General features: G+C 41.4%; 3 long non-coding RNA genes across 3 annotated transcripts; 2 read left to right on the forward strand and 1 right to left on the reverse strand.

The window, feature by feature from the left end:
- Positions 1-12,312: 12,312 nt before the first annotated feature.
- On the reverse strand, positions 12,313-17,998 carry LOC125358718. Its single transcript, XR_007212366.1, has 3 exons — positions 17,987-17,998; positions 14,680-14,827; positions 12,313-14,530 (listed from the first exon to the last, which is right to left on the reverse strand). It is a non-coding gene; the product is annotated as an uncharacterized LOC125358718 (long non-coding RNA).
- LOC125358720 lies at positions 17,643-39,640 on the forward strand. The gene is made up of 3 exons (XR_007212368.1): positions 17,643-17,960; positions 23,020-23,030; positions 39,628-39,640. It is a non-coding gene; the product is annotated as an uncharacterized LOC125358720 (long non-coding RNA).
- Positions 39,641-40,466: 826 nt separating this feature from the next.
- Positions 40,467-56,714, forward strand: LOC125358724. Its single transcript, XR_007212371.1, has 3 exons — positions 40,467-40,477; positions 51,683-51,685; positions 56,400-56,714. It is a non-coding gene; the product is annotated as an uncharacterized LOC125358724 (long non-coding RNA).
- Positions 56,715-72,089: the final 15,375 nt, after the last annotated feature.

Genomic DNA, 72,089 nt, shown 5'->3' on the forward strand with positions numbered 1-72,089 from the left:
CTCTTTGTGTACCACCGGATCTCGCCTGGATTTCTACCTCTGAAGCTAGGCCGTTCATTGTTGTGGAGATGTTCAGAGCCCTGTGGTAGCACTGAGGTTCTCTGCTTACTGATGCCAGTAAGTTTCCTCCTACTTTCACAATAGATGGCTGCAGATGCTGCCAGATTTCCCAAAATTCCCATGGAGGTCAAAAATCTTCCTTCAATGCAAACTTCTGATCCAGTCCAAATTGCTGTCATCCGCATTACCTCTTGCCAAGCCTTTCTGCTGGTTGCTCCCCAGGAAGAGGGAGATCTTCCCTGACTGACACCCCTTAAAGGCTCTGCGCCTGGAACAGCCCTGAGGCACCCACAGCACTGCGATCTCATCCGTATCCCCAGCCTTAGCCCTTCACCTGGATCCTTAGCACAGAGCCCTTCCCCTCAGGTTGTCTCTGTGGCCTCCTCGAAGCTCGCTGCTTGGCCAACTCTTCAGTCCAGCCTGGTCCTGATTCTTCCTGGGTTTCCAGTGGCTTTCCATCCACACCCTCATCGCAATTTACAGCTGTATATTTTAATCTTACTTCTGTCATTTGTCTTATATTGTACTGTGAGCTCCTGGAAGGTAGAAGCAGGTCTGCTTTATTCTTTATTCTAGACCAGTGCGCTCAGAGTATCTGCACGTAATAGGGAATCAAGGCTATTAATATTGAATGATGAGTGAAGGAAAGACATGGTTTTGGTTGGGAATTGCTTTCCCCATTCTTTGCACTAGGGGGTGCCAAATGAAATAAATTATGTATATGTATATGATGTATGTGTGTATATGTATATGATGTATGTGTGTATATATATTATATGTATGTATATGCATTATATGTATATTATATATACACATACATTTTTTCTTTTATAGTACTTGGAGGTTTACATGTTTCTTTCCTATGATACTGTTTAAACAGGGTAGCTTCTCTAATCTTTCTTCTCATGCTATAGTAGTTATCAAATTCTATGAACGATGCAAATTAAACGAGCTATTCCTAGAGTGTGCTCAGCACAGCCACGCCAGGCAATTAGAAATGCACAGTAGGTGCTAATTATTATTTGAACCTATTAACTTGTTTCAAAATTCTGCCTTTATTTGCCTCCCCATAGAAATGATTAGCCTGAGTAGGCTAAAGCTGAGAAGCATTCCTAATTCAGATTTCCCTTGGTGATTCCATTTACATTTCCCATGAATTTCACTCATTGCATGGAAATTGTTGCTGTCAACCCTTAGCAAAATAGGACCAAGCACAAAATGTAAAAATGGCTGGGCTGTGAAGAAAAAGCATACTTACTGAAAAATGTTACACTAACTTCACTTTAAGTCAATCCTTGGTGTTCTGACTCCTAAATAAAAATGTCATGAGGTCAGATCCTTATCAGAAAATGCATTCACGTCTATTAAAGTTTTCCAAAGTCTTATTGCTTTTGTGAAGACTGTATATGATACATTTCACCAGGCTGGAAGAGCTGCAGGTTAAACGGTATCCCTTTGCCAAAGACAGAAGCCAATTCTCACTTGGTTGTGGCAAATGCTAACATGTTGCTTTGATTCTCCTCTGCTTATTTTGACCCGCATGCTAATCACTTCATCCCCAATGCTGAAATTCTGCTCTGGAAGGACATGAAACCTAGCAGCAGTGAGAGACAGCATCTCACAGATACCCTTCTCCCATGCACGGAGGGGCTGCTATTTTCCACACCGCCAACAAGATACAGTTACAAAGTGAAGTGATTCACAACTTGCTGCTTTCTCTTTCCATTTGCTAGATTTTTCAAATTGCCAAATTCTTCATGTGATTATAGCAGCTATATTTTGGCACCCTTTAGATCAACTCAATTCTCGCATCCCAGAAGGCACTTACTACCTTTTCAAGCCTTTGCTCAGGGAACCATTACAAATGGCAGGAAAATAGCCCAAATGAAAGTGTGCTGTGGGTAAAAAAAAAAAGAAAAGAAAATAGTGACTCAAATAATAATATTTCCTGCAGCTAGTCCTATCAAAGACAATAACCCAAGTACTAAGCTGTGCTTTTACTCATCTTTCTCATCAGACAGGTTAGTTTAGCTGGGTATGAGGTGGTATTGGTAAAGCTAGTATCCAACCGCTATCCTATCAGGACAAGTTAGTGTTGAGAAAGAAAATAACCTTCTTGCGAGTGTAATCTTTTATCCAAAGGATGACCTGACCTAGTGACAATGGAGAAATAATCTCAAAATTCTCTAGTTCTCTGTCATAGTAGAAACAGAACTCAGAAAGAGTTGTCCTGGCATGACAGGATATCACTGTTTTTCTAGGTAATTCTATCATTCTCTTCTTTTTCTCTCACAAACTGGCCTTCAGCCCTAGGCAGTGGGAGGGAGAGAGAGATAAAACATCAACATCAATGAGCTTATCATTTTCATGCTTGGTTGTCTTCTGCTCTATCATCATCACCATCATGATAGGTAGCACTATCACACATAATATTGCTGGGGTTTTTTGTTTGTTTGTTTGTTTGTTTTACAGTACCTAGCTCTGAACTCAGGGCATTGTGCTTGTTACCCAAGCATTCTCTCCCCTAATGTCATATCCCAACCCTCTTTTGCATTAGTTCCTTCTCACATAGGATCTTGCCTTTTGCCTGAGGTGGGCTTCCGGCTGTAATTTTCCTATGTCTCTTACATAGTTGGACAACATGCATGTACTGGTTTGCCGCTTGACCAGGGGGTCTCAGCAACTTTCTGCCAGGGCTAGCCCTCAACTGCAATCCCTCCCAGAATAGCTATGATTACAGGAATGAGTCACCACACCCCATCTTAAAAGTCCTCTTACGAGTTAGGCACTGTACTAAGTACTTGGCCTACACTATTGGGTTAAAGCTGCTCAGCCATTTCCCAAGGCAGGCTTAGTTATCCCTATCTTACAATTAACAACTATGGATATGTCAGGTACATTGGCTCCTACCTGTAATCCCAGCTATTTTGAAGACTGAGATTAGGGATTATGGTTTGAGCTTAGCCCAACCATGAAGTTCATGAGGTCTTTCATCTTGACTAATAAAATCTGGGCAGATATGCCATGTATCTGCCATTCCATCTATGTAGAAAGGATAATTAGTATAATAAAGGTCCAGGCTGGCTCAGACCAAAAAACAAAACAAAACAAAAAATCAAGACCTTATCTGAAAAATAATGAAAGCAAAACTATTTTGGGACAATGGTTTAGGTGGTAGAGCACTAGCCTGACAGGCATAATGACTTTCAAATCCCAATGCCATCAAAACCAAACCAAACCCCAGAACTATGAACCTAATGGACTCCCTATTTGTAAAGAGCTCCCAGTTAGTACATTTCAGAGCCAGTTCTCTCTGACTCCCAAGTTCATGATCTCAACACCCACCTCCATATGCTAATATGAGTGCAATATTGCATATAAGGCTGCCAGCGCACCTGTGTTCCATGTTAATGTCTGCCAAAGGTTGAGTTGTTGTTAAAGATTTGGTTGTGGGAACATTTAGAACACTTTTGAGGCAAACATTTAGTGAACCAGTTTCTGCTGACCTAGTTTCTCCCAGTTTGCATATGACTGATACTTAGACTTGAAAAAAATTACAGCACGGACCACACTTCCGTTCATGTCTCCTAAAGGGAGCACCATGCTGAGTAGTTGCCCTTGAACAGATCAAAGGAAAGCTGCCTCTTACATACTTTATCCCCAGAGATGCGATGTGCCCTCGAACGAGGAAAAGCATGTTCTTTAAGAATTCTCTACATGCCTTCACTCTCCATGTTTGCATTTAACATGTAACACCGGTGGGGAGGCTCAGGGCTCCATTTTCAGACAATATGAAGACTTGTCCATACTAACGGTAGCTGACATATTGAGCACTTACTATTTGCTGCCAGGTATGGACTTAAATAGTCTATAGGCATATATATTTAATTTTTGAGCCCTTACTCATTTTTAAAAATTTATCTTATATGTGGAGATATGTGAGGGTGTGTGTGTGTGTGTGTGTGTGTGTGTGTGTGTGTGTGTGTGTGATACTAGAGTTTTGAACCGAGGGCCCTTGAACTTGCTAGGCAGGCACTCTATCTCTTGAACCACACTCTTAGGTGTTTCGTTTGTTTGTTTTTAGCTAATTTTCATGTACTGTCAGTTTCATGTTGATTTTGTTTTCTGCTTGTGGTGTGCCTATCTGGATGGCAAATCACATTCATTTAGTTGTTTGAGATGGGTCTGCTCTAACATTTTGCTTGGGCTGGTCTTTGAACCATCTTCTGGATCTCTCCCTTCCAAGTATATGGGTTTTACAGGAATAAGCCATGTAAGGACTCTAGGGGCAAGAATGGTGTTTTATCCTTATAATCCCAAAAGTTTTTTGTATTTAATAAAAAATTATATGATTATATAATATTGTTTTATACCTATAGTGGGAGATGTACAAGTTTATGAGTTCCACAGGCAATACCTGCCTTGATTATTGGTGTATCCGTAACATGAAAATAGTGGTAGGGATGTAGTAGGGACTCATTAGTAAGAGCTGAATAACACTGAATTCAGACTAAACCTTACTTGAAACCTTTCCCTGTACATTCCACTATGTCAGACACATAGCATGGACCCAAATGCCTTCTAGAAATTTCACAGTGGCTGCTGGCAGAGAATGAAGATCTGACCTTATTGATTACTTGTTGCTAAGCTCCCTAGTAATGGATTTGCTCTGATCAATCTACCCAGTTCTATTCTGCAACTTGAAATGAGGCCATCCATAGAATGGGGCCAGGCCCAGAAGTAACATCTTAGAGCTTGAATAAGGGGAAATGACCCCTACAAGGATCACAACCAGGACTTCCACCTCTGTGGCTATTATTATACTAATAGTTTTTGAAAGTTCTTTCAATAACAAGAGGATAAGTTTAGGAGCTAGTGAACGCCATCTGGTCAGAACTACATTAAAATGCTGGATTCATCCCAAGCTTGCTTCCTAGCAAACCCATCAAATTGAGTTGTATTTCCTAAAGTGACATTCAAGCTGCCAGGTGGCATGTAGGATCTCTTTCTGAGGAAAGGTGTTTTCTTTTGCTAAGATACTAGTCTAGAAAATTCATGGGCTAGCTTTAAACACACACACACACACACACACACACACACACACACATACACACACACACTTTTATATAAGTCTTGAATAAATATCAATATAGAATGACTTCTAATAGCAAAGGAGAAATGAAAAGGAGGTGGAAAATTGAGTTCATTACATGTAAGTCATTTTGTATCCTGGTATAACAGAAAGAGTCAGGACATGCTTTAGAAGGCCTAGATGTGACTATCACTTCCTGCTCTTCCCCTCGTTGACCATGAACAAGTGATAACCTCTCAGGTTCAGTTTGCCTCAATCTCACATTAATCTCTTGACCAAGCACAGCAGCATCTCAAGGGCCATTTGACCAGTCTCATGTTTATTAAGGGTTTCAACTCTAAGCGTTTGGCCTAATCACCAAAGGAGTTTTCATTTAACATTCCTTACAACCACACCCTTAAGCCCAGGCCTCTAGAGGTAATGCAACTGCCTAGCAAGCAGAAAGCTCTGGGTTCAAACCTCAGCACTGTCCCCTCCCCCACAAAGCAAGTACAGTGATCATTTTCTTTGCTGCATGAATTTTTCCACAAATAAAAATTACTTCAAATTTGAAAGCCACATTATTGTTAGTACTACATTTCATCCATAATGGACTTGTATAATCTAGTCCATGGAAATAACCTAGAACAGGGTAACAATTTTGGAATATAGATAGGGCATTGGGTTTTTCTTGCCTTCTTCTCATCTACAATACCGATAGTAGAGCCAGTTAAGTCTACACTACCTGGGAGAACAGCTCCTTCCCCCTTTCCTCTTCATCTGCCTGAAACCAGTAAACACCTGACTGTGAGTCAGCAAAGGACCCCAGACTCTGAGGTCACTTCCTCATCCTCTGAGATGACTTCCTGAACCACCCTGGCCACACCTCCTTTGGACAGTGAGAGGCTCCCCAGTCTCTGAGATCACTTCTGCATCTGCTGTGGTCATACTTCCTGCCTTTCCCTATATCATCCCGCTCATCCACAGTCCCCATCGTCTTTTGATCTCCTCTCTTCTCTCTTTCTACACTTCCATCTAGTGGGGGTCAGCAGTTTGCTCTCACCCCCAAGAAACTCTTTTCTGCCTGGAACATGTGGCAGTCTCCTTTTGCCAAACCTTACAGACCCTTGGTATCCAAGGAGACCAACACTGAGGAAAACACAGGAACCATGGAGCTTAGTACTATGTGTGTCCTTGGTTTACCCTCCCCTCAAATGAGGCATATTCGCTTTTGCCTTGTTGGGGGGGGGGGAGGTTATTTGCATTTGGTGAGACACTATTTCACAAAACTAAAGGAAGGGAAAAGTAAAAGGTCACCTAATGATTTAAACACAACACATGATAACATGAGACTGACGAAGAACCTCTTGGCATACATAGAGCCTCTGAGGCATGTGTGAGCAGGAATTTAAAAATTTTGTTTTTGAAACCAAAATTGGGTTGTTTTTACTTCTGATTCTTTTTTACTCTGCTTGGTCAAAACCATGTATCATAAATCCAGCCATAAAATGGGCTTAATCTACTGTGGTTTTATTCAGTTGCTGGCCGTCTTTGAAGATGCAGAAAAAGGAAAGGGGAAGAAGTTCAGGTATTGGTGGGTCTTTTGGAATAGGAGTAGATAAAAAAGCAGACAGAAACAAATGTTAGGAAAAGAAGTGGCTGCAGGACAGAGGACAGGACAGTACAGGGTAATGAGTGTACCTTAGAGCTGCTAAGGCAGGTCTCCACAAATATCATTGACTCTTAATATATTAGTATTCCACGGTGATAGAGCCTTTTAAGAGGTGTTCTGGGTCATGAAGGATGTTCCCTCGTGAATGGATAATGTAGTTCCCAGGAGAGTGGGTTCGTTATCCTGAGAGTGGATTGTTACATAGCAAGGTTACTTCTATGTGCAACTCTTCCTGTGCAACTGCTTGCTCTTCCGCTCTCTACCTTGAGTTGAAGAAGAACACAACCTTTAGCACAAGTTGGTGAGATACGACAACATGCTCTTGCATTTCCAGGATTACTTTTCTTCACAAATTTCCTAGTCTCAGGTACTCTATGATAGCAACAGGTTGTAGACCAAGAGACCAGCAGAAGGCTTCTTACAGAAGGGCTGTATGAACAGAGCCTTTAACAAAGTGAAGGAGTAAACTGACAAAACCTAAGGGAACAGCTATTTCTAGGCAGTGAAGATTCAGTGGCAAAATTCCTGAGGTAGAAATATTCTTGATACATCTGGGAAACATCTAGGCCACCCTTGAGGTAGATAACAAGTGATTGAAGAAAAGAATGTTGAGAGAACATGGCTAGAGACACAGTGAGGGCCCAGGTTAGAACCCTGGATCATTTATGATTCTCCCAAGGCCTAGACTGAGCTTAATCTAAATAGACTGATCTTCCATCTAGAACTGGCTCCAGATCATTAAACAGCAACACTTCCCCCCCCCTGAAATTTCTCTTGTGCATGCAGAGCCACAAGCTGATATCGCAAACATAGCCCAGTCCTTTTGTGGCTTGTTCTGCTCAAACTCCAAATTCAAGAGGTTAATTATACTTTATATTAAAAGACATTCAATCATCTCTCTCCTAACTTTGAGAATTTATGCAAGTATAAAAAGAGGTGGTGAGCTAAGAATATTGTGATAGTTAATTGTACTATTAACTTGACTGGGCTCAAGGATGCCCAGGTAGCTGATTAAATACTGTTTCTGGCTATGTGCGAGGGTGTTTTCAGCAAGTGATGAGCAGTGACTAAATAAAGATCATCCATATCAATACAAATGACTGTCATTCCATCCATTGAGGGCTTGAGTAGAAAGAACGAAGAGGTGGATTAGGGGCCAATGGGCTTCCTGCTTGACCCTGGAATTTGTACTCCAACTGGAACTTAGTTCAATAACTACACCTTCATACCTGCTTTTTCAGGCTTTTGGCCTTCCGCAGGACTTTTAGCATTGCCTCCTGGGTGTTCAAGCCTTTGGACTGAATTACAGCACTGACATTCACTTATAATTCAGAGAATGTATAGTCTGCAATCTGTAGTCATTTTTAAAAACTTTTTTGTCCTTTCTTGTGCTCTCTCTCTCTCTCTCTCTCTCTCTCTCTCGCTCTCTCTCTATACTGGAGATTGAATCCAGGAAGGATAGGCAAGCACTTTGCAACTCATCCTATCCATAGTCATTTTAAGATTGTTTTTAAGCTAAATCTTAGCACTGTATGTTAAGAGTTACAACATGTTCAATTACCTTACATTCTCTATTTGAACATTTTTAAGCCAGGCATATTAGAGGTGTGAAATTATAATGCTCTCTATCAAGTATTTGTTAATACTGCAAAGGAGATCCCTTGTTAGTAGTGTTCTGGTTTTCAGGTAGACTGTGTCTTTGTGTTCCTTGCTCTTTTATTTTTGAAGGTAATATTTTTTTTCTTCAGATGTCTATGTAGCTTTGATTCCTACTTATGGACATTGAGTTGTTGTTTTCCCACAGTTTCAAACACGCTTCATTTTCTAGCCACACACATCAAATTCCAATCACAAACAGGGCACAGCTAGCCTACAATTACTCTAACTTGTTATGTGGTTTGGGAGCTACTTGGAGATGCTCCCCCATGTGTGAATGCGGGATATTTCCACTTGGCCCACCTCCCCAGATTGTTGTTGGATGAACTGAAAGCGAGAGTTTTAGGAATAAAGGGGCCTATACAAATGTGAGGCATAGTTATCCCTGATCTGTATTCGGTGGAAGAAATCTCCAGTTCTGTGAAGCTCTTTGTGCCTGGCAGAGGTGCCGGGACCAGGAGCTCTAGATGCTGTAGTGAGCCAGCCTTCTCCCTCTTTAACTGTAGGAACACTCTTGAAAACAAATCTTGATCCTGCCACTTCTATTCTGAAATTTCTTTATAGCCTCTCAAGTGTTCTGAGGACAAAGCTCAGGCCTTCCTTAGCATAGACAAAAAAACAAAAACAAAATAAAACAAAACCCCCAAAACTATGTCTTACTGCTACACTGTGCTCAGACGGACATGTACAAGTGCAGTGGGCCTTACACAGCTCAGACTCTGCTGGGACGGTCTGGCCCCCGTGGGTCAGTACTCTGCAATGTGTACCTCCTCTGAGCTTCTTGTTTCTTACTCCAGTTTATATATCCTTCCTCCTAATCCTGCAAACTCTAAAACTAGCAGTCTTGTAGACAGAATATGGCTGTCTCTTGGTATTAGTGGGTAGGGGGAGACATGGACACTCAAGTCTTTTGTAAAATGGCATAGTATGGCCATGTTACCTAAGCACATCCTTGACACACTTTACATCATGTCTCCATCGCCTACACCCAACCCAATGCGATGTAAGTACTGTGTAAATAGTTGGCTTCCTGTATGGTTTTATTTGTGACATCTTAGTATACCATATTGTTTAAGGAATACTGAGTAGAAAGTAAACATCTGTCCCTGTTTGGTATTGATGTAACCAATGAGAAACCGACATAGTTTGCATCAACAATACATAGTATCTTTTGCAAATATATCTTTTTCAATCAGCATCAGATGAGTTCAAAAATGAGGAACTCATGGATACAAAGGGCTGACTCATTGGTGTGGAATACATAACTGTGTAGCGATTCTTTTTTAAGCAATTTATTAGGAGAAAAAAAAAAACAAACGACAAACCAAAACATTGTTCTGGGCTGGGTGTGGTGGTTCGTGCCTGCAATCCCAGCTAAGCCGGAAGCAAAGGCAAGAGGACTGAGGTCAGAGGCCAGCCCTGTGTAAAAAGCACAAGACACTACCTCAAAAAGTCAATAAATAAAAGCAAAATAGGTTGAAGGTGAAGCCCAAATGGTAAGTGCTTGCTTTGCAAACCCAAGTGTCACCAATGAATAAGTAAAATTAAAACACTGCTCCTCCTCTTGAACCTTGGAGTATATGCTATAGCACAATTCCTCAGGCCCAGCAAGGTTTCCAACTTTAGTGCTCTTTGGTTATCCCTGGTGTTCCTGATGCTGGCACGTGGCAGTGGGGTAGCAGAAAGGACTGGTTAGTAGTGTTTGAAATCTAGTGACTTCTTTGAGGTGGTGGGTTTCTACCGGGTAACTTCCTAAACTGTGTTGTAGACATAATGGATGCTTATGGATACTTACAGGCATGATGGATCACTTGGGTTCTTAAAAAGTCATTTGAAGCTGAGCAGGGTTGGCTCACACCTGTAATCCTAGCTATTCCCAGAAAATGCTAGAAGTGGTGCTGTGGCCCAAAATGGTAGAGCACTCACCTTGAGCAAAAGAAGCTCAGGGACAACATCCAGGCCCAAAATTCAGCCTCCAGGACTGCCTCCCCCCCCCCCCAAAAAAAAAGTCATTTGATATTTAAAATAGATTACAGTATATATGATCATTCTATTTGGTGAATCAGTATGTCTTTTATCACATCTGTAAAGCCCAGGGTTGGATGGTCATTCATTATTAACTTGCACATATTAGAGCTCCTAAACCTTTGCTTCCTTTAGTTGGTGTCTGTGTTGTTCTGCTTCTACAGATGGTTGGAAGGGAGCAGTGAGAAGACGTGGGTAAAAGTCTCTGCAAAGGTCATTTTGCAGAGATGATACAAATAGGCAGAATTTCGATTGCTATTTCATCATGCATAGTGCACCCTGTTGACTGTTAAATTGTTTCTTAGTCATAATGATGGATCAATGAATTGACTCATTTTTAATCTAGTATCATGGTGTTTGTTGCAATTATTCCCCAAAGGTCCAATGATAAAGGCCTGGTCATTCAACCTATAGTACTATGAGTAATGATATAACTTCTAAGACATAGGTTCTAGGGGGAGGGAGTTAGGTCATTGGGGTGTGTGCTCTTAAAGGGAAATTGGGTCTCCAGACCCTTCCTCTCTTTTTGCTTACTGGCTGTCATGAGGCAAGCAGCTTTCTTGGTTTCACCACAGGTCCCAAACAACAGGCCCAAGATCTGACACTCTTATTACCATAAGCCAAGATAACACTTTCCTCTTTCGAAGCTGTTTATCTTAAGTACCTTGTCACTGTAATGGGAGGCTAACATAACTACTGACTTCTCAGCATTTCCCAGATTCTTTTGAGTTTTCCCATGACAACAAGGAAATCATGAATGAGGTCTGCTCTCCTCACATCTGTCTCCTGCCAATCAGGGCTTGTCAAATCTGTGGGCTTTAGCACAGATAACTCTGGAAATCCCCATTGCTCACAGGTCTGGATCCCAATCCCTAGATGTCACATAATGAAGTGTGACCGGGATCATGTTACTTAATCTTCACAGGGCTTTCGTCTTCTCTTCTGTAAAGTTGGAACCATAGGATATCTATCGCCCCCTCCTTGTATCAGACAGGATGGTACACAGAAAGCTGATGCATATTATCATTAAAAATTACTTGAGTAGAGGGGCTGGGGATATGGCCTGGTGGCAAGAGTGCTTGCCTTGTACACATGAGGCCCTGGGTTCGATTCCCCAGCACCACATATATAGAAAATGGCCAGAAGTGGCGCTGTGGCTCAAGTGGCAGAGTGCTAGCCTTGAGCAAAAAGAAGCCAGGGACAGTGCTCAGGCCCTGAGTTCAAGGCCCAGGACTGGCCAAAAAAAAAAAAATTACTTGAATAGAGAGACTATATATAGTATGTTGAAGAAGTAAACATTATTTGCTATCCTATCATCATTAGTATTTATTATTAACATGGTTTTGGATTATTGCAGCTGTGACTAACTGCCAATCCATCTCATTGTTTCCTATATTAAAAAAAAAAGATTTCCTATGCACAGAAATCAAAGAATGCTTTGTCTAGCTAACTTTTTTTCCTGGCCAAATTGACCATTTCTTACAGAAATCTTCATAGACATCATTAGCTTAAGTAAAAGTCACATTTCTCTTATTGTTTGAGACAGGGTCTCCCTATGCTTCCCAGGCTAGCATTGCGCTCCTGCCTCTGCCTCACAAGTGCTGAGGTTACAGGCATGCACCACCACACTCGCAAAGCATGCTTTGTTAACTTTACACAACTCATAGGGACTCAATCAGGGTTATAGTTACAATATGTTCATGTGGGTGCACTGGTCTGCATATGGGGATTTGAGCCCTAAATTCCTGTGAAAACAAGAGTCTCTGGTGCCATCCATAATCTGGTGAGGTGCCTCCGCCCCCATCATACTCACCAGACTGCTGTCCCGTGCTGTGTGTCTTTGCCAAGTACGTGCATTGTGATTGACAGTTTGTGTTGCCAGTCATGAAGAAAGGCTCGTCTTCAATGTAATGTTTTCAATAACATTTTAAAATAACTATTGTGAATGGGAGCAACTATCCTCTTTGGTTAACTACTATATACCAGACATCAATCTGTACGTATGTCAATCATCTCCCAGTCCTTAGCAGGCTTATGAGGTAGGTTTGCTCTGTTTCACAGTTGGGGAAATGTTGATGAGGAAAGAGAAGCGCACGGTTCTAGGAAGCAGCAAAGCATCTGCACTCAGGTCTTCTCCCTGGGAGTCGACACTTGCCCAAGGTCTAGGCTTGCCTTCCCATTCCTGGTATCCCCACGTTCTTCATATGAGTGGAAGATCCACAAGTGGCATTCTCATCCTATTCCGAACACTCATATTCCTGCAGCACATACATGTTATGATGTGCTGAGAATTTGGGGGTTTGCCCTCCCCCCCCTCAGTTTTCTCCTTGATAGTCTCAAAAGTTCTAAGAGAAGAAGAAAGACCTTTAGAGTAAAGCAATAAAGAAAGGAAAGCTGTGAGATACTCTGGAAGGCTGGGTGACCAATAGCCAATCTGCTTCTAAGGAGAATTCTGGCTGCAGAATCCAGTGCTTCCTATTTTCCATGACTCCAGAGCATGTAATAATTACAGAGCCTTGAATTCTCTGTGTGACCATGCGAAGAGAACTTGCATTGACTTTGTGCTGAGATCAGAGTGCCCATGGCCACTGACTAGCTTAATCGTGTTGCTCTAATAAACCCTAGAATGAAAATATTTTCTCCTGCAGGAAGAACGATAGCATCTTCAGCTGGGGCCAAGGTCTGTAAACCATGGGACCCTTTTAAGCTCCTCCAAGTGCTACATGGAGCCTTTGATGACTTTCTGATAGGAAATATCCCCAGCACTGACACTCTATTGCAGGACCAGAAGACAGTGGTGAAATGGGGGGTTCCCAAGAGGGATTTTCCCAAAGATGCCTGTGAGGTGTGTTTTCAGATTCTAAAGCAGCCATTTCCACCCTGCTCGGGTGTAGAGCCGGTTTTTTGTTTTTGGTTTTTGGTGATGTTGTTTTTCTGCCAAAGGTCATTTGATATTTATAATACCATTTGCACCTAGATTTATTTAATTGCACTTTGGGGAACAACAACAAAAAAGCTAGACTTATTGAATTTCGATTCCTACTTGGAATCGCCTTGGCAGAGCCCAACCAACTGATTTCACGGGCCTTATATGGCCCACGGGCCAGACTTTTGCTGCCCTGTGAGGGTAATTATAGCTTTGGCTGGCCATGATCCAGAATTCTGCTCCCAGCTCCTTATGCTGCGTCACCCAAGGTCTAAGGGAGCCTTTTCCTAAAACAATGGCCTCGCCCAAGTCTCCTGGCTATTCCATGCCAATCAGCTCTCACCTGAACACCCCGGAACATCTCAAGGGAGGCTATGAGCCAGAGTAGCTAAGGAGAACACCTTTAAATAAGATCAGGAAGCACTTGAGCAAGTTAAACGTGCTCCCTGGAGTGCAAGTTGCTCTTAATTTTTTCTCCAGGCTGGGGCTGTGTGTATTGACAGGCTATCTACAGGACAGCAGGGTTTGTGGTGGCCAGACCTTGAAATAAGCAACTTCCTCTTTGCCGCCTCCTCTATTTCAAGGCCATAAATGAAGTCATGCTCGCCTTCTACCCTGGGGCATAAGGATGTGATGTTTGTATAATTGTCTGCTGCACTTCCTTAACTATATTCCAACTTTGGGTGGGAGACACCTGCGATCAGGCACGCAGCAGGCTCCAAACTGGGTCGCCAACCAGGCACTCAGGAGCCACGGCGTCCTCCAGACTGGACATGTGGCGCTGGGCTGAGTCTTCTGATGTGAGACGTGACTGGGACTGTGGGAAGAGGACATGGAGTAAATCCATACACACATTGTGGCTCTGCCGTTCATGGCATTCTCTGCCTCCTACAATCCTACTGGATAATTCTCAAATAGTCCCCTGGATCTTAAGGAGGTGGCCAATCACTTGATTGCTGTATATGTATTTGACCAATCACCAGAATCAGCATGGAGAGGGTGAAGGATGAGGGTATAAGACATGGTAATACATGAAGAGCAGTTTTAGAATTATCTCAAATTAACTCCCATGACCACTTCCTATAAGAGCTCTATCATTCCCTTTTTCCAGATTTTTTTTCTTTTCTTTTTCTTTTTTTCAAATTGTTATTATCAAACTGATGTACAGAGAGGTTACAGTTTCATACGTTAGGCATTGGATACATTACTTGTACTGTTTGTTACCTCGTCCCTCATACTCCAGATTTTTTTTTAAAGGAAGATTCAAACAGATGAAGAAACTTGTATAAGGTTATACAGCCTCTTGTTATGTTCTTGTTGGAAGCAGGTTCCATGACAAGAAAATGGTTTACTGGGGCTCCTCAGAAGATACCCAGTAAGGAACATGATGGGAAAGATAGGCAGGAAGGGGAGAATGCTTGCCTCGTGGTAAGAGTGCTTGTCTTGTATTCATGAAGCCCTGGGTTTGATTCCTCAGCACCACATATATAGGAAAAAGCCAGAAGTGGCGCTGTGGTTCAAGTGGTAGAGTATTAGCAGCCTTGAACAAAAAGAAGCCAGGAACAGTGCTCAGGCCAGGCCCTGAGTTCAAGCCCCAGGACTGGAGAAAAAAAAATACACCTTGGGGTCTCTCTCTCAGAAACACCATTTGCCAGTCTCTTGTTAAAGGAAGGAGTAGGGGAAGTGGAATAATGAGAACAGAGTTGGTGGGAGGAAACATTCAGCTGCCTGCATTCAATGAATCAGGCCCATAGTCCTTAAAACAACCCATGTCCAAACTGAATTGCTTAACATGACCACCAGTATACATTAAAGGCATTTGAGATGCAGAATTATTTTTTGGTCAGGAGGAATATACTAGGTGGCCCCTGTCAATTGGTTCTTCTGAGTAGTTGAAACAATGGAAGTTTACTTTCTTGCCCTTCAGAGGATGGAAGCTCAAGGTCAAGGTTTGGTTTCTCCTGAGTCCACTTTCTGTGGATTGCAGATTGCCTTTTATCTGTGGATGTGTACTCCTGATATTTCTGCCTCTTTTTATAAGAGCAATTCCATAGGCTTAGGGCCCCATACTGATTGATGACCTCATTGAACCTTAACTATTTTTTTGTAATAGTCACACTAAAGGTGAAGGATTCAACATGTGAATTTGGGAGGACCCCAGTTCAGCCCATGACATTCTAAATGCCACCATATGACCACGCTTCCCTATTCATTCTCTCCTTTGTGCATGGCCCTTGGGAAGGTCAGCCTCCAATGTAGCCCTCCTAGCAGGTGGCTGTGATAAGAAAATCAGTGCTTCCCACATCACCTCACACTTGGCAGAGTACATCTGCATCAACAGCCCACTGGTTTCTGAAGTCATGCATTTCTTTTCTTCACCCGCACTTTTAAGTGCATGAGAATTTAAGATGGATTGAAGGATTCAGAGCACTAGTGAGCAACGCATAGGTTCACCATTCTGTTTTTAACAAGAGTTAAGGTCTTTTGCAGTCTTTGACTCAGATGCCTTGGATGAAATAAAATGCTATGAGTTCTATCACTTTCTAGTTTTCTTCCCTTCTTCTCTCCTGAGGTTCCATGCTTCCTTCACAGTAGTGATTCTGTGCTATTAATATACAGACCTGCGGGTATAGAACATGTAGACTTGTCCCATGTGTTTTAAAAACCTTAAGCTGTATTGAACTGAGCACATATCATTCAGCAGTGTACCCTTTTCCCCCTTTAGATTATAGCTTCCAGAATTATCCATGTGCACATGTACAGATCTAACTTACATCTTTCTCAGTAGAATTTCTCTACCAATGGCAGTAAGCTTACTAAGAATAGTAAGTAGAATTTCTCTACCAATGGCAGTAAGCTTCTACTTGTTTGCAAGTTTTCACAATACAAGCCTGTGGATGACACCTTGTGTACAGTCTTTCTAAAGAACTATGAGAAGGAGCCCGACTGCTAGAAGATTCGTGGCACAGATGGTTGGGTTGTATCTTTTGTTCTTGGCTATATACATCTCAAAAATATCTCCTGATATTGCCAAAGCCATCATCAGAGCATTGATCCATCCTATAATAATACCAAAAAAAGCAGCAGAGTTCTTGCTTCTCCTTGTCAAAATTAAGTATCTGTTAAGAAACTATTGTTTGTGTGATATTATACCATTTTTGAAAAAATAAACCCCCCCAAATCACTATCTTGGGGAGGGGGAGGAGGAACCCAGAGCTCCCAGCCAACCCTGTTGTCAGACAAGGCTGTGGGATTTCTTACTTTACCCCTCTGGTGGCTGGGTGATTCTGGGTGTCTCTGTACTTTTATTTCTTCATCTGTAAAAATGGAGATAAAAGTAGCATTTATTCATAAAGATGTGTTAGGGATGAAAGGAGAAAATACCTGTGGAATGGGTAGCATACTACCAGCTGTAGAGAGACTGGGCAATGTTTCCTTCTGCTATTGGTGCTATTACATAGGAATTATAGGCCATATTGAAATTGACCATATTAGGAAATGAATTTGACCTTACAAAGTCTACTCATGAAAAAAACAAGTTAAAATAGTTGAAGTGAGACCCTTCTAAAAACGTATACAAAACCATGAACAGCATATCATCTATGTCTTCTAGGAAAAAGTGCAAAGTACAATGTGTTTCTTATTGTAAAGCTGTTTAATTATTTATTAATTCTATTTTTATCCTTTTTTTTTTTTAAAACCCAGTGATGTTAGGGTGGAAACCCAGCACCTTAGGCATACAAAGCATGTACTCTGTCATTTAGCTTCATCTCTAGACCCTGGGCATATTTCAAAATATGAGCCTCAGGTAGTAACAAAACAAAATATGACATTATATGACCTGAGGCTTACATGACCAATACTGGAAAGCTTATCTTATATCTCACCCTGTAGATATGACTGATTGGGTTTGTGGCTTCTGGTGTCACATTTCGTGTCTAAAGTTAAACTCTTGGAGAACAAAGGCTAGGATATGAACCTCAAATTTCCATGATGTCCTTATGAGATATAAGGGATGAGTTAAGTGGTGCGTGATAGAGAAGAGGGAAAGAAAACAAATCATGAATAGATTTCTACAGGGAAAAGCAAAGAAACTGGTATTTTAAAGTCAAGAAAACAGAAAGCTACAGGGAAGTATAATTAGCATTAAGGCTCTGAGCAGGGTCTACATAGGAAAATAGATCATTTCATCTGGTTGTAAATGACAAGAGGAAGATTTGGGATTTGGAGGGGGTAAAGAATGTTCTAGAAGCAAGACCTGTTAAACATTCTCCAGGTTCCTTCATGGTTGATGTGAGTGACATAATCAAGGTGAAGGGTGCGACTCTCCCCCATGATGCTCATCCCATTCATATTATAAAAACGTAGTTATTTTGAAGCATTTCATTATGCAATTAGCCTTACAGGTGGGATGCCATATAGTCACTGAAGGTCTCATTGGACATGGCGTTTACTGAGTTGTCTACTTGTGGCTCAGGCACTACAGCAGACTCTGGAAGAGAGAAGAAAGCCTGCTGGACCTATGCTGCCCTCATGAAGCTGAAAGACGAGTGGTGATGGATTCCGAAGCTGAAACCTGATGGTGAATGGATCTAGTTATGTGAGTCTAGAGAGTGGAGCCCTGTGGGTAATTTGAGGAGAGGACTAGACAGGAGCAGAAGTACTGTGGGTTCTTCTGTGAGAAGAATGAATGAACTGGGGGAGGGCTGAATTAGAGAACCCACTTACTTACCCTAATGCTTCTCTACTGTGTTTTCATAGTTCTCCCATCAACCATGGCAGCATCTTTATCCTCTGAAACACTGTTGATGCTGATCCAATTTGAGTTGCACTTTTTGGAACAAGCCTCTGCTCTGATGTCTCTCTAACTAACTACAGCATGGCTAAAAAAATTCAAATAATAATACAGAAGAAGGGAGGAAGGTCAGGAAAGTAGGTGCTCTGCAGGAAAGAACAGGGCATCCTGCTGCTTCTGTTTCAATTGCTTAGATCAAGCATCCACTGCATTGATCATGCGTAACTACTTCCCGTGTAGCACTGTGGTCCAATGGAAGGCATTGAGAATGACAGGCAAAGCAGGCTTGGGCAAATAGTTTCTCTGGACCTTGGTATGTCCACCTGTAGAGCAGGGAGACTGACAACATTTCCTCACAGAGTTGTTGTGAGCATGACATGAGTTCAGGTAGGTAAGGTACTGAGCATACACGCCTGACATACAGTTAGCCTTCAACAGATGGTGAGCTATGGTCATCAATATTGTTAAGTCACACAGCACCATATGGATGGATAATAGTAAGAGTTCTCAGTCACTGTCCTTCTTACCTGGTCTTCATTATCTATCCATGTTCACAAATAAAGGAGCTGAGTTTCAAAGAAGACAGCTAACCTACCCAAGACCAGTGGTGGTAAAGGGATCCAAACCCAAGCCTGACATCCAATTCTAGCTAGTCTTCCCTTGATGAGGGAGATTGGATCCTGGGCCCTTCCATTTTACCCAGAGCACCTTGTTTTCTTTAGAGCTGTGTTGGTTGACTCGTTTTAGAACTCTGTGGTCAGCCTGAAAGTATGATCAGCTCTTTAAAAAATAAACCTCCCAGGAGTTATATTAATAAACATAGCTTAGATAAAGTTGGAGAACTGACCGCCATAATCCCAGAAGAGCCAAAGAAAAATTACCTTGTGTTCTAACAATCCACGAATGTGTGTGGTAGTGACTTGGCCTCAGAGGCATAGGACTTAGCGATGAGACTCAGTCCTCTGGGCCTGCTCACACACCACAAAGAAGTGGGGGCATTCCAGTTCCAACCCAACATCTGTAGGACAACATGGCACCAAGGGGAAGGACATTGGCTGACACTCAGTTCGCTTAGAGGTGGAAGCATGGTCCACCTTCCAGAGTGCACAAAAATAGACAAAATATTACATTCTCCATGAGAAGGCCATGTGCATATTTATATCCCAGTCTACTTACAGACTTTTAGGGAATATTAATTAAAATAAAGGAGGCACAAAGCCTGTTGGGAGTATGTTGTATGTGGTTAACCATTAGTGATTAGGCTAACATATAGCATCTATTCAATGCTTGCTTTCTGGAAAGAGAACATTACTTCCCAGAAGGTCTCAGAAAATGTGCCCCAAATGCAAATGGACAGTGGAGAAAATGAGAAAGAAATTCAGAAAGGGTGAGAGATACTGTTCAGAGGGTCGGCGGGGTCTGAGTGTGAGATGTGGCTTTGAGCATTTCCTATATGGTGTGGTCTTTGGTCCTGTCCCAAAGTTTAACCAAGCCTGAAAATGAGGAGAAAAATGCTAATCCTGAGACGCAAAAGAAGATGGCTTCATGCATGGGGAGTTGGGTGGTCCTATCTCTCTTCCCAAACATAGATTAACAATGACTTAATTCTAGAAATATTGTCAGCAAGTAAAATAAATAGACTAATGACTGAGGGCAAATTGTATGTTAATGTGTCTGAGCATTGTTTCCAGTCTGACCCTTAAATATACATTTAATCAGTCTAGATGGGCGAGTCACCCTGCCCTTAATTAATCTTTTCAGACATTTATAGAGAAAAAGCAAAGTCTTTACCCAGACCTTATAAATGTGTTTAACTTTAGTATGGATTTTTATTTATGTGCATCTCACAAGTGGCCATTACTTCTAAATGATGGCTTGTTTTGAATGTTCTCAGGCCTTCAAAATGTTTTATTCTCTCCCTTGGAGGAGGGAATCAGGAGGGGGTTGAGAGAAAGCACATGAGGGCCATTTTCCATGGCATGAGCTGGCCAACCTTTGGTGCACATTTGTTTGGACTTACAGCTTTATGGGTAATGGGGAAGGAGACAAAAGTAGGCATAGGTGGGCCCCTAGGGAGGTCTTCCCTAGGACCTATGTCACATTTGGGAACTTGTCTCCATGGTCATGCACAGCTTTACATTCACATCTCCTTTGCCATAGAAATGATCAGTCTCACAAAAGCTACTTCTGGGGAGTAGAAAGGGCAGCTCTACCAACACACACCAAGACAGTGTGCCTTTGTCGACATTGTGTCAGACATTGCTGGGGATGAACCATTTGCTGTGGGGACTAACATAAATTGGAGTCAGCTCTCCTAGGCCATTTGTGGGGCTTCTATGTGGCAAATAATGGCATTATCGCTTAAGTCTTCAAGCTCCTCTTGTCTATGAGAATGTTTGCTCTATGTTGTGATCCGCCCTTTCTAGCTTTTAGCATTCACTGACACTGAGTACTTACATTGTAGGGGACATTGTGCTAGATTGGGAATATGTACTATAGACTAGCTTTAGGACAAGTAGAGTTTCCTGAGATTGAGTAGTATTGTGAAATCTAAATGGAACAAGGTGATAAAGATCACAGGTTAAGAGGCACAAATAATCCACTGGCAATTCATCCGGGGATGTAAGCTGGGGCAAGATGGTGATGGGTCTCCTGAGACACAGTAAAGATTCGTAATAACTAAAATATGCAATCAACTGAGGTATCTGTGAATGGATAAAGGAAAAGTGGTATATATGTATGATAGAATATTATGTAGTCATTGAAAAAGAAGACAATCCTTGTTATCTGTGGCCCAAGATATAGAACTGGAGGATATTGTGGCTAAGTGAAATAAGCCAGGTATAGAAGGAAAAATATCATATGCTCTCCCTTTTATGTGGAAGCTGAAAAAAATCTCTTCTTATGGAATGGAGCTATTTAGTGGTTCCTAGACATCAGGAAGGTGGAGAAAGAGGAGAGGAAGGTGGATAGAGAGAGAGGTAATACAACAGGTATCAAAATACAGTGTTAGGCTGGGAATATGTCTTAGTGATAGAGTGCTTTAGATTCCTCAGTACAACATAAACAGAAAAAGCCAGAAATGGCACTGTAGCTAAAGGGGTAGAGTTCTAGCCTTGAGCAGAAAAAGCTCAGGGACAGTGCCCAGGCCCTGAGTTCAAGCTCCAGGACTGGCAAAAAAAAAAAAAAAATACAGTAAGTTGGGGAATTAGGGCTATTGTTCTGCACACAATAGAGTGGCTATGGTCTACAATCTACAACAACTTATCATGTATTTTATAAAGAGCTAGGAGATAAGAGCTCTTAGGCTACAAACACAAAGCAATGATAAATATTTAAAGAAACAGAAATGTTAAATACCTTGATTTCATCATTATGCTTCATATACAAGTGCTGAAGATTAGCCTCTACTCCAAAAATATGTACAATTTTGATGTGTCAATTTAAATAAATAAAATATTAAAAAAATAAACCCAAGGTTGTCCAATGTGACAGTTATATTTTAAACAGGATGCACAGTTAGAAAGCTGCTCAGTTATAATGGATGGCAGAGAGTGCATAAGTTTCCAGTCAGGAATGCCATCTTGGCAATTACAGCAACATAGAACTAGAGGACATTCCATACACCATGTGCTCTCACACCTATGTGGAAGCAGGTATAGGAAATGAATTGTTCTAGAAAGATTTCCCAGGGCCAACCCAAGAGTGCTTCTCCCCACTTTTTCTTCCTCCTTTGCTTCTTCTTCCTCCTCCTTTTCCTACTTCTTGATCTACTTCCTGTTCTTCTTTTTGGTGCTGATACTTGGGCTTTAGTGCATCAACTCTTGAACTAGGGCCTCATGCTTATAGCTGACACTCTGCCACTTGAGTCACATTTCTAGTTCCAGATTTGCTTTGATTTTTTTTTTTTTTTTACTGGTTAATTGGATATAAGACTCTTGTGAGTTTGCCCACACCAGCTCCAAACTGTGATCCTTAGATCTCAACCTTCTAAGTAGCTGGGGTCACAAGCATGAAAGGCACGAGCCTGGCTGTATTCTGTTGCTGACTGGACTGGTTTATGTTTGTTTTTTCTTATTTCTCTGTTCCCAGGTGACTATCTTCCATGCCTTTCACTCAGCAGCTGAATTGTGTACAGTTTTCTCCCCTTTTGTATTTTACTTATCTTTCTATTGCTTATGTGATTCCCTACCTCAAGGAAAAATGGCCATTCCTGTCATTAAAAACACCAGGCAGCATTTGCGTAAAATATCCATATCGTACAAGGAAGATAAGTGGATTCCATTGTAAGGCTGGTGTAGCTTTGCGACTCATACTCGAGAACCATCCATTACTGCTACCTCATTACTATCAAGGCTTACTCAATGCTGATGGTATGTATGTCATTAGGATTAGGTGTGACTTAAACTATTACATTGAAAACAATGGCTTATACAAGACAGAGGATTATTTCTTTCTCATGTCAAAATCTGGAGGTAGACAGTGTGGAGTTGTTATGAAGATTCTTTTGATAAAGACCTCAAGGGCCCAGGCTTGATCTGTTTTCTCTGTGTGTGGCCTCCATGCTCAAGGTCACCAGAGGTCAAAATGGATGCCTCACTGTCAGCCACTGTGTTCAAATTCCAGCCACGAGGAAAGAAGAGAGCGAAAATATGGTACGATGGAGGCATGGCAGAAGCCTTTTTACAAAGGTTTATGGATCTGCACTTCCTTCTTTCCATTTATAGGTTATTGGCTAGAATTTAGAGCATACCCCCAAGTGTAGCCCCAACTCTGAGAAGCTCGGTTTATGCTTTTGTTAGTTAGGTACCTAGTTAAAAATCGAGTTTCTCTGAATAGAGAAGATGAAAAACAAGAATTAGGGAACCACTAGCAGTTCCTAATAAAACATGTTCCCAGGAATGTGATTTGACATACAATCTAAATATATAACTATACCACTCCACTCCATTTTATCTAGGCTGCATATTCTGCCCTGGCATCTCATTACACTATCTTGTCATTCTTTCCACTTCTCATTCCAAAGCCAAAGAGGTGTCTGATTTGGTAAGAATACATTTCTGCATTCATAGTTGAAATAAGGAAGATAAACCTCACCCACTTGAAATAGGATAAAAGAAAATCCCCTGGATAGAGGGAAATATGCAAACGGTCCTATTAACATACATATCTCTTCCTCAACTGGATTTTTATACAACAAAAGAGGTAAGCCAGGCCTCACTGTGGCATCTTCTGAGTCAGCAACCAGCCCCAGGATGACTCCTAAAGAGATGGAAGACAGTATAAAAACATAGAATTCCAGAAGTGCCTATTTCTTCATTTTCTAACTTAGGTCTGCAATGTGTATTCTTAATTTTACTGTGGTAACTAGAAAGACAGACTGGAGTCAGGCAGACCAGACTTGAAAAATATTATGTCTACTCATAAACTAGTTACTTTGGGGTCCTTAGCTATTCAGCTGGGATATAATAAACTCCTCCTTATTTCTGGATTTATTACACATGGGTTGACCAACCATAGTAAAAAAAAAAGAAAAAACCACTCAGTCAAGCCAGGCATCAGTGGCTGATGCCTATAATCCTAGCTACTCAGGAGGCTGAGTTCTGAGGCTCACAGTTCAAAGACAGCCCAGGCAGGAAAGAGCAAGGAACTCTAACCTCCACTAAACTCTCAAAAAGCCAGAAATGGAGCTGTGACTCAAGTGGTAGAGCACTAGCTTTGAGCAAAAAAGCTCAGGGGATAGCACCCAGAATTTGATTGAGTTCAAGCCCTAGGAAAAGCATAAAACAAAAGAAAATCAATCAAAGAAATTCTAGTTATTTTAGATTCTTCCCAGAGTACAGGAAAAAAGGCATCTCTTAAATAGGATTTTTAAAACATACTTCCCAGTTATATTTATGATATCATTTATAGATTCACTTATTTGGTTCATCTATTACTTTAACAAATGTTTGAGTGTTGGAGAGGACAGAAAAGATACCTGAAGGATAGAACAGTCTGTCCTGAAGGCATATCATTGATTAGTAAAAGATGAACTAAACAGATAATTGTGCTCCAGGGAGAAAAATGCAAACTTTAAAGCATTATTAAAATGAAAGGAGCATGTTACAAAACCAAGGGTATATCCATAAGATATTATGAATTATAAGATGATCAGTGTAAATCAGCTTGTGGGGAAAAGAAAAAGAAAAAAAAGAGGAAACTTACATTAATGATTCTAAGTCCTATTTAGTTGCAGAAAATTGATTATGAAAAGAAAATTTAATGTGGTATATATACACAATGGAATTCTATGCTTCTATCAGAAAAAAATGGCATTGGTTTCCGTCATTTATAATAATTAGAAGATGCCTATCAATCTACAAGTAAGCACAATGAATAGTAAAAGACAAATAATTACTCTTGGACAGGATAAGTTAAACAGCACTCTAAACATTCACACAGTGAGACTAAAGGAAGATATTCTTAGGAAAGGATCACAGGGCCCAATAGCTATGTGCATATGACCATATAAAATGATGCTTATCGAAATGAACACCAAGAAATGGAAATGAGAGGTTGTTTTATTGTATTGTTTATTGTTCTTTTAAATTTTTTTCTTTCCTTTTTTTCTTTAGTTTATTCCCTTTTGTCCATGTATTTGATTTCTGTACCTTTAGTCTTTGGGGAGGGGAAGGTGAAGTACCAAAATGGTGAGACAGAGAGTGAACCAATTCAGCAGTGATATTCACTAGATACTATGTTGAAAATGAACTATACAACTTAGGGATAGGAGGAGATGGGAGGGGAAAAACTGGGAGAGAGTGACTTACATAACTATAACCCCTCTGTACATCAGCTTTACAATAAAATTCCTTAAAAAGAAAGAAATGCCAACAAAAGACATCAGAAAGGCTGGGAATATGGCCTAGTGGCAAGAGTGCTTGCTTCGGATACATGAAGCCCTGGGTTCGATTCCCCAGCACCATATATATAGAAAAGGCCAGAAATGGGGCTGTGGCTCAAGTGGCAGAGTGCTAGCCTTGAGCAAAAAGAAGCCAGGGACAGTGCTCAGGCCCTGAGTCGAAGGCCCAGGACTGGCAAAAAATAAACAAACAAACAAGCAAGCAAACAAACAAATAAATAAATAAAAGGCATCAGAAAAAAAGGATGCACGTGAAAATGGTAAGAGGAGTTATCTTACTGGAAGCATGGCATGTAAGATAGAGTGTAAGAGTATGCGGAGAAATTGCATGCTTTTATATTTTATTGCCTATACTTCTATAAGGTGTGTGTGTGTGTGTGTGTGTGTGTGTGTGTGTGTGTAATGCTGGGGATTGGACCCACATACTTGTGTGTGCAAAGATCTGCCACTATGATATCTCATCAGCTCTTGGTTTTAGGGAGAAGAGCTGATTAGCACTGAACTCTAAGCTTTCCTGTCTCTCCCTCCTAAGTGTGTGTATTAAAAATGCAGAGAGAGAGAGAGAGAGAGAGAGAGAGAGAGAGAGAGAGAGAGAGAGAGAGAGAGAGAGAGAGAACAAAATTTTAAATTGTATTTTTAAATGGAGACTAGTCAGGGGCAGTAGTATAAAGTACATCAGATGACAGAACACTGGGTGGATGAACTAGCTGCGGGCCATAGGCCTGCTATAGGAATTCCAGTTGAGAATGTCTTTTCCATCAGATAGGAAGAAACTCATTCTCACCACAGAGTCAGGTACCAAGGGTGACTATATGATTTTTTTTCCCTTGGAAACTTCCTGAGCCCAGAAGTGAACTTGTTAATTCTTATTTTCCTCACAGCTGTAGTCAGTGTGCAGAGTTACAGGCAAGGCAGAAACCTTCTAGATTCTCCTAAGAATATGGTATGTAGTAAACTCTGCATTTACTGAATGAGGAGAAACAATAGGCATTTGACTTCTCATCCTACAAAACCAATCATGGCAGCACAGACCTGTGTAATCGAGCCTTGATTCCTTCTCAAGCAATCACCACTTTAGTTCAGAGGAGCTATTTATTAGTCATTTTCAATGTCTGGGTAGCCACCCATCTCTTGCTATATTTCTTTTTGTTCTTTCTGTTCTAATCTCGTTTCTCAAGCCATTTATCCTAGAATTTCCCCATTTGTTGTAAACTTTGTATATTCCTAGAGGTGTTTTTCACTCTGCTCTTTACCAAATTATTTACATCTTACCTCCAGCACATCCTATCCTTCAAAGGCCTTAATCCAGGGGTGAGGTGAGACTTACTTTTAAATTAACATTTCAAGATTTTCAGTGTTGGAAAGTTTTATAACACCAGATCTATAAATAACCGTTTAATCATTTTTCTTCTTCATTTTTGTTTTCTGTCCTTTTTTCCCCTTCCTTCCTTCCTTCCTTCCTTCCTTCCTTCCTTCCTTCCTTCCTTCCTTCCTTTTTCTTTCTTTCTTTCTTCCTTCCTTTCTTCCTTTCTTTCCTTCTTTCTCTTTCTTTTCTTTCTTTCTTTCTTTCTTTCTTCCTTCCTTTCTTTCTTTCTTCCTCTCTCTCTCTTTCCTTCTTTCTTTCTTCCCTTCGTCCTTTCTTTAGTTCTTGAAAATCCTTGTGTATTTCTTTATCTCTTATCTCTATGATAAATTATCTCATTTTTCTGTCTAGGCCACTGTGTCAGTAGTTCAATAGGTATGGAGAAGAATACTGATAGTAATAGTAGCTGACATTTATGGTCCCAAGTGTCAACCCTGTCTTAGGTAACCTCCTTCATGGGGAAAATCGTCTCCCCACCTCTATATACTGCTATCAAAAGGCTTCTGTGTCCTAGAAAAATAAGAACAAAACCAGCTCTGCTTGGACTGTTGCAATCTTATCGTCTGGGGACTACCTGATTGCATTGACTGGGGTAGTTTTCTGGCAGCCATTATGGTAAAGGAGAGAGCTCTGCCTTACATTTAGTGGACAACTGGGGTCTACCCCTGGAGTGGGGATGCAGTTGTTCTAACTTTGTGGCTGCTATCCAATCAGAGATGGGAAAGGTCGAGGTTAAGAATGTAATGACTACAACCAGTGTGGCCATGTCATTATCAGGTAACTTTTTAACCAAAATCTATCAGCTATGTGTGCTTCTAACATAGTCCAGCTGTGGGATTAGGACTACCCTGGACTTAGAAAGTAAGAAGATTAGCACCTTTCACTTTATCTTTTACTGTTGGCTACAGTGCTGGTTACAGGGCTGAAAGCCTATGCACTATGAATCCCTAGTACTAATCTCTAATAAAAGAACATGTTAGAGCTATGTCCACTTCTCTGATAAAAGGAAATCAATTAGTTGGTTGGTTGAACTGCAATTAGCATCCATATATCTAGACCTTTCACTGAAAGATGATTATGTACATTCATCTGCTCCTCAAATAACCAAAGTAGCTTTCTCATGTAGACATAATATTTACCTTGCTTGCATCTCCTCTACAATCTACATCCATCCATCTATCCATCCATCCACACCTTTCTTCCAAAGATGGCTCAATCTCATATCACTGAGTTTAGCAGTAGAAACGGGAACACATTTTACAAAAAAGAGAATTTCAGTGAAAGGGAACTATAGAAGGTGTGTGTCTAACTTGGTCAGGCATCACAAAAGCTTTTTAATACACAAATTCTTGGGCCCCATCCCCATAATTTCTGATTATTAGATCATGGCTGGGGCCTAGGAATTCACTTTCCTCATAAGTGCCTAGGGACCAATATAACAATTATGGGTAACCATTGAGATTGCGAACAAGAATCCTCCAGAATTTACCATGTTTTCTTTGAAAAATCAGGCTCCAATTTTAATACTGGTAAATACCACTACCAGGAAAGCAGTTCCATTACCCGTTTTAGTGTCTACGCATTCAGCAAGTCCCTTGACTGTGTCTGCATTAATGCCTGAATACATCTTCTCCTCCTTTGAGCAAATGGAACTTCTTTGCTGCCTACTTTTAGTGTGCAATTAATGAGGCTGCAAGGCTCCCTTTAGGAAATGCCCAAAGATCCTGAGAAGGATCTGGAAACACGGGGTGGATAGAGGAATCTGTTGGTGGAAAGCCCTTGGTCACTGGCTCTTCTAGAATCATGGCATTTAGACCTGTATTTCTGTATCTGAGAGAGGAAACTGAGGCTGAGAAGATGTTTAATAACCTTCCCTTTAAGCTCAGACAGAACCCAATGCAGGCTTCTCTGACCTTTAACATGTCCATGCCTGTAACAGCCCAGTTGTATTGTTTCTTAGGAGAACAGCAATTAGAAAGCAAAGAGCAGCTCCTTCCACCATTATCCAAATAAGTCCCCTCTCTCTACCTAGGACCGAGCTTTCCTCCTAAAGAAAACAGTGAGAGGGCCATGAGTCCTCAGCACCTATTAATGAGAGAGAAGCAGAAACAAAACAAAAAACACAGTCATGTTAGCATTCATACTGGTGTCACGAGAGAGAGGTCACACCATCCATTATTTTGATGGGTACTGGGGGGAGGGTAAACATGAGATCAGCTATTAGCACATCCAGAAATAATTGGCAAAGAAGGGTATGTTTTGTGCCACTTTCAACCTTTCTTAGGGTAAGTAGTATGTGAGTGTAAGCACTTTTCTGCTTAAAAATGCAATCCAATATAAGGCCTTATAAAAGAAGGAAGAACAATAAAGAAAACCAGGAAAGGAGAAAGGAGATACTCAAAGATGAATGGTGTACATTTCTGGTTAGATTATCTATTATTTCTATCCTAATTCTTCTCTATATGTGACTACCTCTAACATCCTTCCCAGATTTTTGGCCCCCAAGCTGGTCCCTAGGCAGTGAAATAAGGATAATGAATTGATAAAAAGCAATTTTTTTGGTGTTTAAATAACTGTAGAGATCTTGTAGAGAAATTAGTTAATACTGAAGCTTGGCTGGAAGTGTTTATACATAGCTAAGACGGGATGACAAGATCACTGGATTTTTTTTCTGTTTCTCCTGCAGAAGGATGTGTGTTTAGATTTGCTCTGCAACTTGCCAGGAGGTTTTGTGGGGGTTTGGATTTGACTCTGTGTGTGTGTGTGTGTGTGTGTGTGTGTGTGTGTGTGTGTGTGTGTGTGTGTTTTAATTATGTTAGAATCACTGGCCCCAATACATCTTCCTGTTCACCATGTGCTGCTAGTAAGTGGCAACGGCCCCTTAAATGTGCTTGCAGTTTTACAAGTGCCTAGCCAAAGCCTTCCCAACGACTATGGGTGGGCATCCATGAAGAGCTGTCTGTCATGTTTATGTACTCCCTTTAGAAGTAAGAGGTTGCCCTTCAGCCTAAGGAATGAAAGCAGGCACTAAGATGATCAGCAGTTGGAAGCTAGGCCAAGCTAAGTGGTTGAGCTTGGAGGAAGCGAGCTGGCACCAGAATGTGGCCAAGGTCAGAGTGGAGTGCTGTTATTACTTCGTTCACATTATCATCATCAACATTATTCCCCAAATTATCCTTTAATGGGACCAATTTACCTTCAAGCCTGTAACTAAGACACAGATCACTTATCTTCTGCTCAGCAGTCATTAAATATTCTCAAGGCCAATTTTCAGCCTTTCCAGTTCTAAATCCAATCTCGATCTTTCCAGCAGTGACTTGGCTCTTATTTTTGTGTCTGCCTGAGATTATCTACTAAAAGTCTGACTCCAAGTGTATAGCCACCATTCTTGTATATCTGTGTACAAGTTGCTCATAGTTTTTACAAGTGGAGTCTTAACAAAAAATAATGTAAGCATCACTGTTGTTAGAGATGGTTCACTATGCCTTGATACAAAGTAAACAAAAATATAAAAACAATTTTCCCCTAACACTCATGCTGAAGGAGTTAGATTTTCTCCTTTGCCTTTTTGCTCTTAGACATGACTTCCTCAGACACAATCTGTGCGTGATCATTATGAGTATTAGAGAAGGAGGAGGGAAAGCACCTTAGCTGTATTCAAGCATCAATATTATTTTTACCCCTTTTTCACATTTAAATTTCAGCTTTCTTTTCTGATCCCAGAAGGTTTAGGATCCTTCCAAATGCATGCTACATTTAGAGGAAGGACAAACAACATACCCCCAGTTCATGCATTTAATAAGCTGACTTTATAGATGGAGGTCAAATTGACATGTGGAGTTGAAATTCCATTGTACAACTAGAAGATCATAAAGATAATAAAAAAACAAATTTTTTTTAATGCTAAAAAAAATCTTAGGGTCCACCAGACTTCCTGAGGTCAAGTACTCCTACAGGCCTGTTTCTGCGCCTGGCCACCTGGCACACCAAGTTCTTGCCACATAGACACAGGCATGAAGTGACTGCCAAGTGAGACCATCTTCTTTCCTCCACAGTCTGCACAGTTCCAGGTACCTTAGCAAAAGTAGGATGACAGAATAAAATAAGATTCATTGTGTGTCACAAAGGTCTTTTCAAAGATGGGTAAATAAGGGTGGAGAGAATATATGGCTTGTTCAGAGTCACTGAGTCAGGAATCCCAGGGCAGACTTGGGGATTTTCCATCCCAATCTGAGACCCTGATCCCCACAAACCTCATTTATACATACTTTAAGGGTGATATTATATATGACCCTTAAATTCATATTACCTAAAATTCATATATTGAACTTCTTTGTTCTATGTGCTGAGAATCTGACCTCTTTTGGAGACAGGGTCTTCACAGAGGTGATCAAATTCAGAAGATGACATTTAGGTGGCCCCTACCTAATTCACTAGGTTAGCTTCCTTTCCAAAGAGGACATTCAGCCAGAGAATCACAAATACAGCGAAGTCAATATAAAGAGACCTAGTGGACTTCCATCCATGAGCCAAGAGAAGTCTGGAATGGATCCCTGCCTCCCAACCTTCTGACAAAACCAGCCCTAAACTTCAGACTCCCAGTATCTGAACTTGGAGAGAAGTCACTCAGACTGCTGTGATTTATAATGGCAGCCCTAGCAGATGGTAGTAGATTTTTATACTAATTTTCTAAGTAGGTTACAAATATATTCCACAGTCTGGGTGAGTTAAACATCAGAATTTATCACCCCACTGTTCTGGAGACTAGGAGTCCAAAACATCAAAGTAGCAGCAGAGTTCTAAAGGCCTGTTCCATCTCTCACTCCTTCACTTGAAGATGGCTCTTTTATGTCACCTGGTATTCTTCCTTCTCCCTTCTTTTATTTCATCTTTAGTAAATCAGTTAGTCAGTCAAATACCATTTAGTGAGAGTCAGTTATGTCCCTGGTATGGTGCTAGACTTGGAAGGTGGGGCATCATCTCTTCCTTCCCAAGAGCTTCCAGGTAGCTCAACCACAGCTAGTCCTATTCTCTTAACAGGTGAAAAACACAGGAAGAAAATAAGATGGGAGTAACTCATGGTGGCATTCAGAAATAAGTGTGTGGGGTGTGGGGGGGGGGGTGCTGTGGAAGTCAGGCAGGCTAAATGAGTGTCTTTACGAATGACTCACAAAATCCAATCTAAGAGAACTTTCTATGATAAATAAACATTCTAATCTGCCCTATCCAATACAGAAGCCAGCAGCCATATACAGCCATCAAGTCTGTGCAGTGTGAATACTGTGATTAATAAATTGGGTTTCAAATGTAATCTCATTTTAGTTCCTTTCAGTGCAAACAATTACCTCGAGCTTTGGAGCTGTACAACTCAGAAAACATGCATGTATCCCCAAACTCTTCATTTTATTGAGTATTTACAAGCCTCCTTTTTGCTCGCCTACCTCATTGACTTCTAAATATATTTAATCTAATATCAGACTGATTTCCTCATGTAATTTAATTTTCCCAGATTAGTTTCTGGTCTCTATGTAAAGATACTGCAAACCAAGCAATTTTTGGAAGAGGAAACCTAAGGCAAAACAGTACTTTTTTTTTTTTTAAACAAGCTGACAAAGGTTTTCTGCCTTGGAAATATAAGAAGGAATGGAAAATAATTAGTTGAATTGAGTTATTTTAATCTTGTGTCTGAGGGTTCTAAACAAACTCATCTCCTGCCATTTGAGACAAGTTGCCAACATTTACCCTTCTGTCCTTTAAGGAAACAAACCGAATGCACTTCTAAGGTGGCTGTTTAATGCCCATTTCTGATTTTTATCTCTGAACACAAAATTAACAGGTTTCTACTACGATCCCACTTGCAGAGAGAATTGTATGTTACTTACATAGTGCCTCAACCCTGGCTCCCTCTCTCATTGACTGGTAGAGTTTAGTGTAACTTTAAGCTGTTCGGTCTGAACAATGAAGTTCTTATGGAGTTTCAGTCCAGTCATTTTTGTCTTTTCTGGGCAAGTTTACCTATTCTGTTCTTAGCCTCTGCCAAGCCATGAAAGGTTTACTGGGTTTTGACCAGTTTTCCTCTCTTGCGATGCCAACAATACCAGAAGTGCATTCACCTTTCCTTCTGCCAACAGTTTTGCTTGTCCAGGGCTGCATCAAGTAAACTGGTGGACATTGTTGGAAAGAGCCCTGAGATTTTCTGAGATGATAACATGAATGGTATATTAAAGCTGTTGTTTCAGATTCCACCCATCTTTTTTTTTTTCAAATTTGGCAACCCAATAAGAACATGCCCTTTGGGCAGCCCAAGTCCAGCACACAAACCCTTCTTTCTCAAGGTCAAATGAACAGTAGTTGAACTGATTGGAGAACCTTTCAAAGGACCACGGGCCCTCCCACACCTATGTCTTTTCAACTAATTTTTAACAAATCCTGTAACATAATTTTAGAAAATAACCAATGTGAAATGAAGATAATGTATCTTCATATATCTCCTATTGACTCTCTTTTGGGCATCCAATATTTAGAAATACCCCCAAAGAGGCACCTTAAAAAATGATTTTGACAAACTTGGGGATTTTCAAAGGAGTTGAGGCCATGTAAGTATTCGCTCAAAGTGAGAAGAGTAATTACAGGACATGCCTATGGTGAAATAATTTGCATTTACTTGAAGAGGGCATAGACATTTATATGTATTGATTTTAGGTGGTATTTAAGGTGAATTAGGAAAGAGAAGCAATATGCAGAACAAAGAACTTAGTTTGTGTCTACTGGCATATTCAAGAGGCTTTTTTACACTATGAAAAATCATAGGTTACCCAAGTATATGCTTTTGTGTATAGAAGAAAACTTTGGAGGGATACTCAAAAAAAATATTGAAAAAGTGGAGATCCGAAAGAGCTAGAGTTTTCATTTTGCATTTCACTGGTATAGTGACTACTTTGAAACCAGGATCATATTTAAATGTTTCCAGTTTAAAAGCAAATTTGAAGAGAAAATAAAAATCAGCACTAGGCCCACTATTCAGAACATTAAAAAATATTTTTAAAGTATAGCCTTCTAAAGTTTTCTTTTATTTATGCATGGTATATATTAAGAAATGCAATACAGACGTTTTGTGACTAATATTTTCCCAAATAAAAACATCTCTCTTTTTAAAATAAACTTCTAACATTTTATCTTTTTATCTTTTGTTTGGATAAATTTTATTGACCATAAAGTACAGATAATAGTATAATAGTAAGATTCACTGGTTTTTAAATGACAACAGAATGTACCTACTTCTAAGTGCATAGTGTTTTAGTGAATATGGGGAAATGTGTACAATATCATGTTTAATATCTAGGCAGTTCTGTTCTCTGCTTAGCAGTGACTTCTGTCTTCCTGGTCAGAGACCAGGGCAGAGATAGGCCTCTGAACTAAGTCAGCCCAAACCAAGCCATTCCTGGAATTTCTAGTGGAAATACCATACTTAATTGTCAATTACACACAGATGGATAATTAGGATGTTTCAGATGGTGAACTTTATAAACAATGCAGAGAAAAATGAATGTGTATTTTTAAGCCAAGATTTGGCACACATCCTCAGGATAGTCTTGCCTTGCCATAAAGGCTAAGTAGTACAAATTCTGGGTGGAAGGATAGAAGGCAAGAAAGATTATACCCATTTAAGCTGGCACCAATGACTCACATCTGTAATCCTAGCTACTTGGGAGGCTGAAAGCATGAGGATTGTGGTTTGAGGCCAGCCTCGGCACAAAGGGGTCACAAGACCCCTTCTTAAATGGTAGCTGGGCGCAGTGGTTCATGTCTACCATCCTAGCTACAAGGAGAAGCCCAAAATAGGCAGATGTATGTCTTAGAGGAAACCAGGTTTCTATCTCAAAGTATTGCTCAGCTGGGCACTGGTGGTTCACGCATGTAATCACAGCAACTCAGGAGGCTAAGATCAGAGGACTGAGGTTCAATGGCAGACCAGACAGGAAAGTCCATCAGGCTCTTATCTCCAGTTAACCACCAGAAAACTGGAAGTGGCATTGTTGCTCAAAGTGGTAGAGAGCTAGCCTTGAGCAAAAGAGCTCAGGGACAGTGCCCAGGCTGAGTTCAAGCCCTATAACCAACAAAAAACAAAAAACAAAAACTAGTGTCCCAAAAAGTGGAGAGTGGGGGCTGGAGGCATGGCTTTGCCGAGCAAATATAAGGTCCTGAATTCAAACCTCAGTACTGCCAGAAATATGATTATGCCAATTTATACTCCTCTACCTTTGAGCCCTCTGTTTATTTGCCTATACCCACTTATTTTTTCTTTCATAAGGTATGCAACTAGATCCATATTAGAGCAACGTCTGCTTCTTGGTCAAGTCTACAAAGGAGCTTGGAAAGCATTTGAACTTAACTATGGTTCAGAGAAGAAAGATCGGTTTTACAAGGCAGGGTTGAATGGCTTCTGACAGGCTTCTGATGATGTTGTTTGAACAACACTAAACTCTGTTTTGTGGACCAAACACAAGGAAGGCTTCTACTGAATGATAGAGACATCCCTGGTGGTATGTTAAGCACTTTCAATAAGCTTAGACCTTAGTACTTATCATCACAACATCTGGGTAGGATGCCAAGAGCCAGCTCCATCCCTCACCTTCCAAACAGGAAACTGAGTCTTGGCAGGACCACGTGGCTCCTGTAAGGTTGCTCATTCCTTTTCTAATTCCAAATCTAGGTTTCGTGCCACCTCAGTGTGGGCCATTTCTAAGGACACAGTTACAGATGTGTCAGATTTTTTTCCAAGGAAATTGACTTTTTTTTCAGTTAAGAAAAAAAGAAAAGAATAGTACAAGAGGTGAGGGTTTAGCCAGAGCTTCAAGGAGTAAAAGCATGAAGGTCCTGAATTTGAATGCTGACTTGGCCATAAATTATTTAGCTTCAGTGAACTTTCTCTCCAGCCGCTTCCTCCTTTACCCAGTGAGGTATCAGACCACATGGCCCAAGTTGTCTTTAATTTAACTCTTCAATGTCCCTTAAAGGAAATCTCCATAATTAGTATGATCATTCTCTACTGCATTTCAATTTATGGGTCTAAATTTAACAGGTTGGAGAACAGTCTGCCGTATATGCCATGACCTTCATATTCACTTACTAAAGAAGAAAGATTCAAGACAAAGTAATAACTAAATGGGTGGCAGACAGTTCCTTTCTCAGAATGTGGAGTCCCAAGCTTTTTGTAAGCTATCACTTTCTATCTTAAGTACTTAGGCTGAATGTGTAAACATGCCTTCCATTAGTCAGGTTCTTTGAATCACAAGCACCAGAAACCTGACTCTTAAGTTGAGTAAAACTGGTAGTTTATTGGCTCACAATCCTGAAATATTTCAGAAGGGATGTTAAATTTTAGGTTGGGCTGGACTGGAGGCCCAAATGATGTCATTAGAACCCTGATTGTCTGTCTCTCAGCCATAGTTGTCTGTCTCTGTTGTCAAAACAGCTGTCACTTGCTTCTGATTCATGCATTAGCCTCTCATCTTGCCCGAGTCCTCTCAGTATTTCTCCCAGAAGGGCCAGGAAAGATTGTGAGTAATCACGAGTGCCCCATTCTGCAGCTCGGCACTCAGGCCAATGGGATGGACTACACAGGATGAACCATGCCCACGCCCCTAGAATATAGCTCAGGTCTTTTCTCAAATACCATAGAAACCGAGAGAGAGAGAGAGAAAAGTGGTTTTTACCTGAACACAAAGGAAATATAAGATGGGCAAAAAAACATAGAACAAAAGTTTCACTATCCTCTTGCCGGTTTGTCTTTTCCATCCTTCTGCTTCTCCAAGTAACTGCAGGATATGGATTTGGTGGTAGTTGGGGGCGGGGGGCAGTGGGAGGCAGTGATAGGGGCTTCAAAATTCCAGGATTGTCAAATTCATTTGAATATGATCTATTAGAGGAGAGAAGGGGATTCTCACATTCCCTAAAAGGTCCCTAGAGATACTCAGGCCTGTCCAAACATCACAGCTAGTTATCAGTGCTTTAGAGAAACAGCCAGAAATGCCTGCCCAGGAAGAGCCCGGGCTTGCTAACAATTCAGCAGGAAGCAATGCACAGAAATATCTCGGCAAGATCCTGGAGGGCTGGAAATGCTGGCAGTTTGACCATGCAGGCCCAAGGAATGCTGCTTGCTAGCAACCGGCCAGCATTCTAGATGGCCAACCACTTAGACTCTGGAATCTGAATGAGTCCAGTAATCTGGGGGCTGGACGATTTAGACGAAAACGTCTTCCTTCTGAACAGAGAAGAACAAGAAAAAGAGTGAACACAAGGAAAAGCTTCTTGCTAACCACCTCCACTTGCTCCAAACACAATTTGAGTACTTTAGAAAAGATTGTATGCTTTATCTTTTGGAGAAAAGACTGGCTGTGAGAACAGAAAGTTAGTCATAGAAAACGAATTCACCGAACTGCCCCATTACCAGCCTATTATCATGGTCTTTGATTAGGGTCCTGAGAGACTAAAACCAAAGGAATTACGAGAATATGGGTTATGAGTTGGCAAATACCAGCTCAACATTTGCATTTGTCAATGAAATTTTGCTGAAACATAGTTGTGCTCACTTGTATAACTTTCATATTTCAGTGGAGGAATTGAGTTGTGGCAAGGCAAGGCCTGAAATATTTGCTATCTGTACCTCTCAAGGGATGTTTCCCACAGTACACTACAGACCACAGTACTGTCTCAAAATACAGAGAGTAGTATGGTGGGATCTAGGAAAAGACCCCAGAGGAGACAACGCCACAGGTGAAACCCAAGAATATACAGTCCACAGCTAAGGCTGAGGAGTTGGGCGAAGCCATGGTCAAGGAACCTGAATGGGAAGAGGAGAGCATGGGAGTCAGGAGAACTGCAGGAACTGGACTGGAGATGCAGGTTGCAGCCACATCAGGATTACTCACAAGTCCAGACGAGCCTTGGATGCCCCACGCAGGGGTGAGGCTGGCAGGTTTGCTCCATTGGAAGGTCACTGTGCAAGAGGGGGCAGTCAAGTGGACGATGAGTTCTTCTGCTTCTTTCTCTTTCATTCTCCCCTCCTCCACTTCTGAAAATATTTAACTTCTTGGAAGCAAGCCAGCATAAACATCCAGAACCATCTAGTCCAGCCCTCCTGGCCCATGTGACTTCACAGTCCCCCATCTTCCATGGCCCTGGTCCTTCTGCAGAGCTGCCTGCTCCTAGAGTATAGGAGCCGGGGAGGGGCGTTTCTCCATATGGTCCTTGTGGACCCCTCAGCCTCTAGTCAGAAATTTGAGTGACAGTAATTGGATAAACAGTTTAATTTAACAGTGACAGAAGAGCCGAGCCCAGTGTGAGACATCTCATTGCCCTATTTTCAAAGTGACTTTCATTTCCATGCACTGTGATGGGGCAGGCCATTTGGGGATGCGGAGAAATACAAGGAATTGATTTTCACCTGGCAACAGGTCAGACTGTAAGAAGCAATTTTAATAGGCTGTGAATGAACATGGAGAAGGAAAGAAATGGATCAAACGCAAGAGGGGGAAGCCGAAGGGTATGTGGATGAAAGCTGTATTTTGCGTCTATTTCTGAGTGGGAGATATACTTTCATTAAATATTTAATAGCTAGCCTCTATTTTTAAGTTCTGATTGCAAAATTCCCAAATGTGCTTGGGCTTCTCTTCAATGCACACACACCGTGTGTGTGTGTATGTGTGTGTGTGTGCGTGCGCGTGCGCACACGTGCATGCACAAACATGCATTAGTACTAGGGCTTGAACTCAGGGCCTGGGTGCTATCTCCCAGCTTTTTCACTCAAGGCTGCTACTCTGCCACTGGAGATGCAGCCCCACTTCTGCCTTTTTTGGCTGATTATTAAAATAAAAATCTTTGTTTATTCAGGCTGGCTTTAAACTAGGATTTTCAGCTCTCAGCCTCCAGAGTAGCTAGGATTATATTAGCTACAATAGTAGGTATGAGCCACTGGCACCGTGCAATTTCCTATTTATTTCTAAAAGAACAAAACCCTCTTGTTTGGAACATATATTCTGATCTTCACTTATAAATTACAACCTTTATAATTTACTAAAATGTTGTCAAACTTAAAATTCATGCAGATTTCTTGCAGATGTTTGTCTTTGTCATCTCCTCTAACAGGAAGCTCAGAAAACTAGAGCTGTCCGACAGACCTTCTCCATACAGATGGATACACAGCATGTATTTCCCCTGCCCCCCTCTTGGTTATCAGCCAGGCCTTCTACTTCACTATCTGGTCTGATAACCCCTGCCCATTGTGCAATGATACCTAAGCTATTAGACTTGAACCCTGATGGGAAGCTAAAAGAAAGGAGCATTCAGAGTGGACAGAAAGAGCCATGGAGCAAACAGGTCTTTTGGTAACTCTATCTTAGATATTGGTTAAAGAAAGTCTGGAAGGTGAAGATCAAGGAAGATTTTAGCACAGAAAAGAAATGCCTTTTTCTGGGTGTAGAAATAATCCATGGAGGGAATCACTCCTCAGCCAGGGAGGCAGGTCTTGAGTGACCCACTTCACTCCTAGGTTGGAACCTGGGAATTCCCATTCATGTCTTATACCATTAACAGGCAGCCTTAAGCCTGTTTACTAACAAAATGGACCCCATTTTATACACTATCAGTCCCTCTTTGTAGCTTCTATTTGAAGTCAAGGGAACTAAATGGCCCCAAATGATCCTCTCCAAAGCGTAAACTACATTTATCTTCCTAGTAAAGAAGACAAAAACAAACATCCTCGGTGTTTGCATACTGAGAACTGAGAATCTTCGTCTCTCTGGGGAAAGCCAGACACTTGGCCTGCTTCTGGGCTGTTAGAGCAGCTTAGATGCCCGGATGTACCTGGTTCTTCAGAAAGATAAACAGTCCACAGACCCCCAAGGGTAGTGGCTGTGACTCCTTGCTCTGCCAGTGTAAAGCAAGCTGCTGAGAAGAGTTTATATCTGAAGGCTCAGGCACCATCCATAAACAGTTTGTTCTGCACCTTGTTAATACCAAGAGGTATTTCATGTAAACTCTGAATTACTCAAGCCCTGTGCAGCACGTAGAAACACAGCTGCACCTCCTGGCGTCTTGTTGAAGTTCTCTTGTTTGGTCTCCATCAAAATCATGTAGCAGTTATGTGCTGAGAAGGAAAGGTAAATAGTCCTTGATTTCATAATTTCTATACAGCTGTGTTTGTAAGCAATGGGCAAACGCTATCCTAGAGTCTCTCATTCAGTGGTGTGCCTGCCATTACTCAAGAAGGGCTGTGTCCACACAGAAGAATGGCAAGCAAAATCTGGTCAGTACAGAGAGCCAAGCTAAATAATGAAAGTGCCACAGGCAAGCAAACTAGTAATTCATAGGAGACACTTGTCCTGTGTTCCTGCAATAATGTTGAAAGACTTAGAGGAGGCTGCATTGAATACATACTGCGTAGTATTTTACTTGATTTCTAGACTGGGAACACATATACCCCAACTGCATGATTTAAAAGCAAAGGTTTAGCTCGCTTATGCCTGTAATCTTAGCTACTCAGGAGGTTGAGATCTAAGGATAGTGGTTCAAATCCAGCCCAGGCAAGAAAGACATGAGACTCTTATCTCCAATTGACCATCATAAAGCTGGAAGTGGAGCTGTGGCTCAAGTGCTAATGTGCCAGCCTTGAGCAAAGGAGCTCAGGGATAGTGCCCAGACCCTGAGTTCAAGCCTTAGGACTGGTGAGTGTGCAGGTGCGTGCGTGTGTGTGTGTGTGTGTGTGTGTGTGTGTGTGTGTGTGTGTGATCCTTTCCTAATTTCATTCTGGCTCCTTTTTCACTACCCTCACATCCTTTCTGCATTTTCATATGTTTCCTAAGCCATAACTATTGGGGCTCTTGTCCATTCACATCCTATGAGCGATTCATGTTTGCCTCCTGTCTGCGTCTGCTTGCTTCCTACCCTGTGGTATCCAATCTTTTTGCATACATGATAGCCAAGGACAACTTGGAGCTCTTCCGATGTGCTATCTGACTGCATCATCTGAGGAGCCAGCAACCCCTGACCCTCCCCATGTGACATGTGACAAAGGGAACCGCTTCCATGGTTCAGCCAGGTCACGTGTGGAGCATGTTGGCAAAGCCAAGGTTAAGGTGCCAACAGGTTTGCTGTCTGAGAAGGCTCATTCCTCCATAGGTGGGCCCTTCTGAGTGCCCTCACATGGCGAAAGGCAAAAGGATGGGCTCAGGATTTTTAATTCTAAGAATACTAATTCTATGTGTAAGCACTTTTCATACTGTCACAGTGGAGTTGTTTCAACATCCGGTGCACAGATAGACTGTAGAAGCAGAAGAAAAGGAAGGAGAGGCAGTATATGTCTCCATCCTTTGTTTCCCTACCTGTCCAGCTTTTTGGTGCTAAAGTAAAAAACGCACACTGGAAGTGCAGATTTATCATGTGAAATAGAAATGGGAAGGCAGGAGGTGCCGGGAAGGCCCTACAGTTAGTCTTCTTGGGAAGGCTTCTGCTGTGTGCAGCCGTCTCTGCCCTTGCAGGCTGATGTCTGCTAGCATAATTGAGAATGGCCTAGGACCTCTTCCCCTCTTTCCACTCCTAGGGCCGGCACGCTCCTCTCAGAGCTGTGCAAACAGGTTTAGTGAGTAAGAGGGTTTGGATTAAAAACTCTGCCAGCTTTGCAGCCATCTATAAAGTGTGACTGAATACCTTTTGGGTCTTCTTCTCTTTTCTTCTCTCCTTCCCTCCCTCCCTCCTTTCCTACCTTCTTTACTCTGCCTCTCTCTCTCTCTCTCTCTCTCTCTCTCTCTCTCTCTCTTTTCTTTTTGATTTAGTAAGATAAGGGTAAAAGTATATCTTTGCTTGATCGCTTAACTTATGCTGGTAGCACTTAAATACAATGCAAATTGTTACAATTCTTTCTTGCTTGTGGATTGCTAGAAAATGCTGGAACACTTTGGTTTGCACTTTGTTTTGTTTTTGTATCAGTCCTGGGGCTTGAACTCAGGGCCTCCTCTCTCCCTTAGCCTTTTTTGCTCAAGGCTAGTGCTCTACAACTTGAACCACACACAGCTCTACTTCTGGCTTTTTTGTGGTCAATTGAAGAGTCTCGTGGACCTTTCTGCTCAGGCTACCTTTGAACCTTGACCCTCAGCTCTCCTCCTTCCAAGTAGCTAGGTTACAAACATATATTACCAGTGCCCAGCTTAGGAATACTTTCTTTTAGGATTGTCCCAGATATGTGTAAGATGCCCATCCAGCAAAGCTGGACTTTTTTTCATGTTCATCAAGGATGGAAATGTGCAGGAAGATGGGTGAGGAGTTTAGAAATGTATGGAGAGGATGACAATAACGCTTGAACCAAAGCTAGTTTATACTGCTAAGTATGCCTTTCAGGAAAAGACCATTTCTATTATACAGCAAGTTACAACAGAGGTGGGATTACAAAGCTAAAGGAAAGCTTCAAATTTCAAATGCAGCAAACTTGGACTATGCATTCTTATTGTTAAACCCAACAAGGAAAGGAAACCCAACTATCCTGAGTTAAGAGAGCCAAAGAGGGAAATGAAGATGAAGATGATAATCAAAACTATAAGCTGGGAGCACACTTATAATCCTAGTTACTTAGTAGGCTGAGACCTGGGGATGGTAGCTCAAAGCCAGCCCAAGCAGGAAAGCTCATGATACTCTTATCTCCAATTAACACCCCCCAAAATATACATGCGCAAAACAATTCTGGAAGTGGAACAGTGGGTCAAGTGGTTGAGTGCTAGCCTTAAGCTAAAGAGAGTTCAAGGAATAGCACCCAGGCCCTGAGTTCAAGCCCCAGGACTGACACACACACACACACACACACACACACACACACACATACACACACATACCATACATACACATACCACACACACACACACACACGCACACACACACACACACTTAAAAGAAGTTCTCCCACTGCACACAGAGAAGCTACAAGTCTTTGGGTATAGATGAACGCATAAATGCATTATATGTGTATAATTTTTAAGACCCATGGCCTTCAGTAAGTTATATAACTTTTTAAAATTTGGTTTCCCACCTAAAATAGCGCCAATATTATAGGAGCATTGTGATTGTGACTAAATAGCATATGTACTATTCCCAGAAGTTATCAGTTGCTTTAAAAGTCATACTAAAAGCTGGGTGCTCTTGGCTCATTGCCTGTAATCCAAGCTACTCAGGTGGCTGAGGAGCTAAGGATAGCAGTTTGAATCCACCCTGCTCAGGAAAGTCTGTGAGACTTTATTTCCAGTTACCAAAGTGGAAGTGGAGCTGTGGCTCAACTGATAGAATGCTAGCCTTGAGCAAAAAAAAAATCTCAGTTACAGCATAGCATGTAGCCCCTGAGTTCAAACCCTAGGACTGGTATGAAAAAAAAATCATACTAAAGCTGGGTGTGGTGATGCATTCTTATAATCTCTGTAGTTGAGAAGCTGAGGCAGGAGGAGATTGAGGCTTACTTGGGTTATACAGCAAGACCCTGACTGGGGCAAAAGAAAACAAAAACATTAAGCATTATACTATTATGGATGGCAAATAGGTTTCATTTCCAGTGTCAGCTCTGTAAAGGGGTTTTGGCTGCCTGAGTGCTGAGAAACACTGTGAAGCTGACAGCTCGACAGTAAAGAACAGCACGATCGATTATTGATGTCTGCTACTGACATAGGACAGGAGCGTATGTGCTACACGGAGTCAAAGGAAAGATCACAAAATGTCAAGCAGTCTGGTTTCTCTACCACCCATGAGGTGGGTCACTTAGGAGCAGATTTTATTCACTCTGAGTCTCCTTTACCTTGATGTAAAATCAATGGACAAAAATTCTTGGCTCTTAAGGTCTCTTTGAATCTGCAAACTCTCGTGTATCACATGTTTGGGATATTAATATATTTTTTAGAAACATGAATCACAATGCTACTTGCAAAATCACTCGCTGGTCTTGTTTTGGAGAACTCTCTATCATCACATAAGTGAAAGAGCGCACAGGTCAGAAACTGAAGCTCTTGAGGCTTCCTCCACATCTGCTGGGCATTCCTATTTTAATCTGGACCTCTCTGGGCCTATTTCATACTATATGGACAAAAGGAAACCTGATTTCTGTTCCCTCCTGTTCCCCTCAGAGATGGGGAGCAAGTTAACATAGTCATGTTTCCACCATGCTTTGAACTTTTTGGAAGATAGATCCTAGTGACTCCAACATGAGATTATTAATATAAAAATGTGGCCCAAAAATTCCTCCCTGGATATGATTCACCTAATATCCATCCAGTGTTTTGGAGCTTTATTACAATAGAGTAATTAATGCTTTGGGGCAGAAAAGAAGATGAGCAAAAAAATCCAGACTTGATCATTTTCCTTTTAAGTGGAGCCTTTTTTCTTAGCATTTTTCTTAGCATCAATCTTAGTGTCAATGGTCTCTGGCACCGTTAAAAACATAATCTAAGCTGAAGAACACTTGGTGCTCAATTAGACTACCTGGGAAAAATGGCTTCCATGAGGGGAGATATATCCTTAACTTTAGAAAGAGTCATGACAACAGATTCCAGTGCCAGTGCATTCTGGGGGACAAAGTCTAGAATGGAAAGATGTCCCAGTATTCTCCAAAGGAAGAGTCCTTAGAAAGGTTCCATGGACAATGTATATGAATGCCACTCAACTCTGCTGTCGGATATACTTCTAGCACAGAATTCGTAAACCAAGTCAGGTAAAGGGCTTAATTTCTTACCTCTCCTGATCATTGTGAAGCAACCATTTGCCATTCAAGGAAATGGAAGCAAAACGAACTTGATACCATGTACCCCACTTGCTTGTTCATCTTGCTTTGCTCTTTCTCATAGATTATAAACAATAATGATGCGAGCAACAGCAATGGCTGTCGCTTTAAAAGTCATACTAGGCAAAATTTAGAAGGGAACTTTTTCTCTGGCTCAACTGAGATGTGTCAATATGGCAGACCCCAAACAACAAGGTACAGAAGACCAATCCACATACCTCCGTACCAGTAGGCATCTATCTGCACATTCAACCAGCTGCAAAGAAGGAGAATGGAAGAGAGGGGAGGGGAGGAAAGGAGAAGGAGAAAAAGAGCAGAGAGAGGATAGGGGAGAATAGAGAAGAAGAGGAGAGCGTATTCTTGACTATGATGGGAGTGTCAACAGTAAGTACAGGAGCCACAAGATTCCCTGAACTAGCTGACAATGTACTGCTTTCCTGCTAGCACAGAAGTTCCCAGGACAAGTAAAATATCTTTGGTATTTGTGAGAGAGTGGTTAATGAGGAAAGGTGCTCACTTTCACCATGCTCTACCCATTGTCTCTAGCTTTCTGAAGATTAGCTTCACTGATTCAAGTTCACAGAGATGGTCACAAACAGAAATGAGACTGAGTTTCATCACTGTCAGGAGTCTGTGCTCACCCAATGGATACTCTATTTATTGGAGCAGCCCCACTTTGCCAGAGAGCACATCCTGATTCTCATCTAAGTATTCCCATGGTCCTCACACTGTTATTAATACACTCACTTTACAGGTAAATGAACCATGGTTTGGAGAGTCTAAAGACAAGCTCAAGATCTAACACAGTGAGTGCCAGAGTCAGGATTTAGTCTGCTGGATGTCCAATGTATGATCTTCCCATTGGGCCATGGGACCCTTCACTCCTGTAGTGATTCTTTGGTGCTGTACTTGTGACTATGGCCCAGTCACCCGATGCCATTAGTGTTCACCTGGCACCTTTGTTGCTTAGAAACTCGTTTGCAGGTTCCCTGAGGAAGTGAGTGTTGATCACAAAGACATACACTGTCTAAATCACCCAGAAGTAAATTCAAACTCTGGTGTGGCTGTTTCAAAATCCCAAGTGGTTCACCTTGGGTTGCACTATTGCTTCACTGTACACAGTGAAGGTACACAGTAGTTAGTCATCCAAATAATTTCATGTGTGTCACGTTCCTTCACTGAATTCTTGCTACAGCCTGGCAAAGCAGGCAAGGAAATTATTGTCCTTATTTATTGAGATGTCCTTATTTATTGAGGCTCAGATGCTCAAAAAAAGCAGTAGTCACTGAATATTTGTTGAATGAATGATTATGTGTACATGGATATCCAATTATTGATCTATGCTCATTCATTCTTTCACTAAATTACCAGCCTTAGAATCCTCATCACTGAACTGATAGTTCCCAGTGTAATTTGCTATCAGTAGACTACCTTGCATGTAATGGAGATACATAGAAAATAATAGTCTTACCAGCCTGTGAAAGAAAAGTTGCATCTTATGTAAATACATTATCTGAAGTACTCAGTGGAAATACAATTTTTGTTGTTGTTATTTGTTTAAGGAATAAGCTCAGGGTAAAAAACAGCTAAATCCATTGTTGCTCTCTCCTAGCTAACTATGCAACCAGGAAGACAGTAAACACAGTTTCCAGTTCTATTCTGATATATTTCTTGGCCCTCTGACTTTGCACAAGGTGTTGTCTTTATCATACATAGCCTAATGGTACTACCAAATAATTTTACTTTGAGAAGTATTGAGGATATGAATATATATAAAACCATTGCTGGCCTATAGTAGGATTTGATAAATGGTGATCATTTTTATTTGATGCCACCACCCAATAGTTTGATTGCTTGCATTTCTATGATGTGTTCAGAAAACAAAGTAAAGTGTTTCTTTATAGGGAAGGAACTAGGCTCTGTTGTTTTGTGCATAGAAACTCAGAAGGTGTGTAGATAAAGTAGTCCAAGACCTCTAAAATCCATCTGGGGACCACTGTTGGAAACAACACATGGGCCACAAAATAGACCCAAAATCAATGGCAATCCTTGAGGAGGGGAGAAAGAAAGCTATGCTTCCAATTCCATGGCTCAACCTGAGACTGGTAGATTTAAGTGACACTTTCCAGACCGCATTTTTCTACGAGATCATTCTTGAAAGCCTCGAGGATTAAACAGAATAACCTTCCATTTACTTAGGTTCAGAATCAGATTTTCTGTTGTTGTTCTTCTTCTCATTTGAAAGTGGTGATTATTTTTGAAGGATGAAAGGACTGACTGGGGGACATATTCCCTCCCAAATAAATTGAGCTCACTAAATAAATTAGATTCTACTAAAGAATAATTTTCTATTTCTTCAACTAATTAATCACAGATGCAATGACTGAGGCCAAGAAATGTCACCACAAGAATAGAAAGAGCTATTTAGCAAGTGTAAAACACAATTTCTTTTAAAAACAATGAATGAACATCTTCCTTAGAAATACCTCAAATATCTTTTGCTTAAACAAACAGAATTCTGCTTGTAGTCAAAATTTCCTTGTTCAAGAGACTGAGAACTGAAGATTATGGCTCACATCCAGCCTGGCCTTGGGAGTTCATTCATGAGGCTCTTTTCTCCTCAGCCACCAAACAAAGCCAGAAGTAGAGCTGTGGCCCAAGTAATAGAGCATCAGTCTTGAGCAGGAAAATCTAAGGGACAGCATCAGACCCTGAGCTTAAGCCCAAGTACTGTCATTTCAAAAACCCAAATCTTTGTGTCATCAGGTCTTTAAAAACTTTGTAGAAGGATAATCTGGCAATTTGTGCTTTATTTTCTCTTTTTTGTTGCTCATTACGCAGGAAGGATGATCCTAGCATCATTATGGCTGCACATTGTCCATTGTGCAATAATTTCCTTTCTGTTCCTCGTCTGGCTGTTCGACATGCCTTTTAAGGAAGATCTACTTCTTTCTATTTTGCCCTTTACCTAGTGCCTACGAGATAAGCAATCAATGTCCTCCGAAATGGAATTGAAAGCTTAGGTATTCTCTGCTGAGAAAGCCTCCATTGTCACTATTTGGGTAGCAAGGAGTTCAGTGATTAGGAGAGAGAAGCAAGCAGTATCAGCTCGCATGTGGTTTATCAGGGACGTACACTTCCCACTAGTTGGAAGTATTTGATCTCCTCAGAGTAGGAAGCCCAATTAAATTCTCCACACTAGGGTTATTTTGTCCCAGATAGCCTTTATTTCCTTTAATGTCACATTCTTCTTGGAGTGTTTCATGCCATAAAACACATGGTTAGGGAGCTTGGTGGCGAACTGAATATCCTCCATGCTTTCCTTCCTCGACCTGTCCCATCTTTTCAAATTGTTTGCAGTCACACATCTCCAGCATGAACTGACGCATCCCCCAGTTACACATCCCCCAGTTACGAAACCCTCCCAGCCCACAGGCTGCAGGGCAGGCATTTGCCTATAGTCCAAACAAACAGTCAGAACTCCCCTCCTCTGGGCATTACTCTTTACAATAACAGCAGCCTGCTCTCCATGTAATCCCAATCTAAACAGCCAATATTGAAATGGACAGAAACTCTTTCCTTTGGAGCCCGAACATTTGCAGACCTTACATGGCCCCTCCTGAATGCTTCAGTTTTACAACCCCTTTCGTTTTGGGTCACAAATGCTGTTCCTTTTCAAGAGCTGGCTGGGGAGATGGCTTGGATTGGATCCTGCTGGCCTGATAATGCATACTTGGCTGGCTTGGACTTCCTGGCTCTGATGATGAGACTATGCAGCAGGAGCGGAGAGTGAGGCCTAGTAAACCAGCCACCCTGATCTGGGACAATTGACAGCATTAACTGAGAATATAAAATAATGTCTATATGCATGCATATTGATACAGATTATCTGTCTATTAGATCTATCTATCTCTCATCTATCTATCTTATCATCTATCTATCCATCCATCCATCCACCCATCTATTCAAATATCCATAATTTCCCACATACCACAATTTCAGGACCCATTTTTCATTATCACTGTTAGATCTGTAAATTCTGGAATTGTCTAACCATACATAGCAGCCCTTGAGCACCATTATCCAGCATGTATTGTGCACTCGTGTTCCAGGAAGTCAAGTAACAAGCTCTGTCCATAAATTATTGCCAGAGATTTTCAACAACCACCTTCTAGAGTTTTAATATCTATCATTTAGAAATGAGGAAAGTGAGAGTCCAGAAGTCACCTTGAGGAATATGCAAGAGGAAGGAGAATATGTCACTGTGAGGATTATTAGTTAAGTGTATACTGCCTGCCATCCTTAAAGAAAAGACATTTCCTCCATGTCAGAGGACATTATCACATCCTCCTAGTCACGAGAGGAATGATGGAGTGGATGAGGAGGTTATAAAAGCATAGTCAATATTTTAATAGTTGAAACTTTTCCAAAAAAAAAAACCAAACCCCTGACAATTTTAATGACATAACTGAGGGAAATCAGGGCTAAACATGTCTTACCATACAGAAATACATAGAAGATTTGAGACTGTGTTGATTCTTAATGGAGAAAGTGAGGAAGAAGTTAGCTTTCCCCCCAAAGTACTATAAAGTGTAGAAACTTGGGTTGATGTAGGATATTTAGGTTTAACAAAAGGCATGCATGTTGCAAAAGGCTAAAAAAAAACCCAAACCTCCCATCTAGGACCTACCACAAATCATCCTAAGTGAGGTAAGCCAAGCTCAGAGAAAAATAACACGTGTTTTCTCTTATATATGAAAGCTAGATCTAAACTCTTAACTAGGCACGATACCTACATAGGACTCTAGGCATTCGCACACCAACAGTCAGACTAAAGGAAGATACCTTAGGAGAGGAACCCAAAGGTGTAACTTCTCTCAACCTTTAAAATACTATGTATCCAAAAGAATACTAAGAAATGGAAATATAGGGGTTTTGTTGCTATTGTTGTTGGTGGTGGTGGTGATGATGTTAGTTTTGCATTTTTTTTTCTCTTGGAGGGGCAAAAGGAGGATGCAGAAAGAGAAAAGGGAGGGAGAAAAGGAGGGTGAACAAATGCAATCATGCCACTCAATAGACATTATGTGGAAAATGACTTGTGTAACTTGTGGGCAGAGATGGGAAGGGGAAACAGAGGGAAAGCAAAGCAAGGGGTAACACTGTCCAAAAACAAAATTGTACTAATTACCCTATTTATGAAATGGTTGTATGGAGGTACAACACTTTAAAAATAACAATAAATTGTATATTTTTAAAAAAGAAATCTCCCATCGACACTGATCAAATAAGCCAGAATTTAGGAGACTTTTACAACTTTAAAGTTGTATGGACCTAGCAAAAGTTTCAGGGTGCACTTTTACTCTTTTTTTTTTTTAATGCAGATTTGATTCCTTGAGCAGCAGCTTAGTTTTTCATTTTCTCTTTTGTGATATTCAGGCTGGATGAAGCTGGGCATTGAACAGAATCCCTTAAAACTAGAGAATTTATGATCCCACAAGCAAAGCCAGCAGTGCAAGGCCTCCCAGAGATTAGAAAAGAGGCATTTGGCCTGAAAACAGCAATGCAATGCTTCTCATTTCCCATACAGGGCTATCCAGGAATTTTTCTCCATACTTCAAGACTAAATGAAGATGACCATAGCTACCTAGAAGTGGCAAGGGCTGGGGAATTGCTTATGACAGTTCTGCCTTTAGAGACAGAAAAGAAAGGCTCATACTAAGCCTACTGAAGAATGCAAAGGGAAATAGTAAGGGCTCAGCCATGGTGTTTGCTGGGAGAGTGGAGCTCATCTCATTACCCAGGTACCAACTAGCAATCAGAATGGCTCCCTTTTCTGTTTACCATGTTGTTTTTAAAAGGATGGTGTTATGTGTGGCAGGTGTCTGTTAAATCTTCTCCTAAAATTTGCAAGGGATGGTAGAATATTTTTAGTGTGGATGGCCCCAAGTGTTTCCTCTTGGCTTTGTAAAACAAGAATATCCAATCATAGCATTCAGAGGTTGGCCTGGACATGGCCAGTGAGCCATGCTAATCCAGTCAAGGGACCGCCAGAGATGCCTTTGAACTTGGTCTTTTTCATTCTGATTAAGAATTTAAGAGGGGCTGGGGATATGGCCTAGTGGCAAGAGTGCCTGCCTCATATACATGAGGCCCTGGGTTCGATTCCCCAGCACCACATATACAGAAAATGGCCAGAAGTGGTGCTGTGGCTCAAGTGGCAGAGTGCTAGCCTTGAGCAAAAAGAAGCCAGGGACAGTGCTCAGGCCCTGAGTCCAAGCCCCAGGACTGGCAAAAAAAAAAAAAAAAAAAGAATTTAAGAGTAAAGAGTTACTTTGGAGTGATACTTTATAATGGAGTACACACACACACACACACACACACACACACACACACACACACACACACACCACAGCATAACAAAGTCAGTTCTTGGGACTTGAGGCTCTACCTTCAAATGTTTGCTCTACCTCCTCTCTGTGACCCTAAGATTACTTAAAGCTACTTTGCTCATCTAAAAATAGGAATGCCTGAATTAAAGTAAGTTATATATTTAAAGTACCACTTATAGTATGTGACACATCATAAATCCTTTAAAAAAATACTAGGGCTAAAGATGTAGCTCAGTGGTGGAGCCCTTGCTTGGCTCACATGAGGCCTTGAGAGTGATCTCTGGCAGTACAAGACAGGGGAAGGGAGGGGAAAGCCAATTAAGGTTCCTGCTAATTCTATCTCTATGTACTTTGAGTAACTTTCTTGCAGTGTTATGTTTGACTCATGTAATTTTCAGCAGAGCTAATCCACAATGTACTCACAATGGTTGATGTTATGGCTGAGATTTGTTGTGATCCAATGTGTTCTTTTTAATTCGATTGTCAAGGTGATGTACCAAGAGGTTACAGTTACATACATAAGGTAATGAGGACATTTCTTGTTGAACATTGTTGCCCCCTCCCTTGATTTTCTCCCACTCTTCTACTCCCTCTACCCCCTCGAAATGGTCTCCCACCACCACATTTCTATGATGAATCCCGAGCCCCCAGTGTGGTAGCATCAGATTCCGGAAATCTGATTCAGATCAGTTCGTGAAGATGGGACTCTCCCTGTGGCATTATCACCCTTAGAAGAAGAGGGGCAAAAGAGCTTGCCTGCCCTCTCCCTGCCCTGCCACCTGAGGAGACCGGGAGAAGGAGCTTGCTTGGCCCTTGATCTGGGACTTGGCCTGCAACTGTTACCCCCTCCTTCCAGTGTTGTAATCCTTTCCTCCTCTGTATGAAGTAACTTCCAGAGTTAACTTACAAAGTCAATGCTTAAAGCTCCCCCAACTCCTTCATTTCTTCTTCTTCTTTTTTTTTTTTTTGTTTCTGTCAGCCACACATTAAAGAGTAAGTTAACATTAAAAATGAGCTGGTCCAACTGTTTATATAGGAAAAATCAGAAAGTGACTATGCATGCCCACAGAAAAGTATAATTTAATAATTTCTACCACTGAGGAAAGATCTAAAATGATCTTAAGTATATAGCTCAGGCTGCTCCAAATTACAGAATATGCCTAAAACAAAAAAATATATAAAATAAATAAGCATAAAACATTAAATCCCAAGGAAGAGAATCTGATCTCACAGTTACCATATTATTAGGCTAAATTTTCCTTTTTTTTTGGGGGGGGGGTGCCAGTCCTAGGACTTGATCTCAGAGCCTAGGTGCTGACGCTGAACTTTTTGTGTTCAAGGCTAGCACTCTATCACCTGAACCACAGCTCCAATTCTGGCTTCTAACACAATCCTCAGATCACAGCCTCCTAAGCAGCTAGGATTACAGGAGTAAGCCACTTTTTCCTGGCTAAAAGTTCCACTTTTACCAAAAATGGTACGACACTAAAGAGCCATGGAAGCATGGTTCAAGTGGTAAAACGCTTGACACCCTGAGTTCAAGCCTCAGAATGACCAGCAAAGACAATAACTATAAAAGATTGATGACATGCACAATATTAAAAGCTTTTACTTATTAAAAAAATCTGTAAAAATGTTGGAAAGGTTAAGTTACCAACTATAATGTGTAATAAGTACTCACAGCCTATACACAAACTGGAAATAAACACTCACAAATTACAATGAAAATGGTCAAAGGCTTAGGAATCATTGAGTATAGCACAAACAAACCATTGGATAAATGGGTGCCAAAAAAAAAAAAAAAAGACAGAAAAAGAAGACAAATGGATATACAATTAATGCTTAAAGAACTGTCTGGCACTATTAATGATGGGGAAATATATATCAAGATCACAGAGTTATTATTTTAAAGGCATATGAGTGCCATAAATGACAGAAGGCTGACAGGTACAAAGTCTTGGAAAGGAGATAGACCACGAAGCTTCAGGTATGTTCCTGGGAGGAAGGAGAGTGATGTCAATTCACTGGATTTAATTTGTTGAAATCTTCAAGACTTACACTTACACACTAGCCTAGACATGCAAGTCGGTCATAGACGTTGCTAGGGCAACTATATTGTGGAATGAAGATTATAATTAATCAAATTCTGTGCCTCTGTGATTTTTAAGAAAAAGGACACAGTTTCCATAAAACATGGAGAACAAGTTTTGAGGTTTTATAGAGTGCATCTGTACCCCATTTCCTACCAGCCTGTGATGCTTGAGTGCAAGAACTAGCATGGACTCCATCGGCCTGATAGATAACAGAGAACAGAAGACCATTCCTGTTCTCAAGGTATGTGTGGCTGGAGAGGATAATTACAAAGAAGCAAGCCACCCTGGGCTTGGAGGACATCCAGATAAGAGGATGTGAAATCTATGTTGGACTTGAAAAGGAAGAGGAAGCCTTGTGCGTAAGACCTGAAGAAGCAGGATTTATGTTGTTGAACGCCATTCCATGAGTGAAGCAATGGGAAGGGGAGATGGGGCTCAGTTAACCAGACCTCATGATGAGGGGCCTTGTTAGCTGCACAAAGGACTTGGGGTCTTTATCTGGGGAGCTACGGGAAGCCATTGAAGAGCTTAAGCCGGGGAGTGATATGATTAGATTTTTCACTTAACAAACAGCAGGACCAGAGGCAAGAAATCTCAAAGTGGTCACGTAAAAGCTGATGCAACTGTCCAGGTGGGCCACGGTTCTGTGCCTAGAAGTGTGGACGGTTGAGGTGGAGAATCATAACCAGATTATGGGTAGAACTCATAAGACTCAAAGTTCAACCAGATAAATAGGCAGAAAAAGGCAAGAATAATCATGCCTATGGGCAGCAGAGACAATGGTGGAGCCAGACACTGAGTCTTGGGAGAGTGAAGGGAACTAGAGCCTGCCTGTGTTCATAATCATGGTTTCCCACTGCCCAGACATTGTGGCATCTGAAAACCTTCCAGGATGAAAGGCACATTTCTCCACCCAACTCAAGGAATGACTGGAAGATCCTCTTCTTGTTTCTAATCGCCTAGGCCAAATTGTTAAAAGACAGGTCAAAAGCTACCCTGTGAGGCATCTAAATGAAGGGGATTTCTAAAACTCATGACCTCACATTCAGAAATCTGCTTCACTTTCTCTCTCAACTCTTAGTTTAATTACCCATACAGTAGAAAGTTTACAAGTGCTGATCATTCTTTGTGCCACTGACCTCCACGTTATAAAATAAGATTAGAGCTCTTCCTTGTGTGTGCGCGCACACAGGTGCTGAGGTTTGAACTCAGGACCTGATGCCCTCCCTTAGTTTTTTTTTTCCCCTCAAGTCTGGTGCTGTACCACTTGAGCCTGAACCACATCTCTACTTTTGGTCTACTGCTTGCTAACTGGAGATAAGAGTCTCACAGACTGTCCTGCCCATACTGGCTCCAAATTAGGATCCTTGGACCTCAACTTCCTGAGTAGCTGGGATTACAGGTGTTAGCACCAGTGCTTGGCTTCAGAGTTCTTCTAAGATTGCAATGGGTGCTCCATATCCTTGATTCAACCAACCTCAGATAGAAAATATCCAGAAAGAAGTTGTTACTGTAACAAACATGCACAGAATTTTTTCCTTATTATTTCCTAAGCAATATACTACACATACCTATTAGGTATTTCCATTGTAAATCAGCTAGAGATGACTACATGTGCACAGGTGGATGTGTGTAGGCTATGCAAATACCACATAATCGTCTTGAATATACTTGAATTCTGGTATCTGCGTGACTATTTAGAAGCAATTCTCCTCCAATACTGAAGGATGACTTCATTTTTCCTTTATAAAGCAAAAAATTATTACCTAAGCATGGCTGGCTTTATAAGGCAACAGCTAAATAATAGTATCTTTTTGCATTAAATACAACATAAAATACGAGCACATGTCCCTTTTATATGTGGACCATAAACACATGAAGGAAGTAACATTAATTTCCTGTACAATGATTGCCAAAATGAAATATCCTGATTATTGGTTTTTTGAAAAGGAAGAATTCATGAACCTACCCACGATAAGAGTCCTCTAAGACACCCAATACTATGGCCATTTTTATAGATAATTCCCCAGAAACCTTTAAAGCAAGATGGCCATGAGAGTAATGCATTGCCCAGCTGTAAGAAATACTGGTCTATTACCTTCAGATAAGTCCCTGAAGGGTTACTGTTAATATTTGGCCTTGGGGAGAGAGGCTGATATAAAAAGAAATCCATGTTCACAGAACTTTATATACTTGTGTTCAGGCAGAGGGAAGGCTACAGCAAGTAGTTTATGATTTCCCTTATACATTATTACATAGCACACAATAGCGTTCATTAACAGTAGCTGCCAGTTTTCACCCTGCCAGTGGGTGTGTTTATGTGGAAGGGAGTGTTGTACTGAGTAGTTAGTAGAATGGCATTTGGTGTTAGAAAGGTTAAAGTCAAATGATGGCTTGGCCATTTGATAAACGATGTTACTCTGACTTGAATGCATATACAGTCTCTAGATAAGCATTTAAAGACTTGATGATTCATTTGAAGACTCAAATATATATGAAGGAATATAAACACATTCTGATGTCTATAACTGGCTGGAGCTTGATATTAAGCCAAGATGTCCAATGTCATTGAAACACTATGAAAATACTCCTTAAATGAATAAGGGTTGTTTTCAACATAGTTTATAGGAAACACCATAATACCATATTTCATTGACTCTAGTATATGTTTAGTATTTAAATAAAAAGTGTTGGCTTTGACTGTACATATTTACCAAGGCTTTTAGAAAGAAGAAGTGCTTACAAGGAAACTTGAATTCCTGCGATGAAGCTTTTTTTTTTTTAAGACTGGTAATACTGTCAGTGCTGCAGTTGACATAGTGAACAACATCATGGAAGAACACACACTACACTGATGACTCTCATTTGAAAAACGATTCAGAAGAAGCAGACTCTTATGTTTTCCTTTTACTTTTTATGTGCACAGCTATAATGTGTGATAAAAAATTTATATATCTAACCAAGTCTATTTGTTAAGTAGAGCACTTTAGATCAGTATAAAATAAAACTTCTGCGATAAAGCATTGTGTCAGAAGTTGTCAGCCGTTGCCTGTTGAATTGGAAAAATAATAGCTGAGCATCTTACAACTGATGACAAGTTGGCCTTCTTGAAATACAACAAATATAGCAAGCATGGACAACCCAAAGAATTGAGAGAAGGGAGAAAACTGATTTTCTTAAAAGCACACATATCTGGTTTAATCTTTGCTCTTCCATTTCTTGGCATGTCAACCTTAGATAATGACCACTTCTCTGAGTTACTGTAACATGACAATGCTATTTAAATAATTAACTTGTATCGGTTAAATGAGATCATTATAAATGCAACAATTTACACCAATTGTGCAAGTATTTCAAAACTACAGTAATATTGTTTGTTACTTTGGTAATTAACATAGTATTTCTTTCAAATATACCTCTTTTAGATATTTCTTACAATATCTAATGGAAAGCTATTCATTATATCAATCATCTTCCGAACACTATGTTAAAATACATGACTATAAATCAAGCCATTGCAGTTTTTTGTTGAAGCAAAATCTAACAAAGGATGAATGAAGCCTGGCACCAGTGGCTCATGCCTGTAACTGAACAAGCCCTTGTTACAAGAGGATTATGGTTTGGAACTAGTCTGGGTAGAAAAGTTCACTAGAGCTTGTCTCCAAAACAACCATTGATAACCATGCCTCCTAGACTGGAGATATGGCTCATGGAGTAGAGCATTAGCTGAGCAAAATGGAGCAAGGGGTGGGAGGCCCTGAGTTCAAACCCACAAAATAAATAAATGAAACACATGAATGAATGACTGTTCACTTCATTTCCAAGATATATTTGTAATGATCTGACTTATTGTTCTACTTAAAAATTTAAATTGAGGGCTGGGAATGTGGCTTAGTGGTAGAGTGCTTGCCTAGCATACACACAGCCCTGGGTTCAATTCCTCAGCACCACATAAACAGAAAAAAGCCAGAAGTGGCGCTGTGGCTCAAGAGGTAGAATGCTAGCCTTGAGCAAAAAGAAGCCAGGGACAGTGGATCTGACTGCAAGAGTAATACAGTCTTGGACTTCCTGGGTATTAAAGATGTAAGCTGGGAAATGATAACTAATTAAATCATTAAAAACAATAGAAATGATCAGAGGGAAACCATAAAGTGCAGTGAGAGAAGGGGCAGGAATGGGGAATGACATGAAGCCAACCCCCAGAGAGTGAAGTGACATCACCAGATGAGTTTTCAAGATGAGTTTTCTATCCGTGTATGGTACCTCTTGCTTCAAACAATCCAGAAGACAGTTGTAGCTATTTCAGAAATAGATTTCTGATCCAGAGAAGAATGTTCTTGATGAATGAATAACCCCGATGGATACAGTGTTCTCCTTGCCTTGTAGTTCCTGATTGTCAGGTTGACTCTGTTATCTCATGAAGAAACAAGATCAATATGGCACACCCCTCCCTCCTCCCACAAGCAGGGAAGAAAAGTCTTTCCATGGAGAGGGTCTCCACTACCAAGTCTCTGTATCATGGCTGGAGGGGATAAAATGGCTTCCAAGATGCCCTGGAATGCTGAGGCCTCCTTTTGCCCTCCAACGCAAGTATTTTTGCTGACCTTTGTTGCTGTTGTGTTGATCATGCAGCAGATTGGCTTTGGTCAACTTCTCACCTTGGGATAACAGTGCTCATGACTGAGATAAGGTCAAAGATCTGCCCATGCATTCCCATAACCAGTGCTGGGCTTTGTGCTCATGGGGATTTAGATATTTAAAAGGACACTTAATGGAGAATGTAGACACTGCCTAATCCAGATGGATGCTAGCCTCTGGGTCCCAGGCCTTCTGATAAGGCTAGACATCAACTCTTTTAATTACTGAATTGTGGGCAAGTCGAAGAAGCTTGAGATTAGAGGGAGATACTCTCAGGGCAGTATAATTTGCTAAATGTTCTGAAAATATTTTCGAAAGCTAATCCCTTGTGTGTATGTAGGGGTGAATGACTCCCAAACAACTGGATATATGGGGTAGTGTGAATATATCTCAAAGCAAAAGGGTATGTGCTGGGAAAGAATTTCAGTGCCTGGCTCTTTAGTTTTTAAGGTTCTTTCCTCCTTTCGCCTCATTTTTCCATCAGGCTAAATGATGTTAAAGTTCCCTTCCAGATATGGCATTTATGTCCACAACTTTGTGTGTGTGTGCTAGTACTAGGATTTGAACTCAGGGCCTGGGTGCTGTTCCCTTAGCTTTTTTGCTCAAGGCTAGCACTTGTGCTACTTGAGCCACATCTCCATTTCCAGTTTTTTGCTAGTTAATTAGAGATAAAAAATCTTGAGTTGCTAGGATTACAGGCATGAGCCATTGGCTCATGTTCCCAATTCTTCAATCAACGATGAAACAATGTGTTTTTCTTTGCTTTAAAGAAAGCAATATTAGGGGCTGGGAATGTGGCTTAGTGGTAGAGTGCTTGCCTGGCATGCATGAAGCCCTGGATTCGATTCTCAGCACCCCATACACAGAAAAAGCCGGAAGTGGTGCTGTGGCTCAAGTGGTAGAATGCTAGCCTTGAGCAAAAGGAAGCCAGGAACAATGCTCAGGCCCCGAGTTCAAGCCCAGGACTGGCAAAAAAAAAAAAGCAGAAGAAAGCAATATTATATTGTAGATGGGAGCCTGGATCCTGCTACTTTTTCTAAGTCCTACTCAGTAATCCAGAGTTGATTCTATGGGCTTTCTAGGCCCTATTCCCTCTACATAAGTGGGATTATAACAGGACCCACTACATAGGGTTGTGAAGGAGTGAGAAGCCAAGAGAGCAGTCAGTGTTACACAGTCTATAGCTCTCAATGGATGTTAGTTCCTATTAGAATCAGTGGCTAACTACAGTCATGAGCTCCAGAGCATTTCTCTCCCTCATTCTAACCACGAACTGAAGTTATTTTTCAAGTGCAAGCTACTCTGGCTCCTGAGCTCAACTCAGTCATAATGGAGCAAGGAGGGTGAGGGGAAGGGTGGACTGGAGCCATGTGTTCAGAATGCAGGTCAGGCACAGCCTAAGGGCCCATTCCCTGATGTCTCAATCTGTTCAGCAGGACTCCACCATGTGCCAACTTATTCTGAACCCATGGTGTAGTGAAATCTTGAACAAAGGAGAAATCTGCGTTTTTGTTGGAATTTGTTAAGAGATATTTCTAGAACGCTCTATTTCAGATGTTCTTGGGCCAAGAGAACTAGTTGAAACTTTCCCAGTTAGAATTTTCCCATTGAATTCTAGCCAGGAGGATACGAATATACAGGAAGAACAGTGGAAAACTTAACTTCAGCATAAAGAGGAAAAAGTTGATTCACTACAGTTGATGATTGAAATTCTGGTAGTCTTTTCCGTTGAGGGGCTCAACAACTGTGTTGACTGTAGGCTTGGCTGGGTTCATCTTGTTCAGTTATATTGTAAGACTTGTTCTCTTTCTATCTTTTGGTCCACTTTGCCTCTACTTTAAGGACTTTATTTTCAAGGGGATTTTTTTTCCCCCTCTAATGGTGCAAAAAAAAAAAAAAAAAATCTCCTGGTAACCAAGGCTGGAGTTTTACCAAGTTAATCATTCGAAACAGAAAAACAACACCTCAAATCATGCTAGCAAATTTCCAAGTGGAATGTCAATGGATCCAGAATTAGCTTACGTCTTCTTTGAATTTCACAGAAACCAAAAGGAAGCAGTGATCTGATTGGATGGGCGAAGGTCAGAGACTGCCCCCTCAGGCCAAATGAAGTATTACACCCAAACTTCACATTCAAAGAAGAGGGGGAAAGTTGGTTGCTCCAAAATCAAATTGGAGTGTTCCCCAAAGAAGGTGGTCAAAACCATCAGACACCATTCTGAGCAAGGCTTTAGAAAGAAGGAAGCCATCAATACATACATGTCCTCTCCCTCCAATAAAGGGACTAGAAAACTAGGAAACAGCTGGATGCCATGAATCTCAACAGCCCTTTCTCTGTTCTGTTTTCTTAATAGCAAAGTCCTGGAGGTCCATTCATCCCATGGACCTAAGTTGAACATCTGTCCCGTGTCTGGTGCTATGCGACAAAGCTGAAGACGGGGAGGGGCGGGGGAGACAAGACCTTCAGGGAGTCTGTGGCTTGAAAGCAGAAACATACAGAAGCTTTGGGCTTGTTGGGCAGTTTAGGATTTTTTTGTAGTTGTTGTTTTGTTTTTTCTTTTGTTTTTCTCCCCTTCATCTTTGACAAAGATTTTCATCTTCTAATATTCTGAAATAAGGCTGGGACCAGCCTATTTTCCTTTGAATGCTAAGTGCCCAGTCTCCAAGTCCTTCCAAGCCTGGAAGGCATCTCAGGAAAGGGGATGTACCATCAGAGATGCAGGGAAGAAATCTGAACTCCAGGGCCTCCCATCACCCCCACTGTGCCTCTGTCCAGGGCTCTGCCCCTTCCACAGGTGTAAGGACAAAAGGCCTATTGTCCTTAGAAGCCTATAGGATAAATAGAGAGAACATGTCCTTGCCGGTTAATCTGCCTGTGATAAAGAGTATTGTTTTATCTCCTGCCATCTCCAGGGTTCCAGGGGGATGAATTCTATGTGGGGACAAAGTCTGCTTTGTCTTTCCAGCCCACTGAGACATTTAAATTGACCTTTCACTTTTCTGTGGTTGTTACAACCTCAGTACTGAGTTGTTGTTATGCCTTGAGAATATCATCTTTTCCCCCCTTCACAAAGTGACTATCATCTGCAGAGATGCTGTGCTGAGCAGTATGCTTCTTCCCCCCTCAAATTAAGATTTCATCTGTTAAGCAATTTGAATTTACAGAAATATTGAAGGGAAAATATAGCCTGTATTCATTCACCTCTCCCATCAGTTTCCTCTATCTTTACCACCTTGCATTAATGTGGATATATATCACATGCGATGGGCAATACTGGTGCTTTGGTCATTCAAGTCCTAACTTGCATTAGGGTTCACTTTTTGCACTCTACACGTTTGGGGCTTTGTCCAATAGGATGGTATGGAGGGATGTCACTGTCCTAAAAAATCCTTTGCACTCTACCTGTTCATCCCTCTCTCCCTCCTTTCTACCAGCCCCAGACAGTGCCCATCTTTTCTAGACCTCTAGTTTTGTCTTTTCCAGAAGGTCATCCGAGCCTTTGCAGACCCATGTATAGTGAAAGTTCTCTACGTTGTTTGGTGATGATAGCTCATCTCTTTTTATTATTGGATAGCTTCTTTCAATGCTAAGGATGGAACCAAGGCCCTTGTATGCTAGGTGAGCACTGGCCCACTAAGCTACCCTGTCAGCCCTTGTTGCTGAATCCTTTTGACTCATTTTTTAAATAAGAAAGCATTATACTTTAGTAAGTGACACACCTCACCTCTTGGTTTTTCTGAGGATATTTGCCTAATCAGGAGAGATAACCTACATTTTAAAACATGCTCCTTTATGCATGTAATTTAAAAATCAAAATGAAATTTTGGAACAATTTCAATTACTTTTTGTGAGGCTAGAGAAATAAAGAGCAAACCCCAGTATCTCAATGATGATTCAAATAGAGAAACTTTGCTAGGATTGCAGGCCACACTGGTGTTCTTGGCAATTGTATCCAAAAGAATGTAGAGTCATATAATTAGTGTTTTCCCTAAAATAAATGATCTCCTGATTGTTTTTTTTTCTCTCTCTCTCTCTCTCCCAAGTTAGCCCTGGAGGTCCCTCTTAACTGGCTTAACATTCACACGTTCATTATTCATTTGTGGATCAAATCGTTTTCTTTTCTGTTTACATTTCCGAAACAGAACCTACCTTGTCCAGGAGAACAATGATGTTGGTAGCCCTGAGTTTTCTTTGCTTTATCCAGCAATGTGCGAAGCTGAGGCAGATCACTGGAGCGGGTGGGACTCCATAGGAGCAAGGTGAATGTTTCTACCACATCCGCTCCAGTCATTTCTCCTTCTGGCTCTCAGTAAACCACAAGAGTCTGTAGTTTCCACCTTGTAAGACTGTCCTGGAGACAGAAGGAGAAAAAATGATGGAAAATATTAACCAGAGGCATAACAAAAAAGCACCCCCACAACTAATATGTACAAGTCCCACAGGCCCTAGGCCTATGTGCAAAAGAAAAGCTAAGTCTGGTGTAAAGTGCTCATTAAAATTGGTCCTGACTGTTCACAGGGCAAAGGTGGGGTTAATCCTGGTACAGGGGTGCTCCCAGGGAACACAGCCATGTTCAAGAAGGCCAACTTCTCTGAGATCAAGCAAAACGGAAATCAGGGACTGTGTGTATCTAAGGGAGCCACTTTGACTTCCTGGCTCGGTCCCAGCTCAGAGTCAACAGCTAACAAGTCACATTCTTCTGTCTTCCACCTGTGAAAGGCCCATTTCCTGAGCAAATAGATGCCTGAAAAGGTCATTAACAGACCACAGGGGGTCCCAAGTTTACTCACCAAGTTTACTCTTTTAAGGTGAAAGCAAAGGACACAAAACTGTTCTCTGCCTCTCCTTCTCCTCACCCACCCCAGCCTGCGCCTAAAATGACTTATGAACCAGGTAGTAAGGTCCCAATGGTACAAGAAATCTAAGTCCCATACCACCTAAGAGTACACCTACAGCATCATTTCTTATTATATTTTTACATTTTAACCCACTTTCATTTTGCAAGAAAAGCCTCTCTTGCCAAAGGCACAGTAAATAAACTTGGTCCCAGCCTGTTTCCTTTACATCTTTGTTTATCCAGCAACGGTTGAAGATACTGATGAAAGTCCACAAAAGCCTGCTTAAACAGTGATGGGAAGGCCAAATAAGATGAGAAAGACTTGGTGATAGGGGGAGGTATTACTTAAAGTGACAGCTAGAAGGCTCCAAGCAATGACATTTTTAAAAAAATAATAAATTACAGACACTGGCAAAAGATGATTGGCTGTTAGACTCAGAATTGACTTAATTATGTAAAAATGCAATGATGGGCAAAGCACACTGATAACAACTAGGGAAAGTGACTGCACTTAGCAGAAAGGTGTTGTGGTCAGAGCATAAAAACACAAATGTGTATGTGTCTGTGTGTTTGTACCTATACTAAGGCTTGAACTCAGGGCCTCAGCACTGTCCCTTAGCCTTTTCCATTCAAGGCTAGTGTTCTGTCACTGGAACCACAGTCCTACTTCCAGGCTTTTGGTGGTTAACTGGATTTAAGAGTCTCTCTGACTTTCCTGCTCTGGCTCGCTTTGAATTGAGATCCTCAAATCTCAGCCTCCTTAGTAGCTAGAGCTACTAGGCATGAGCCACACTGGTTCCCAGCTAGAACATAGACTTATGTACAACAGTGGATTTGAAATCCAGCTCCATCTAGCTTTTACCTTGGCATCTTGGTTAATCCTCCTGCAAGGCAGGTTACTTATCCTGCAAGGCAGGACAAATTAAAGTCCACCTCAGTATTTTTTTGAAGATTTGATTAGATAAGATACCTAATAGTACTGAGTGTTTTGCTCATATAAACATAGCATACAGAACTATTGCAACTTTATCATCATGAAATAATTTCAGGTCAGAGCCAGGCACCAATGTCTCCCACCTGTAATCCTAGCTACTCAAGAGGCTGCCAAACTGGACAGGAAAGTCTATGGCATTCTTATTTCCAATTAAGCAAAAAGACAGAAGTGGAGACGTGACGCAGGTGGTAGAGCACCAACTTTGGGTGAAAATCACAAGGGAAATTATAAGGCCCTGAGTGTAAGCCATTAAAAAACAATTCCAGAGTAGCTTACATCCTAGTGGAAACAATTTGAGAGATGCTATTTAAATAGAGCCCAAGACTTGGGCATGTGTGTATGCATGCACATGATAAAAGCATCATCACAAATGAGGAGTAGTAAAGCGCTGTCTCTATTTCTCCAACACTTTCAGCATCAGCATTGCTGGTCTTGTTTCTATGGAGAATCAGATCCCATTCGTTTATAAAGGGAAGCTCATTCCTATGATAGCAGCTTTTCTAGGAGCCACTGACAACATAGTCTTTCTGCTCACTGGAGTGCAAGCTCTGCAAAGAACAGTCTTCTATTGCAACCTAGGCACTGGTAGCATGCCTCTCTTAGTCTTACCCTGCCATGGGTTAGAATTGCTCCCTCGGTCTGCTGAAACACAACTCATCACCTACATCCTGGAAGACCCAGGAGCTTGGAGGAAGCAATAAACTGCATGGAAATTTATGGGTATTTTATGATCTGTTATAGATGGATAGTTCAAGGTGCAGGCTCACAGCTTGATTTTTTTTTTTAAAACCAGATAGCTTAGCAGCAAAACTCATTTTCCACAATTCCCCAAGTCGTTTTGCAATAAATCTGTGAATTTAATCAGTCTCCTCTGTTGAGGCAATCTCCCCTAATTGGGTTCTTGTTGAGGGATAATAGACACAATGACAAAGATACTTCATCTCTGAAAAAGAAGCTTGGACCTCATCAATAAGGCTGATAACAAAGGTCTCATTCCCTAAAGAAATAGAGGGCAGACTCTCATGATGGTGACAATTCCTTGTACCAGGATTGCCTTGTAAATGATCAGTCTCTGATTTCTTCTACTTGGTCAACAGTAGGATGATGAAAATAGTGTCTCCAGGATCATAATGACCAAATAGCGAAGGAGACTAACAAGTGGATTTCTAGAATTTTCCCCAATGAGCACTGAAGAGTCATGTGGAGCTGCTTTACCAATAAACAAAAAAGATGAAACCCAGAATGCAAATGTCTTGATTCCAGCTCCCTTCCCTGACCTTCTTGGCAGTGGTGGAGGGTGCAGAGGGCCCCTGCCAGGAATGTAACACATACAGCTGTTGACCTTCATCTGCCAAAGCAACCTAGTGAGGAGGGGGAAGGGGGTGGGGAGCAGAGCTAGAAGCCTCCTATTCTTCCCTTGTTGGGTGAATAGGGCCTCGGCTCTAGGTGGGTGGGTCGGGTCTGAGAGAGACAGTCTATATTAGGGAGGCGGACCTTTCTGAATTGTTCGCCCTATTTAAAGGGATGGCAGAGCATTGGCAGATGCTGTTTTGCTTCCTCCCTGTCCCCCCCCCCCCCCCTGCCACTTCTCTTGGAAAATGAGACGCAAAGCATGGTAATTGAATTAGCGGTGGAAGAAAGAATTTCACAAGGCTGATATTTGTCTGAGCCATTTCCACAGCCTGGCATTCCGGTGCCCTCTTCTCCACACACCACCCCCCCCACACACACGGAGGGCATGCCTGCACAACCGTTCCCCGGGTGCTGGTGGTCAAGTGCGAGCTTCTGAATGGGAAATTCAGAACTCACCTGGGACCCTGAGACCCAGGGTCCAAAATGGAAGAACGGCAAAAATGCCCTGAGCTCTCAGGCACAATGCACATAGGAGCTCAGTTCGCACAACAAAAGAGCTAGTGTGTCTCAGTGCCTCTGCCTCAGGCCCTCGCCCGCCTGTGAATAGGGGCACTGAGGGGGCAGAAATGCAATAAAATCCCAGGTTTCCTCCTTTCAGGCCCAACTTGTGGTTTCCCCGTTTCCTCCCACTGGACAGCTTCAGTATGAATTGCTCCCAAAACCAACAGTAAAATTTAACCACCACTCTGGGTAAGAAATTACCTCTTCCGGGAACTTTCTTTTGGTGCAAATCTTGCTGACCTTGAGGGGCCTCCCTCTCTCTCACTCACTCACCAACAAGCTTGGGGGGGGGGGTGAGGTTCACACAACTCTGCCAGACAGCCAGGCCCACAGCCTTCAAACAAAGGGCAGTCCAAAGGCAGCACCTGGGACTTCATTAGAGATGCAAATGTGCAGTCTCTACACTAGGCTCCAGAATCTGAAGACCTGGATGTGCCCCCCACCCCCACCCCTGCATTTGTCAAATTTCCAGGTGATTCCAAATGTAACTCAATCGTGACAACCTCTGAGCCAGGCTGAGGCTTTACATGCAAGCCTTATGCTTGTTTTCATGTTTCTCTTCCCTCCATTTTCTGTCTGCCAGGCCTAGTGGATTGTTAAAGCCTTTCCTTTCACAGTTCACACCCTGACTGCATCCTTAGGTGAGTTCTCACACAATGGGTACCTTCACTGATACTTTGTTACAGCCATCAAGAATCTATTGAGAGAACAGAAAAATGCCTCTATCAGTAAATGCTTTATACAAAAGATCACAGGCCTATTAATTGTGTTCATTCTGGTGATTTTCACAATCAAATAATAATGAAAGTTTAATTTTTTTAAAAGGTGAGACTGCCTTAATTTACCTTATCATTTGCTTGCTAGGTCCCTAGCTTAAAAATCCCTGCTCTGGGGGCTAGGAATATGGCCTAGTGGTAAAGTGCTCGCCTTGTATACATGAAGCCCTGGGTTCGATTCCTCAGCACCACATACATAGAAAAAGCCAGAAGTGGCGCTGTGGCTCAAGTGGTAGAGTGCTAGCCTTCAGCAAAAAGAAGCCAGGGACAGTGCTCAGGCCCTGAGTTCAAGCCCCAAGACTGGCAAAAAACAAAACAAACAAAAATCCCTGCTCTGGGCTGGGAATGTGGCTTAGCGGTAGAGTGCTTGCTTAGCATGCATGAAGGCCTGGGTTCAATTCCTCAGCACCACATACACAGAAAAAGCCAGAAGTGGCCCTGTGGTTCAAGAGATACAGTGCTAGCCTTGAGCAGAAAAGAAACCAGGGACAGTGCTCAGGTCCTGAGACACAAGCCCAAGTACTGGCAAAAAAAAAAAAAAAAAAAAAAATCTCTGTTCTGATGTGGGCTAATTAGGTCAGCTCATGCATATTATTTAACCATCACAGATTCTTTTCAGTCAGGAAATGACATCATATTTACTTCAGTGTTTCAGAGGGTTAAATGTACAATGTATAGGATAGTACCTGCTGAGTACTGGATAGTGAGGGTCCTAGTCATTATCGCTCTTTATAATAAAATTAGTAGCATCATTATTAGCAACTTGTGTTGTCCCTGGTACCTAGACTATAAGGCATACATCTTTGTGAAGATTCAAAAACGGTCAGCGCGCTAGGCTTCTCTGTGGCAGGAATTAACACACAGCTAAGGCAAATCAGACTTTTCATAAATTGTTTCATGGACACACAAAATGGCGACTCCCCTGACAAAACTTGTATCACTTTCTTCAGTAGACCAGTGCAAGGAGTAACCCATATAAACAATTTAGCCTCACTCATTTTAATGTCCTATGAGATCCATTCACAGACCTGTAAACCAATGGCACAGGTTTGCAGATTTTGTTTCTTTTAGAATCACTTGGGAAGCTTTCAGACAAATCCTCTTCCCTAAAGGTTAAGGTTTAAGTGCCCTGAGGGGCCCAGGTGATCCCAATACACAGCCACATTTTAAATCACATCAGAGAATTACAGGAACAGTCCACTGGGCCCGGTGATGATAAAGTGATTAGATAGGTCTTTGCCATTTGCAACCTCTCCTGGTGCTCTGATAGCCCTAAATCAGCAGAAGTGTCTGCAGAAGTGTCAAAAGCAGTGTAACCTGTCAAGATGGGTAGAAACTTCTGGAATAGAATGAGGCCTACAATTAGCCAGCATCTGCAGTCACATGTGGATGCATGCTTGGAGCTGTGGCCTGGCTCTTCATTTTCAGTTCTGTTCCTCAGTCTGTACCTCTAGCCTCTTACTATTGTTCCAGGCAAACCAACACCACCCATCCCCACAATGCCCCACAGGACTGGAGGAAGAGTCCCTTTCTGACAGTCTAGACCTCTGACTCTGAAACACACTGTCCGAGGAAGCATGGCCCCACAGAGCCTTGGGATTGGCCTGCTCTCCAGGCTACAGTGTGGGGGTTGTCTGTGATGCCTGCGGCCAGGGCTCTGTGGATTAGCAAGCCTTTTTGGACTCCCCGTCCATCTCACCAAGTATTTCCCTTTCCTGACATGGCTTTTCTGATTAAGAGCCAGAGCGTATGGTGGCAAGAACATAAGCTTCTTGGGACAGAGTCCCTGGGCCACCAGAGCAACGCACAAAGCTTTATGAGCACAGTTATCATCCTCCTGAACTGTGGTTAGACCCAAATGATGATGCACATGAATGGCAGAAAAACAATTACATAGTGAAGGACATCAATGGCTCTTAAAATATGAATAATGTGCCAGTTGTTACTGGGAAAGCATTAAATAATAGACAAGCCTGTGCTGGACTTTACCTGGGAACGAGAATCTAGATTAATCAGCGCTTCAGAACAGTTATGGATACCTAATAGCTCGTGATGTCTTTGCTTTTTCTCTTTCCCCCCTCATCTTCCCTTATTTCTTCTTATCTTTACTGCCAGCATTTTCAGGAATCGGGAAAATCTACACAGGACAGTCAGCAGAGAAGTAAAAAGAGATGCCTGCCCACACTGCCTACTTGCCAGGTTTGTTAGGTGACACAATCTCCTATAATGCTCTCAAAACCCCAGGAAGGAATAAGAAGTTATTATACACATAGGTTTTTTGAAGATGCAGGTAACCAAGCTTAGGTTATAAGATACAATTTTGGAGAATTAAAAAAACCACAGTAAGTATGAAAAATAACATTATGAGCTATGATTCCAAAACTCAACTTCTTTCCAGTCTGCTGCATTGAACTAGATACACCTTCAGATGGAAGAAGGCTCCATTTGGATGTGGTGGCTCAGCTGTTTAGCCTAGGCCATGGAGACTTGATGTTCAGTCTTAGGTTATATAGTCTTAGACAGTTTGTGTCTCTGTCTTGTACCCTAACCCAGTCATCTCAACATATGTCTACGCCGGGGATCCTAGGGTGTGGGGAGGGATTGTACACATCCAGTGAGCCCTTGAATCCACAAAGCCAGAATTTCTTAGGTCTGTAGGGAAAGGGTTAGACGGGGGAGGATCTCAGACAAACGGCAGCTCTGGGAGAACCAGCAGCAAATCTAAATGACATTTACAAACCTTCAGTTCTTCCAGGTTGACCCAGCTAATGCACCTAAAGAAGGCCCGAGGGATGAAGTAATATTTGCATGTAGCCAGGCCCATCTCTTCTCAAGGGGGTAAGAGAACACTGTAGCTGTGGGAATGTCAAGACAAAGCCCCCACAAATGTATAAGACTGGCTACAGGGTGAATGTAGTGATTCATGCCTACAATCCTTGCTACTTGGGAAGAAATAGGAGGATCATGTTCTAAGGCCACCCCAGTCCAAAGCCTGAGACCCTACCTGAAAAACTAAAAAGCCAAGGACTCGGGGCATGACTGAAGTGGCAAAGCACTTTCAAGACCCTGGGTTCAATTCTCAGTATAAGTGACAGAAAACAAACAAACAAACAGGAAAATGAAGTAGTCATCGAATCTTTTTATTTATTTATTTATTTATTTATTTATTTATTTTTTATTCAAAATTTTTATTATCAAACTGATGTACAGAGAGGTTACAGTTTCATACGTTAGGCATTGGATACATTTCTTTTTTTTTTTTTTTTTTGTCAGTCCTGGGCCTTGGACTCAGGGCCTGAGCACTGTCCCTGGCTTCTTCCCGCTCAAGGCTAGCACTCTGCCGCTTGAGCCACAGCGCCGCTTCTGGCCGTTTTCTGTATATGTGGTGCTGGGGAATCGAACCTAGGGCCTCGTGTATCCGAGGCAGGCACTCTTGCCACTAGGCCATATCCACAGCCCTGGATACATTTCTTGTACTGTTTGTTACCTTGTCCCTCATACCCCCCTCCCTCCCCCTCTTTCCCTCCCCCCCCCAGGTGTTCAGTTCACTTACACCAAACAGTTTTGCAAGCATTGCTTTTGTAGTTGTTTGTCTTTTTTTACCCTGTGTCTCTCAAATTTGGTATTCCCTTTGAATTTCCTACTTCCAATACCATCGAATCTTTTGAAGTTCACAAACATCGTGATCCAAGAGAGTTGCCCTATACTATGCACACACAGGAATAAATCCTAAAAAGAATAACCTTTCATTAAAAAGCTAAGCTATCATTTTTTCCCCAGGGGTCAAATGGGTACTGTTAAGTATTATTTTTACAAATGTCTTTGAGTTGACAAAGCACTGGTTTGGTGCTAGAATAGAAGAGGTTTCCTGTGTGTTTTCTTCTCTTTTTTATGAGGTTGCTGTGGACAAGCAGGCATTTAAATTTGGCAACTCTGTAACAAAAATGACACCCTGTCTTCATGGTTTGGGACTATTTTTCCAGGAGTGGGCACAGATGGTGTTTCTTCCTCCTCCAGAGAATATTTTTAGGATGTAAAGTCTCTGCAATAAATTATTCCACTGAGGCCAAAATAGTTTTCTGGAAATCATATGTGAATAAGAAATAAGAACATCCCAGACTAGGCTGAAAAGGGGATACAGCTAGGTTTTAAGAAATGGTAATAGTTGTAATAATGTTTGTATTTGGGACTTGATGAATGTAATGAGACCTGGAGTTGGGATGGGAGAGCTCTTATACCTAGGAATTCTAGTGATTGTCTTCTTCCCTCCCCTCCTCTCCCTTCCCCTCTCCTCCCTTTCTTTCCCCACCCTTCTCCTTTATCTTCTATTTCCTTCTCTCTTCCCCTTTCCCTTCCCCCTCTTTCCCTCCATTCCAACTGTGGAAGATGGGCCAGGGGTCAATGCTCCTAAACCTTTAATGAGCATGCAAATTATTACCTGAGGTGGGGGTACTAATATATAGGTGTTAAATCTCAGGCCCAGATCTGCATTTCCAATGAGTTTCATGGCAGGTTAGTCTTTCTGAGCCCCTTGGAATCACAGGCACTAGAAGAAGTTTAAATAAATGATATAAATGAAGTACAACTACACTTTGCCAAGCTAGGAACTTAGTTATTTCATTCATTCCTTCAAAAGTATTTATTGAGACCTGCTTTGTGCTGGGCACTGTGCCGGGACTTGGAGAGCAAACGGTAAGAACTGAGCAGACACCATGCCTGTCTTTACCGGGCTTAGAGGCTCGTGTCTATGCCAAGTTTTAATCATCCATCAAGTCCGGTATAGAGAACTATGTGGGCTATGAGATCTCAAAATGGGATGCCTTTCATTGAAGAGAAAAGTTCCCAGAGGAAGTGATACTGAGCAGACATTCTGATTTTGATAATAAGCCCCATTGTTATTATAAACACTTAGTTACTACTTGTGCACTGTCTTTGGGCTACACTTTTACTAAGCACATTTCAATATATTAACTCATTTAACTCTTACAGAAACCTCCTAGGGTAAGTGCTACTGTCATTCAAGTTTAAAGTTCCAGTAGAGAGATGAGAGGCTCAGGGAATTTGTGTCTGGTCATATAGCAAATACACAATGAATTCATAACCCAAATGCAGGCCATATTATTTCCTGACAACTTGATTGTTTGCATGATCATCCAGGACCTTAGACAGGGAGATGACTGAATGAACTCAATCAGCTAATCTGCTCCTAACTGTAACAATAGCTATACTGAGCTCTTTTCTGTTCCCGTTGCTGTGATCTACCAGAGAAAGCTCTGGGCAGAATTCAAAAAATCAAAATATAAGTCCTAATTCTGCACTAATTTGCTTCAACACTAATCAAGACAGATACCACTTTTCATGTTTCTCCTATGTACCAGATCCATTGCCAAGAAGTGAGCATATGGCTGCCTCAAATTACCAAGAGGATTTTGCAAAATCAGAGTTATATATCCATATCTTCCTTTTACAGGCAGAGAACTGATTCCTGGTGAAGGTCAAGTAAAATATATATTTCAGCTGGGGCTGGGCATTCAAGCTCATTTAGCCAAGGGCAATGATTCTCCATCTCAGGTCTGTGGACTCTTCACGGTAACTGCGGCCTTCCAGGGTGAGGGTGGACAGAACTCTTCTTACAATAACCCTATGATGCTCCTGGGCTTTCATTTTGTTGTGTGTGTGTGTGTGTGTGTGTGTGTGTGTGTGTGTGTGTGTGTATTAGCATATATATATGTGTATGAGAGATTTTTAAATATTTTTAGTGATTATATATACACTGCTAGTACCTTAGGAACATATTTAAATTTGGAATTTTTATTGGTGGTGTTAATCACATGAGCTGAAAAGTTTCTCCTCTGAATGTATCATATAAGATTTCTTATAAACACACTTAAATCAAGCTTCAATACACAAAAACACAACTGCAACTTGGAGCAAATGCCTAAACATCTATGAGCCTAAAGGATTTATGACAATAATAGAAGTAATTGTTGCCAAAAATACAAAATTTGGAAACTCATAGCTACTACCACAAGCGTGCCAGCTTCCCTTTTCTGAAGGGTTTTTTTTTTGTTTTGTTTTGTTTTTGCCAGTCCTGGGCCTTGGACTCAGGGCCTGAGCACTGTTCCTGGCTTCTTCCCACTCAAGGCTAGTACTCTGCCACCTGAGCCAC

Source organism: Perognathus longimembris, chromosome 10, assembly GCF_023159225.1.
Source record: "Perognathus longimembris pacificus isolate PPM17 chromosome 10, ASM2315922v1, whole genome shotgun sequence".
Lineage (NCBI taxonomy): Eukaryota > Metazoa > Chordata > Mammalia > Rodentia > Heteromyidae > Perognathus > Perognathus longimembris.